The following is a 71679-nucleotide window of genomic DNA, read 5'->3' on the forward strand; positions in this document are numbered from 1 at the left end:
CTTCTTCCAATTTTTTATAGTCATCCTCAATAGTTTAAAGATCTTTTTCTGCATTGTGTTTCTCGTATAGTCTATTATCTTGATAAACCTTCATTGAGTCAAAGGATCCTTTATCTTTGTTCTTGCCAAAAATAAGAGAAAAAAAGAAGCAAAAGGAGAGAAAAAAAAAAAAGAAGGAAAAATAAAAAGAAAAGGAAAAGAAGGAAAAGGCTAAGCCTCTTTAAAAAAAAATCCATCTGGGGGGGGGAATAGAGAGCAAAGCAGAGCTTCTAGCAGAAAAAAGAGCTACTGCCACTAATCAAGGCTCTTGTGACTGGCTCAAACTTTCCATCTTAATGTTTTCAAAGTCGCTTTCAACTCCACTTTCTTGTTTATAGTTACGGATGGCACCTGTATAAACATGCACATCCCACTATCTTTTTAGAAAGCACAGGGTCTTTGAGCGTGCGTCACAATGAAAAAAAAAGCACTAAGTCGCGCCTCTAAATGGCAGTGCAACTTTCTTTCATTTACTTTCTCTTAACTCCACTTTCCCCATTTCAAAGTCAAAAAGATATAAATTTCTTATAACAATAAAGAAATCTTAGTAAAAGAAAAAAGGCTTAAAATAAAGAGTTATTGAGTATTAAAAAGAGAAAGCCAATCCAGTTAAAAATATATTTTTTTTAAAAGAAAAACATCTTGTCAATTCCACTAAAAAGGGAAAGTTGAAAAGAAAAATTTTCTCCCCCTTCTTTTTTTTAATAGGGTTCAATCTCGCCGCTTAATCCACTTTTCTTCACTTTTAAAAATCTCTTTAAGTTACTTAAGGTGTTCTCTAAGAATAGTTGAATAGTAAAAGTCCATCTCACCCAGTTGACACCCTTCTCTTCCATCTTCCTTTGGAGCTGTCCCGGCTTTCGCAGCCATTTTTGGCTGCCTCTCCTCCGCCGGCTTCAAGAGCTTCTCCCCGGATCGATCTGGGACTTGCGGCGTCCCTGAGATCCGCGGGACGCGCCCTTTGCGTTCGCCATCTCTACGGGACGGCTTAGGTCCATCGGGACCGTCCGGGACAGGAGATATCGGCTGCCATCCTGGGAGCCCAGGATCGCCCGCCGTATCGCCGCGACGCCAGCTCCGCCCTCTCCCCCGCCGTATCGCCGCGACGCCAGCTCAAGCCACTGCTGTATTGTTATTAGTATTATGGGTGCTAAATAACAATAGCAAAATATTGGACACATTTACATGATTGGTATAACAAGTTGGTCTAACAAAGAATAGTTGATTACTAACATATACATTATATTAATAAAAATTAACATATCTACAGTAAAGTATAATATTGTAAATACAGGTAAATAATAATATTGTAAACACATGTAATGGTTTTCTTTTCTTTATTTACCAATAAACTTTATTTTTAATACAGTGTAAAATGTTTCTTTTGTAAGGTGCCAAAAGCTCGCCAGTTTCCATCTACAGTATGGAAAATTATTTCCAGAGCAGGAAAGATAAAATGAAAAAAATTAAAAATAATATTTAAAAGATTAAAGTATCTTTAAAGGACTCTGAATTGAACAACAATATGAAGAGAAAAGAAAATACCATAATTTCATTACTCCTTGCCTCTTATTAATAACTTCCTGTTGCTTAACTCAGGCCTCAGCATGATGATGTAGCATTTGGGGAAAAAAATACAGCACAGTAACCCAGCACCAGAAGACAAGATGGAGAAGACCTCCACAGCCACCATGGCTTTTCCCTTGGTGCTCAGATAGGTTGGAACAAAGGAGATCCACACACTGCAGAAGGCCAACATGCTGAAGGTGATGAACCTGGCTTCATTAAAGCTGTCGGGCAAATTGCGGGCAACGAAGGCCACAATGAAGCTGGCTATGGCCAGGAGGCCCATGTAGCCCAGGACACAATAGAACATGGAGGATGACCCTTCGTTGCATTGGAGGAGGATTTCTTCAGTGATTGAGTGCAAGTCTAACTCAGGGAATGGGGGAGAGGTGGACAACCACACAGTACAAATGCTGGCTTGGAGGAGAGAGCAGGAAAGGACAATGGAAAAGGCCAATCTTTTCCCCACCCATCTCCTCATCCTGGACCCAGGCTTTGTAGCCATGAACGCAAGAGAAACAAGGATAGTTTTGGCTAACACACAAGAAACAGCAAACGAGAAGATGATCCCAAAAGCAGATTGCCTGAGAAAGCAGGTCACTTCTCCAGGTTGCACCAGGAAGAGTGAAGAGGTGAGGAAGCAGAGCAGGATGGAGAAAAGAAGGATGTAGGTGAGATCCCGGTTGTTGGCTTTGACGATGGGACTGTCCTTGTGTTTAATGAAGGACCAAAACACAAAGGCCGTGATCAAAGAGAAGGAAAGGGAAATGGAAGCTAAAGCAATGCCCAGAGGTTCAGCATACGATAGGAAAGTTATCTTCTTAGGGATACATCCATCTTGGTCCCTGTTTGCATACTGATCTTCAGGGCAACGAAAACAATCATCCACATCTGAAAAATAGAAACAACATTTTCATTTCTTTCCTGATTTTTCACATTCCCCTTGCAATGAAGATGCAAAGAGATAAGAGTTCAAAAGGTGGTCAGGGCTTAATGCACTTAAGTTGATGAAAGATGGATGCAGGAAAGCATATCAGCATCTCAATGTGATCTGGGCTATTGCAAAAGAAAAATAATAGAAGTCTTTCTGAAAGTAATCTGAGATTCTCCTGAATATTTCAGTGATACATATCTTTGGGTAATGCTTGATCCAGGTTCAGGCCACCCATGCTAAATGGCTCCTAAGGAAAGTATAATCAAACAAATTCTACTTTTTAATTACAGAACCCATTCATTCCTTCTGCATTTTCAGAACAATGGTCCAATAAGAAAAACATAATCAGATGAAATGCGTACATTTCATAATTGTTCAGTAACAAATAGGTAGAGTCTTTTGCTTCATATAATTTAATTTATTTTAATTCAACTTCTGAATGGACATATTTCCATAAGTGACTGGCTAAATTATTACAGGGGATTTATTGCTTTGTATTTCTTCTTAACTATAATCTTGGGGAAAATATTATATATGGTTTAAATACTTGAATATATCATAACCTACCCAGGGTGTTAGCAATTTCCCCCTCTGGGCATGGAACACAATCATAGCAGCAGAATGGTTCTCCTTCCTTTGTTTTTTTCTGTTTTCCAGGATGACAGTGTTCATTACAAAGAGAAACAGGAAGGACCTAGTCATAAAGATGAAAGGAATGAAAACAAGATTTTGAAAAGAAGGAAGGAAGGAAGGAAGGAAGGAAGGAAGGAAGGAAGGAAGGAAGGAAGGAAGGAAGGAAGGAGGGAGGGAGGGAGGGAGGGAGGGAGGGAGGGAGGGAGAAAGACTCACCCTCAAAATAAAGAGTTTGATTCCTTGACCCAGAAAAAAGGGAATAGAATCATGTTGCTTAGCAAATAAAATTTATTTAGGCTCTAATAGAATAGAGACATTATTTAAAGAAGAAGAAGAAGTAGGAAAAGAGTTGTGGAAGCTGTTAATTTGGAGCGTACCATAGCCCATATTCGATTTTCCCTTTGAGTTTGAAAGAAATATCTACCACCAGAGTAGGAAAACTGAGATTGTATCTCCTGCTTATCTTCCTAGTGGGCTCATTCTGAATCATGATAGGTAATACCTGGGAATCATAATATTCTCTGCTGGCCCTTTCTAGGAATCAAAGCCTTGCTAGCCCAGTCCCACATTTCCAAATTGCAGGCACAGGTCAAAATAATTTCCCTCCCATTATGCACTGCTCCTTTTGATTTATTTCTGATGGTCTGTTGCCAGAACAGCTTTTGGAGATGGAAATGTGTTTGAAACAGTATGTTTGCCTGTTAGACCATGCCAGAATTTTCCATATCATTTCAAGCTTTCAGGTAAAACAAAAAGTATGGACAATGGAGCATCCAAGAAGAAAAGCCCAAACTGTTACCTGATTAAAATCCCTATGCCAAATAATCTCATCTTCATTCAGGATTATAATTCTTCCCTCTGGAGCATTTGGATCCACCATTCCCACCTTCACTCTCTGGAAGGAGCTATTGGGAAAAGTGACTATGTTCATGATGTCAAATCCACCTTTCACCTCTCCTTTATCATTAAAGGACACAAATTCTCCAGCTGAGTTGTTAAATGAAATGCCTTGAAGAAATGGATGGAGCTGATTAAAAGACAATACAAAAGTAGGCAATTGAAAAAAAGTTTGAAAGATTGGAAAATAACTTATATTAGAAGTATTTGTTCCTGCTGGAGCAAAGAGCTTCTTGGACATAGAAATAAGAGTGGTTATAATGAGATATAGAAGGTGTTCAAATTTAGATAGGTGTTATGCTGTGAGCTCCCCAAATCTCACTACAAAATAAACTGAAATTCTATACAAGATCACACAAGAGAAGAGTAAAAGTATTTCCGGTTGTGTACTCATCAGTTTGTTGTGAATAAATTACCTGCCAGGGTTGGAGGTCTGGAAGTTCAGACATATGATCATCCACCCTAGCTCTGTGCCTGGATCTGAATAAGGAGAGGTCATGCAAAGAATGAGCCACAGCATAAAGCCCATTGTAGATACTGTAGCTGTGGCCTGTCATGCTAATTTCAAACTGAGATCCAGGAAGACTCTCCAGATTCTCCTCTCCGGTACATACATCACCATCTCCCATCACTTTCTTTGGATCTGGCAGAAAACAGTCAAAGGCTTGCTCCCAGAAATTCTCAAAAAAACCATTTCCTTTGTTACTATTAGGTTTCATGGTGTGAAGAAAATCTTTAAAGCCCAGGATGCTTTTGGAGTGAGTAGTAAAGGAAAGAGATCCATAAAATAATTCAAGATCCCAGCTCTTTTGAAAACCTGTTAATATGAAATCAATCTCAGATGTCATGATCCATACCTTCCGAAATGTTACATTCTCATTGTTTTCAGGGTCTCTTACAAATAAAATACTTCTGACCCATGCAATTGTCAAAGATGATCCATAGATGAGAAACACAGTTATTTTCTCATTGATGAAATGCATATAAATATCTTCAGCAAGGCTAGAAAATTCATGCATTTTATCCAAACGAGCTAGTTGCGGGATTCGTTGGATAAATGCCGAACACATTTTTTTCTCAGAAATTAAAGGCTCAATAGTTTGCAAGAAATGTTCTCCACTGTTACTATCAACAGCAAAAATCCCAATCCATGACCATTTAAAATACTGAAGAAGTTCGATAATCCCCACATATTGATTGTCTTCATTGGGGACCATGGAATAAAAGGAAAATGGCTGAGTGTTATGGTTCTTCTCTGAGACAAATGAGCCATAGGTCAACTAAAAGTAATGTACAGATGCAAGAGAAGTCTGGTAAAGGTGAATATCAAAGGAAGGAATATTTCAATGTAACATTTAAGACTTATGTAAATATGATATACTGTAAATTCATGCATATTGATTTTGATCAATCACATCAGAAGGTTCTTCACCTCTTTGACTGCAACTTTGAAGTTTCTTACCTGTGGAATCTTAAAGACACCTATAATGTCTGCAATAGAAGAGGATGTCTCAGAGTCAAGTCCTCCAATGATAGCTATGAGAGACTGTTTAGGGTCACATTTGTAGTTGAGCACAAATCTCTGTGATTTGAAGAGCAGGTCCAAAGATGTGCGATAGGTCATCCTTGCATCATAGTAGCTGTCATAGATGTGGAAGCCAAGGGTTATATTGGACAAGAGCTGGGCATCCTGGTTGATCTCCTTTATAGCGAATGCCAAAACAAGAAGGTGCTGGTAGAACTTTGTCATCACACTAGAAATAGAAAGAGTTGGCTCTTTCAGAAGTTAGTTCCAAACTGTATAACAGCTTTGTTTCAAAATTCTGTTCTAACTGAAATTCGATGAGGGTGTCTCTGAGAAGACACTTTCCAGAATAAATAAAACTTAGGATAGAGGTGAATGGCACCATCTGGGATCTACAGTTATTTGGATAACCATACAGCTTTCTCTTGGGAAGAGGAAGGAAAGCTATAAGGACATTGTGCCTCTATTAGAAAAGAATAGTTATTCTGTTCCTCCACCCCATTTTCATATTGCCTTAGAATCCATTAATATTTGGGGTGACTGTTGTCAGATTTTGAACAAAAGGATAAGAATCAATGGACATTCTTCCCTTTGTTCTATTTGATGTGACATATAATGGCAAATTATTCTTAAATTATCTGAACTCCTCCCCCTCCCCCACGCTGTCAATCCATCTAGAGCAGATATGTGGCACATATACATTGTTCATCTTTTCTTTAAATAGAATTTGTGCATTTTTCTTATCTTTTTATGAGAACAAACTACATAGCTACTGCAGAGGCAAACACTAGTCAATATTCTGACGTTCTTAATTTAACATGCATCATTCATAGTTGCTATCTTTCAAAGATGAGAGACGGTATAGAGCGAATAGAAATAATGTCTTACAGTGGAAGGTCAAAGCGATTCTGGGAAGGGTCCTCCTCGAATGAAAGTTCATAGAAAATGTATAAGATATGCGAAACCATCTCACCAATGATGAGATCACCAGGCTGAAACCAGTCCTGTGGAACAGGGAAGGCATCACCCGCTTGGCACTGCAGATTAGCTCCTTTGCCCACAATAGGAAGCAACAGGTGCAATGAAATCAGAAGAAATAACATTTGAGGGAAACAAGTAACACGTTTTTTTTTCTTCTTCTATGTGTAGATTAAAAGTTGTCTGACTCACAGAGCATCCATTGGCTTAGTCCAATCTTTGTCAAGAGAATGGGAAAGAGGAATGCTTGTATCATCAGGATTATAAATCTAGGAGTTGACATCTGGCAGAGATTGCCAGCGGCCTGTTTTGAAATCTGTGTTATGCGACTGAAAGAAGAGAGATATAGCCTTCTCTCTTTCTTTCCCCAATATCCATTGTGCAGATGCTATGTATTAAGGCTTCCAGACTGGTGCCTTGAATGCTTAGCACTTTCCTCTGTCTTTTGTAAATCCATTGGGATTTTGGTTGCTTGAAGAAATGATAGGGATTCAACCAGTTCCAGGGGGAGTTGGTTGATTATTAAGGGATAATATTCTTTGAACAGACACTAAAAGTTTTATTTCAAATAAATTAGAGAGAGCGAAAGAGGTAGGGGAGAGGAAAGAGATGGGATTAGGTCTACTAAGCTTGAACCAGGCTAGTTCTATACAAAAAAAAAAAAAAAAAATGCTTTGAGCCGTGGCTTGAACCAAAACTGGCTTTAAATAAAAATGGAACTCTTGCTTTGAGTAGCCATGGCAAAAAGCCTCTCTCTCAGTTTGAGGAAAAAGTGAAGAGATGGGAGAATATCTGGTAGGCTTAAAATACTCACTTCCTCCCCCATCCTCCTGTTGGAACAGTCAATCTTTGTGACAAAGTATTAGCATAATAAAGGCCATGATTTCTATGAAAAGCCTGAGAAATTGTTTGAGTATCATCTTTGGACATATATATATAACTAAGTGGTGTCCTTTAGTGAGGGATGATTTTTGACCTGTGATCACAAGTCTCTGCTCCCTGTAAGTAAGTAACACAAAGATTCCATCTTCGTGCCATCTTGGTGCTGAGGTAAACATCATTCCATAAAAAGGTTTTTATTCATAATGAATTCTTCAGATAGGAATCAATCATTGAGATCTGCAGTGCTACTGACCCTGAAGTGAACATGTCATGAACACCTCATGAGAAATACTGAGAGGGAAAGTGAACTAAGTAAATGAGAGGTGGACTGAAGGTAGTACCAGCAAAAAAAAAGAAAAGAAAAAAGAAAAGAAACTTAATTAAATCTAATGTATTGTCAATTTAAGGAGATATGTTGGTCTCAGAACTGCCTTGCCTTCTGATCCTTTCCATGCTTTGATTCTCTGTGTACCAAAGATTAAAAGTGTTTAGGACAACCTCTAGAAACTTCTGACTGCAGAATCTGTGACAGATTCATGAACTTCATATTGTCAGGGCCAGAATCTACATCCATGAAACTTCTGCTTACTTTCAGGCCTTTGTGAGGTAAAAGGCTCAGAACATTTGAAAAAAAAAAAAGGGGGGGGGGAGAATTCAGAAGTAACCTCAGCTCAAAAGTTTTTCCTTGTTTAATTTCCTTTACAATTTCCCATTTTTTAACTTCTTTAACTTTTTATGTAACCTTTTCCTTATTGTAAGTCAGTTAAAAAACTTAAAGCAACCCTTGAGTTGATCTCATCTACTGGAGTTCCAGGCATATGCATTTTCTTGACAGGAAAAAACGTGATTTCTCCTTTGCTTTTCTAGCACTGGGTACTATGATCTTCCAAAATCAAGGGCAGATGGCAGTTGTGGCCAGGAGGGCCTTTGCTCAACTATGTGTTCTGCACCAGTTACACCCATCCCTAGATCGAGAGGCCCTCCAGTCAGTCACTCGTCCCCCAGTCATCTCCCGCATAGACTATTGCAATGCGCTCTACATGGGGCTACCCTTGAAAAGTATCCAGAAGCTTCAGCTAGTTCAAAATGCAGCCACGTGGGCAATTTTAGGTGCCCCAAAGATGGCACATATTACACCTTTGCTGTGTGAGCTGCATTGGGTCCTTTTTACTGTATTTTACCTGTTTATTGCATTAACCTTTTTTGTTGTTGTTTAGTCGTTAAGTCGTGTCCGACTCTTCGTGACCCCATGAACCATATTGCGCCAGGCCTTCCTGTCCTTCACTGCCTCCCTGAGTTTGCTCAGTTTCATGCTCATTGCTTCAGTGATGCTATCTAACCATCTCATCCTCTGCCGTCCTCTTCTCCTTTTGCCTTCAATCTTTCCCAGCATCAGGGTCTTCTCCAAAGAGATCTCTCTTCGCATTAGGTGGCCAAAATATCTGAGCTTGAGCTTCATTATCAATCCTTCCAATGAGCAATCAGGGTTGATTTCCTTTAAGATTGACTGGTTTGACCTCCTAGCAGTCCAGGGAACTCTTAAGAGTCTTCTCCAGCACCACAGTTCAAAGGCATCAATTCTTCGGCGCTCGGCCTTTTTTATGGTCCAGCTCTCACAGCCATACATTACTACTGGAAAAACCATAGCTTTGACTATGCGGATCTTTGTCGGCAAGGTGACGTCTCTGCTTTTTAATATGCTATCTAGGCTTGCCATAGCTTTCCTCCCAAGGAGCAAGCGTCTTTTAATTTCATGGCTGCAGTCTCCGTCTGTGGTGATCTTGGAGCCCAAATAAATGAAGTCTGTTACTGCTTCCATTTCTACCCCTTCTATTTGCCAGGAATTGATGGGTCCAGATGCCATGATCTTAGTTTTTTTAATGTTGAGTTTCAAGCCAGCTTTTGCACTCTCCTCTTTCACCCTCATCAAGAGGCTCTTTAGTTCTTCTTCACTTTCTGCTATTAGGGTGGTATTGTCCGCATATCTGAGGTTGTTGATGATTCTCCCTGCAATCTTAATTCCGGCTTGTGATTCTTCCAGCCTGGCATTTCTCATGATGTACTCTGCATATAGGTTAAATAAGCAGGGTGACAGTATACAGCCTTGTCGTACACCTTTCCCTATTTTGAACCAATCGGTTGTTCCGTGACCGGTTCTAACTGTTGCTTCTTGGCCCGCATACAGATTTCTCAGGAGACAGGGAAGGTGGTCTGGTATTCCCATCTCTTTAAGAATTTGCCACAGTTTGTTGTGATCCACACAATCAAAGGCTTTTGCATAGTCAATGAAGCAGAAGTAGATATTTTTCTGGAACTCTCGTGCTTTCTCCATGATCCAGCGAATGTTGGCGATTTGATCTCTAGTTCCTCTGCCTCTTCGAAACCCAGCTTGTACATCCGGTAGTTCTCGGTTCATATATTGCTGAAGCCTAGCTTGTAGGATTTTGAGCATAACCTTGCTAGCATGTGAAATGAGTGCAATTGTGCGATAGTTTGAGCATTCTTTGGCGTTGCCCTTCTTTGGAATTGGAACGTAAACTGACCTTTTCCAATCCCGTGGCCACTGTTGCGTTTTCCAAACTTGCTGGCATATTGAGTGCAGCACTTTAACACCATCATCTTTTAGTATTTTAAATAACTCAGCTGGAATCCTGTCATCTCCACTAGCTTTGTTGTTAGCAATGCTTCCTAAGGCCCACTTGACTTCACTCTCTAGGATGTCTGGCTCAAGGTCAGTGATCACACCAGCGTGGACATCAGGGACATTAAGATCTTTCTTGTATAGTTCTTCTGTGTATTCTTGCCACCTCTTCTTAATCTCTTCTGCTTCTGTTAGGTCCCTGCCTTTTTTGTCCTTTATCATGCCCATCTTTGCACTAAACGTTCCTTTCATATCTCCAATTTTCTTGAAGAGATCTCTAGTCTTCCCCATTCTATTGTTTTCCTCAATTTCTTTGCATTGTTCATTTAAGAAGGCCTTCTTATCTCTCCTGGCTATTCTTTGGAAATCTGCATTCAGCTGCTTATATCTTTCCCTTTCACCCTTGCTTTTCGCATTCCTTCTTTCCACAGCTATTTGTAAAGCCTCATCAGACAGCCATTTTGCTTTCTTGCATTTCTTTTTCTTTGGGATGGTTTTAGTTGCTGCCTCCTGTACAATGTTACGGACCTCCGTCCATAGTTCTTCAGGCACTCTGTCTACCAAATCTAATCCTCTAAATCTATTCATCACCTTCACTGTGTACTCACAAGGAATATGATCTAAGTCATACCTGAGTGGTCTAGTGGTTTTCCCTACATTCTTCAATTTAAGCCTAAATTTTGCAGTAAGAAGCTCATGATCTGAGCCACAGTCAGCTCCTGGTCTTGTTTTTGCTGTCTGTATAGAGCTTCTCCATCTTTGGCTGCAAAGTATATAATCAATCTGGTTTCGGTATTGACCATCTGGTGATGTCCATGTGTAGAGTCGTCTCTTGTGTTGTTGGAAAAGAGTGTTTGCTATGACTAGCTTGTTCTCTTGACAGAACTCTATTAGCCTTTGCCCTGCTTCATTTTGTACTCCAAGGCCAAATTTGCCTGTTATTCCGATTACTCCTTGACTTCCTACTTTAGCATTCCAATCCCCTATGATGAAAAGGACATCTTTTTTTGGTGCTAGTTCTAGAAGGTGTTGTAGGTCTTCATAGAAGCGGTCAACTTCAGCTTCTTCAGCATCAGTGGTTGGGGCATAGACTTGGATGACTGTGATATTGAATGGTTTGCCTTGGATACGCACTGAGATCATTCTGTCGTTTTTGAGGTTGTACCCCATTACTGCCTTTCCCACTCTCTTATTCACTATGAGTGCAACTCCATTTCTTCTAAGGGTTTCTTGCCCACAGTAGTAGATATAATGGTCACCCGAATTAAATTCACCCATTCCCGTCCATTTCAGTTCGCTGATTCCCAAGATGTCGACGTTCAATCTTGTCATCTCATGTTTGACCACATCCAGCTTGCCTTGGTTCATAGATCTTACATTCCAGGTACCTATACAATATTGTTCTTTACAGCACCGGACCTTCTTTTCGCTTCCAGATACATCCACAGCTGAACGTCCTTTCGGCTTTGGCCCAGCCGCTTCACTCTTTCTGGAGCTACTTGGAAATGCCCTCCGCTCTTCCCCAGTAGCATATTGGACACCTTCCGACCTGAGGGGCTCATCTTCCGGCATCATATCTTTTAGCCTTTTAACATTGTCCATGGGGTTTTCTTGGCAAGGATACTGGAGTGGGTTGCCATTTCCTTCTCCAGTGGACCACATTTTGTCAGAACTCTCTGTCATGACCTGTCCGTCTTGGGTGGCCCTGCACGGTATAGCTCATGGCTTCACTGAGTTACGCAAGCCCCTTCGCCACGACAAGGCAGTGATCCATGAAGGGGTTAACCTTTTTATTGTATTTTAATTAATATTTATTTGTTGTTTTATTGTGAACTGCCCAGAGTCACTTCTTCGTGAGATGGATGGTATCTAAATTCAAAATATAATTAAATAAACAAACAAACAAACAAAATCTTGGAAGATCATTTAATGCGGTGTGATTTGTGAGATACTTAGAGAGATGGAAACGGACAGAGTGAGAGAGAGAGAGAGATTGACAGAGACAAGACAGAGGTAGACACACAGCGACAGAGATAGATGGATGCACAAGAAGATAGATAGATGATAGATCATACTAGTGGGAGTTCAAAGCTGGATGAACACTGCCCTTTAAACCACAGTTTTGAAATCATAGGAACTGAGTATAAAACTCAATCTTTAAAAACTTATAAGCCCGGTATTAGATGCAAATGAATCCAAGCTATTATATTTCCTTAAAGCCTATAATATTAAAAGGAAGTGGTGAATTTTATAACCCACCAGTTTAATTTGAAAACTCTCCTTCTGGGCATGAAACAAACACAGCAGTAGAATTTTTTCTCTTCAGTGCCTCTTTTCCAGTATTGAGGAGAAAAGTGATCATTACACCAAGAAACAAGACGAGCCTTATCATCCATATACATGAAGGACATTTTGAGAACACTTTGTAATCTTCTTTTTTCTGAAAAAATATGAAAATAAATGAAATTTCCCCTCCATAGGAAATTACATGGCCAAACAGCCAATAAATCTAATCTGGATTGGATATATTGAGTATGGGAAGAAGTTGAAAGAGTATCACAGATAATACTTTTCCTGTACATGGATAGGCCACGCCTACCAAAAAATGGAAAGAAAGTTTGGAAATACCTTTCCAAAAATACTAATTAGAAGTGAATATATTTATTAATGTATACACTTCCACGAGAACACAGTCCTTGAAAGTTATCTCTGAATCCAACCCTGATTAAAACCTGGGTGCCAGAGAATGAATCATGTCTCCATCAATGACGAATTCTTTTCTTTTCGGAGCATTGGGATGTAAATCTTCATCATCATCATCATCATCATCATCATCATCATCATCATCATCATCATCTTTAAGTCTCTTTTTTATATGTAATAGATTACAAATTTGAAATAGATTATAATAATTTCATAAAAATTTACTCATGAAAGCATATATCATAATAACTTCTTAGTTATCAAGACAGGACTGTGGTCTGAATTGATGGAATCCTCTGTATCTCTAGGAGAACCTGAAAACCTCTCACTTAATCCCCACTTTAAAGTTCCAAGAAATTTGTACATTTGAAGCACAAGTAAAAATCTGGCACAAAATTTTCTCTAGGACCATCTTTCCTGAATATTATTCCTCACATTTTTCAGTTTTGAACCTTTCCAGTTCTGAATTAAAACCGCAGATATATTCATTATTCTAAAAATCATCCTTAAGATCTATTTCCAAAATTTATAAAACAATTATGCTAAAACACATAGAAACTGTAAGATATTTCCTGCTGTATGCATTGATATTTCTCCATAGATATCCCCACACACATACATACACACACATAGCTGATAAAGGTTAAATGTCTATCTCACTTTCTGGATGTTCCATGAAGACTGAGAGTAAAGAGTTTTATTCTGTTTTTTCCAGATTCTTTTTGAGTGGTATAAGTTTAGAAGACACACATAAAGATTTTTTTTTTTTTTTTAAGTGCTTACACTGGAAGTTGAAACAGGTTTTGAGAAGGATGTTCCATGAAGGAAGTATCATGAAAAAGATAAATCATATGAGAAGCCATCCCAATGGTGATGATGTCTCCTGGATGACACCATTTCTGTGGAACAGGGAAGGGATCACTTGCAGGACGCTTCAGAGTAACTGCTTTGGGCATCAGGAACTTCAGAGAAATCACTGGAAGGAACAGCATCTTAACTGTTTTCTCTGTGTCTATCCATAGGAGATATACAATTTATCTTGGCCTACATGGGATAAAGCCAATTTCTATCTCTCATAATCTATCCCCCTGTACTTTAAGATCAACACAGATCAAAACCCATGGCTTTAATATTTCCAACATTCTAGTGTAAATTCTGGCTGATAAGAGAAAGAGGTGATCGTAATGAAAATGAAATAGTCCATATTGAGTCTCCCCTATATATATAATAATAATTCAGTTTCAGATGGTCAGATGGTTCCATGAGTGAGCAAACACCAAGAATAACAGGATTGGAGAAGAAGAATAAATAATAAATACCAATAATAATAGGAAAGGGAAGGGCAGAATACAAAATAACCCTAAAGACTAAAACCAGGATGAAGTTGAGTGTTTCAAAGAGGAGTGCAATATCCTCTCCCTACTTGTCCTCTGTTGCTCCACCAGGCCTCTATGGGAATGCTGGTCTGGGAAGACATTCAGGAGCACAAAGAAGCATACGTAATGCCCCGGCCTCCCAGTTTACCTCAAAATAGCACTGTGAGAGGCGATCGATTTTTGCCCTTGAGGGTCAGCTATCAACAGTGAAGGAACCACTGCTCAAGAAATATCATGCAGGCTATCATTTGGTTGGGTGGCAATGAACGTTTCAGATAAGATGTTCAAAGGCCATCATATGACAATACCTACAAAGATTAGCAGTGTGTTTGATCCAACAGTAACATGTTCAATCAATGAACTATCATCAGTCCAAGGAACTCCTACTCCGTAACTTCCAATGTGAGAATGTGCCCATTATCTATAATGCTGTCTATACATTAAATTATTCTTTGTATGCCATGAACTCCCATAGATTGAACGATAACGGGGGAAAAAAATGAAGCTGAAATATATTGAACACCAATAATTCCATCCTTGGCAGATAATCTGTCCTCAACAAGATGGAAAATATTTTGTCGAACAGATTTACTATAAATAGATTTCTCATCCAGTCTTTTTGTTTATTTCACATGGACAACATATTTTATTTATTTATTTATTAAATGTATATGCCACCTCTCTCCCCCAGAGGCTGACTCTGGGTTGCTCACAATTAAAATCAAACATTAAAAACAGTAAATAATTACAAATATTCACAGTAAATTAGCTAAAATAAAATCATACTATATAAAAAGACTCTATACATAAAATTACTATAAATTTCAAGATGACGGGGGCAGAATCAATTACCCCAGAAACCAATTCCAAGGATGCAAGCCCCCATCAGGCCCCCAGGTCTTATGGTATAGCCAAGGTTTCACATTCTTCCTGAACACCATCAGAGTGTGGACACAGCCCACTTCAGGTGGTAAGTTGTTCCACAGAGCAGGGGCCACATCAGAAAAGGCCCTCTTCCTACACCCCGCCAGTCAAAATTCCTTGACTGGTGGGGTCCGCAACATGCCCCTTATGCCAGACTTAGTGGGGTGGGCTCATATAATGGGGACGAGATAGCTCCTCAGATAATTTAGTCCTTAGCCATGAAGGGCTTTAAAGGCAATAACCAACACCTTGAATTAGACCCAGAAGCAAACAAGCAACCAATGTGACAGAGGCGTTATATATGCCACCCTAGGGGCATTCAAAACTCTCTGCTTTGCTGCATTTTGTGCCAGCTGTAGCTTCCAGATATTCTTCAAGGGTAGCCCCATGTAGAGCACATTGCAGTAATCTAACCAGGAGGTGACCACAGCATGAGTGACTGTGTGGAGAGCCTCCCAATCCAGGAAGGGGTACAACTGACGCACAACATGAAGTTGCGCAAAGGCCCTCCTAGCCACGAATTCCACCTGCTCTTCGAACAGGAGTCCTGAGTCTTGGAGGACCCCCAGATTACACACTGGTGTGTCTGAGTTAGTGCAACCCTGTCAAGAACCAAAGATGAGAAACTCCTAGATCTTGAGGCTCCCCGTACCAACAGCCACTCCATCTTATCAGGGTTCATATTAGATGGAATTCTACCTTCTGTTGATCAAAAAGTGCTTGGGTGTTCACATTGATGCCTGGATCTCAGATGGTAAGAATTGATGCATTTCCAGATTGTTTTTGGATACCCCTCACCCCACCTCATCCCTATATATGACTAAGGGGGGGGGAGAGAAGCTCCCAATCCCTAATATCAATAAATATTTTTTAAAGTATTTAAGACTTTTTATTGGGTAACATATAGATCAATTTTCAGCAAAACATTAATTGAATTTACTAGGGTGTAAAGAACTATTGTCCTTGGAAAATAATGTTCTGGCAGAATTCTAGAATGTTGCTTTACTCCTCTGGACAAAACCATATCAAATGTTTCATGGATGATGGGTTTTTGAATGTTGATCCTCCAAACTGGAGGGTGATTATGGACATGGTCTGACCCCACAGCAGGCTTTTTTAGTTCAGAACACTAATTCCAAATAATCATAACATGGTTGGCTCAACATGATCTAGAGGAGAAAGGGAAAAATACATATGACACATTGCTAGAAATTGGCTAGGAAAATCAAGTGTTGAAAGAATCAAACAAAATTTCTAATATTAATGGTTAATTTTTTCCAAACCCCCCCCCCCAAAACAGTCCTTACAGATATCTTCCTAATATCAAACATTATTTTCTAAATTAATAAAAATATATTACATATGAAAGTTTTCATTATTTAGGTATGCATATTGTAAAGAATATTAATACACTTTGTGAAACTAATGATCATTCATTTGGAAAAAAATGATAGAGAATATGTCTATTTGATCAAGCCAGTGTATCGATTTGGGATAAAAATGTATATCTTTTACCAAAGCTGTTGTTTATTTGAAATTGTTTGCCTTATAAACAATTACAGGTTTGGCAAGATAAAGTTGAGCTTCACAGATTGGGTTCAAAACTGCTTTGATTTTTTTTTTTTTCAAAAAAGCTATATTTACATCTAAATGAAGGAGGACAGGGTATTCCAAATTTGAAATAATATTTTCAGACATTTCAGCTTAAACATACCTTGTCTTTAATAATGGAGGAACCAAAATAGACACTGGCTAAAACGAGAAAATATTGCTATAGATTGCATTCCGGTAACTAAACTAGTATTTTTAAAGAAAAGCTTTAAAATCTTTAAAGCTTATTCCTTTATTAACTGTTCCTATATTTTCTTTCACACACCCACACAAATTATATTCCAAGCTATAAAGCTGAGCTTGAGCTGAAATTAGGAAAGGAATTAAATTCATAGTCAAGACGGGAGATCACTTACACAATTCAAGCAAATTTTGATAAATATGCACATGCACGAACACAGAGATAAAAAGAATGTTTTGTAAAATGCTATTAATTATAAATGCAATCAAAATTGAGAGATTTTTTAAAGTAACTATGGGAATTAGTTTTTCAGAGAGCAATTGATATGAGAGTGAAAAAAATGCTTTCCTATGGTTCCCTCACAAAAATATTGAAGGAAATGCCACAATTATATATAGTTGCAACTCATCCCAGTTAAAATGTCATATCTGATGAAAAAAACTACAAAGAAATATTGGAGGGGTTTTCAGAACAAAGCATTTTTTTAAACATATAATGAAATAAAGTAAATTCAATTAAAATGAACCAATTTTGGGGAAATGGCATTTCAGACAATTGGATTAGCAACTATTCAAAGAATAGTAAGTTTCCCATTATTTTCTAACATAAAATTAAAGCATGAAAATTAAGCCACTACTATATTGTTATTATTATTGTGGATACTAATTAGCAATAGCAAAATATTGGAAATATTTAGATGATTGATATAACAAGTTGGTATAACAAAGAATAGTTGATTACTAACAAATATTTTATATTAATAAAAATTAATATAATTTACAGTAAACTATAATATTGTAAAAATAGTTAAATAGTTTTCTTTATTTACCAATAAACTAGATTATTAATACAGTGTAAAATGTTTCTTTTGTAAGGTGCCAAAAACTCACCAGTTTCCATCTAAGGAAAATCATTTGCACAGCAGGAAAGATAAAATGAATAAACATACAAATAAACTTAAAAACATTCTAAAGTATCTTTAAAGGACTCTGAACTGAACAACAATATGAAGAGAAAAGAAAATACCATAATTTCATTACTCCTTGCCTCTTATTAATAACTTCCTGTTGCTTAACTCAGGCCTCAGCAAGATGATGTAGCATTTGGGGAAAAAAATACAGCACAGTAAGCCAGCACCAGAAGACAAGATGGAGAAGACCTCCACAGCCACCATGGCTTTTCCCTTGGTGCTCAGGTATGTTGGAACAAAGGAAATCCACACACTGCAGAAGGCCAACATGCTGAAGGTGATGAACTTGGCTTCATTAAAGCTGTTGGGCAAATTGCGGGCAAGGAAAGCCACAATGAAGCTGGCTATGGCCAGGAGGCCCATGTAGCCCAGGACACAATAGAACATGGAGGATGACCCTTCGTTGCATTGGAGGAGGATTTCTTCAGTGATTGAGTGCAAGTCTAACTCAGGGAATGGGGGAGAGGTTGACAACCACACAGTACAAATGCTGGTTTGGAGGAGACAGCAGGAAAGGACAATGGAAAAGGCCAATCTTTTCCCCACCCATCTCTGCATCCTGGACCCAGGCTTTGTACCCATGAATGCAAGAGAAACAAGGATGGTTTTGGCTAACACACAAGAAACAGCAAACGAGAAGATGATCCCAAAAGCAGATTGTCTGAGAAAGCAGGTCACTTTTCTAGGTTGCACCAGGAACAATAAAGAGGTGAGAAAGCAGAGCAGGATGGAGAGAAGAAGGATATAGGTGAGATCCCGGTTGTTGGCTTTGACGATGGGACTGTCCTTGTGTTTAATGAAGGACCAAAACACAAAGGCCGTGATCAAAGAGCAGGAAAGGGAAATGGAAGCTAAGGCAATGCCCAGAGGTTCAGCATACGATAGGAAAGTTATCTTCTTAGGGATACATCCATCTTGGTGCCTGTTTGCATATTGATCTTCAGGGCATTGGAAACAGTCATCCGCATCTGAAAAATAGAAACAACATTTTCATTTCTTTCCTGATTTTTCACATTCCCCTTCAATGAAGATGCAAACAGATAAGAGTTCAAAAGGTGGTCAGGGCTTATTGCACTTAAATGGATGAAAGATGTATGCAGGAAAGCATATTAGCATCTCAATGTGATCTGGGCTATTGCAAAAGAAAAATAATAGAAGTCTTTCTGAAAGTAATCTGAGATTCTCCTGAATATTTCAGTGATACATATCTTTGGGTAATGCTTGATCCAGGTTCAGGCCACCCATGCTGAATGGCTCCTAAGGAAAGTATAATGAAACAAATTCTCCTTTTTAATTACAGAACCCATTCATTCCTTCTGCATTTCCAGAAAAATGGTCCAATAAGAAAAGTATAATCAGATGAGATGCATAAATTCCTTGATTGACAAAAGTACTTTATATTGCTCAGAAACAAATAGGTAGTGTCTTTTGCTTAATTTAATTTAATTTAATTTAATTTAATTTAATTTAATTTAATTTAACTACTGAATGGACGTGTTTTCATAGTAAGTGACTGGCTTAATTATTTCAGGGGATTTATTGCTTTTTATTTCTTCTTAATTATAATATGGGGGAAAATAGTATATATGGTGTAAGTATTTGAATATATCATAACTCACCCATGGTGTTAGAAATCTTCCCTTCTGGGCATGAAACACAATCATAGCAGCAGAATTGTTCTCCTTCCTTCCTTTTTTTCTGGCTTCCAGGATGACAGTGTTCATTACAAAGAGAAACAGGAAGAACCTAGTCATAAAGATGAAAGGAATGACAATAACATTTTGAAAAGGAAGGAAGGAAGGAAGGAAGGAAGGAAGGAAGGAAGGAAGGAAGGAAGGAAGGAAGGAAGGAAGGAAGGAAGACTAACCCCCAAAATAAAGAGTTTGATTCCTTGATCCAGAAAAAAGAGAATAAATTCCTGTTGGTTAGCAATTAAAATTTAATTAGCCTCCTAGAGAATACAGACATTATGTAAAGAAGAATAAGAAGTTGGAAAAGAGTTGTGGAGTACATTAATTTGGAGTGTACCATAGTCCATATTGGATTTTCCCTCTGAATTTCAAAGAAACATCAGACACTAGAGTAGGAAAGCTGATATCATATCTCCTGCTTCTCTTCCTAGTGGGCTCATTCTGAATCATGATAGAGAATATCTGGGAATCATAATCTCCTCTCCTGGCTCTTTCTAGGAATCAAAGACTTGCTAGCCCAATCTCATATTTCCAAACTTCAGGCACAGGTCAAAATAATTTCCCTCCCATTGTGCACTGCTCCTTTTGATTTGTTTCTGATGGTCTGTTGCCAGAACAACTTTTGGAGATGGAAATATGTTTGAAAGAGTATGTTTGCCTGTTAGACCATGCCAGAACTTTGCTCATCATTTCAGACTTCCAGGTAAACAAAAAGCATGGACAATGGAGCATCCAAAAAGGTAACCCCAAACTGTTACCTGATTAAAATCCTTTTGCCAGATAATCTCTTCTTCATTAAGTATTATTCTTCTTCCCTCTGGAGCATTTGGATCCACCATTCCCACCTTCACTCTCTGGAGGGACCTATTGGGAAAAGTGACTATGTTCATGATGTCAAATCCACCTTTCACCTCTCTTTTGTCATTAAAGGACACAAGTTCTCCAGCTGAGTTGTTGAAAGAAATGCCTTGAAGAATTGGATGGAGCTGATTGAAAGACAATACAAAAGTAGGTAATTGAAAAAAAGGGCTGAAGGTTTGGAAAATAACTTATGTTAGAAGTATTTGTTCCTGCTGGAGTAAAGAGCTTCTTGGACATAGAAATAAGAGTGGTCATAATGACATATAGAAGGTGTTCATTTTTTGATAGGTGTTGTGCTGTGAGCTCCCCAAATCTAACTACAAAATAAATTGAAATTCTATACATGATCATGAAGACAGAACTGAAGGTATTTCTGGTTGTTTACTTATCAGTTTTTTGTGAATAAATTACCTGCCAGGGTTGGAGATCTAGAAGTTCAGACATCTGATTGCCCACCCTAGTTCTGTGCCTGGATCTGAATAAGGAGAGGTCATGCAAAGAATGAGCCATGGCATAAACCCCATTATAGATACTGTAGCTGTGGCCTGTCATGCTCATTTCAAACTGAGATCCAGGAAGACTCTCCAGGTTCTCCTCTCCAGTACACACATCACCATCCCCCATGAACGTCTCTGGATCTGGCAGAAAACAGTCAAAGGCTTGCTCCCAGAAATCCTTAAAAAAGCCATCTCCTTTGTTACTATTAGGTTTTATGGTGTGAAGAAAATCTTTAAAGCCCAGAATCTTTTTGGAGTGAGTAGTAAAGGAAAGAGATCCATAAAATAATTCAAGATCCCAGCTCTTTTGAAAACCTGTTAATATGAAATCAATCTCAGATGTCATGATCCATACCTTCCGAAATGTTACATTCTCATTGTTTTCAGGGTCTCTTACAAATAAAATACTTCTGACCCATGCAATTGTCAACGATGATCCATAGATGAGAAACACAGTTATTTTCTCATTGATGAAATGCATATAAATATCTGCAGCAAAGCTAACAAATTCATGTATTTTATCCAAACGAGCTAGTTGCGGGATTCGTTGTATAAATGCTGGACACATTCTTCTGTCAGAAAGTAAAGGTTGAATAGTTTGCAAGAAATGTTCTCCATTGTTACTATCAACAGCAAAAATCCCAATCCACAACCATTTAAAATACTGAAGCAATTGGATAATCCCCACATATTGATTGTCTTCATTGGGGACCATGGAATAAACGGAAAATGGCTGAGTGTTATGGTTCTTCTCCGGGACAAATGAGCCATAGCTGAGCTAAAAGTCATGTAGAGATAGTGGAAATGCAAGATAAGCAAGTATTTGGAAGCTTCAGCTGGTACAGAATGCAGTTGTCTGGGTTGTACATGGTGTCGGGTGCTAGGCACATGTTAACACCACTGCTTCGGGAGCTGCATTGGTTGCTGGTGTGTTCCTAGGTACAATTGAATGTGCTGGTTGTCATCTTTAAAGCCATCCATGGCTTAGGACTGGGTTACCTTGGCGACTGTTTTTTCCTAGCTGCTTCTACCTGTCCCATCCAGGTTGGCAGGATGGGCATACTCTGGTTCCCGTTAGCCATGGAATGTTGGCTGGCAGGGACCAGGAGACCTGCCTTTTCTGCTGTGCTGCCTTCCCTCTGGAACCTCCTCCTTCCTAAGATTAGGATGAGATTAGGTTTTGGAAGGGATTGAAGACCTGGCTTTATGCCTGGGCCTGGGGCCCCGAGTGTGTGAGGGGCCCTGTTTCATGGTTATGCTGACATCACTGTTTTTTTTAAAAAAAGATGTTTTGGCTGTATTTTTATTTTTATGTATTGTTTTACTTGTTTGATTGTTTTTAGTATTGTTAGAATGAATGAATGAATGAATGAATGAATGAATGAATGAATGAATGTTGGATAATGGTAAATAGCAACTCAAATGAAGGAATATGTCAATGTAACTTTTAAGATATCTATGAGTCTGATATTATTACATGGATATTTATTTTGGTCACTCACATCAGAAGGTTCTCCACCTCTTTGACTGCAAAATTATCCTGAGAGTGAGAAGAATGTAGCCACGCTCAACCCTCTGAAGTTTCTTACCTGTGGAATCTTAAAGACACCTATAATGTCTGCAATAGAAGAGGATGTCTCAGAGTCAAGTCCTCCAATGATAGCTATGAGAGACTGTTTAGGGTCACATTTATAGTTGGGCACAAATCTCTGTGATTTGAAGAGCAGGTCCAAAGATGTGCGATAGGTCATCCTTGCATCATAGTAGCTGTCACAGATGTGGAAGCCAAGAGTTATATTGGACAAGAGCTGGGCATCCTGGTTGATCTCCTTTATAGCAAATGCCAAAACAAGGAGGTGCTGGTAGAACTTTGTCATCACACTAGAAATAGAAGGAGTTGGCTCTTTCAGAAGTTCGTTGCAAACTGCACAATAGCTTTGTTTCAAAATTCTGTTCTAACTGAAATTTGATGAAGGTCTCTCTGAGAAAACACTTTCCATTCCAGAATATATAAAACTTAGGATAGAGGTGAATGACACCATCTGGGCCCCAGAATTATTTAAATAAACATAGCTTTATTTTGGGAAGAGGAAGGAAAGCGTCTCCTATAAGGACATTGCTCCTCTGGAATTCTTTGGAAAAGAATAGTTTTTCTGTTTCTCCACTCCATTTTCATATTGCCTTAGAATCCATTAATATTTGGGGTGACTGGAAAAAGGGATTTGTCAGATTCTGAACAAAGGGATAAGAATCAATGGACGTTCTTCCCTTTATTCTATTTTATCTGAGATATTATTACAAATTCTTCTTAAATTATCTGAACATCTCCCCTTACTCCACCTTGTCAATCCATTTACAGCAGTTATGCTAGGACATACACATTGTTCATCTTTTGTTTAAACAGAGTTTGCCCATTCCCCTTATCTTTTTATGAGAACAAACTACATAACTACCATAGAGCCAAACATTAGTTAATATTTTGACTTTCTTAATTTAACATGCATCACTCATGCTTGCTATCTTTCAAAGATGAGAGACTGTTTGGAGGGAGTAGAAATAATGTCTTACAGTGGAATCTCAAAGAGATCCTGGGAAGGTTCCTCCTCCAATGAACGTTCATAGAAAATGTATAAGATATGCGAAACCATGCCACCAATGATGAGATCACCAGGCTGAAACCAGTCATGTGGAACAGGGAAGGCATCACCCGCTTGGCATAGCAAATTAGCTCCTTTGCCCACAATAGGAAGCAACAGATGCAATGAAATCAGAAGAAATAACATTTGATGTAAACAAAGAACAGGGTTTTTTCCCCCCCTTCTACCTGTAGATTAAAAGTTTTCTGACTCATAGAGCATCCATTGGCTTAGTCCAATCTTTGTCAAGAGAATGGGAAAGAGGAATGCTTTTATCATTGGGGTTATTAATCTAGAGCCTGTTTTTAAATCTGTGTTATGACATTGAAAGAAGAGAGACATAGAGTTCTCTCTTTCTTTGCCCAATCTCCACTGTGCAGATGCTATGTATAAAGGCTTTCAGACTGGTGCCTTGAATGCTTACCACTTTCCTCTGTCTTGTGTAAATCCATTGGGATTTTGGCTGCTTGAAGAAATCATAGGGATTCGACCAATTCCACAGGGAGGTGGTTAATTATTAAGGGTTGACATTCTTTGCTGGCAAATTCTCTGAGGTTTGGTAAAAAAGATCCCCTCTGCTTCTTGTGTTTGAGCAACTAGAGAATTCTGGTTAGTCTAGTCACTTTTTTATGCTCAGGGTGCAAGTAATATGGGACACGAATAGGGCCAACTGAGTTCTGGGTCAACAGATCCTTCACCGTTCTCACAGGTTCAAATTCTTTGAACAGATATTAAAAGTCTTACTTGAAGTGAATTAGAGAGAAAGAAAGAGGTGGGAGAGGGGGAAGAGATGGGATGAGGTCTACTGAAAGCTTGAATCAGGCTCATTCTATCAGATCTAGATCTAGATCTAGATCTAGATCTAGATCTAGAGTTAGATATACAGATATATAGATATATAGATAAAAATGCTTTGAGCCATGCCTTGAACCAAAACTGGCTTTAAATAAAAATGGAAGTCTTGCTTTGAGTAGCCATGGCAAAAAGCCTCTCTCTCAATCTGAGGAAAAAGTGCAGAGATAGGAGAATAACTGGTCTCACTTAAAATACTCCTTTCCTCCTCCATCCTGCTGTTGGAATAGTCAGTCTTTGTGGCAAAGTATTAGCATAATAAAAGCCATGAGCTTCACAAAAAGATTGGGAAATTTTTTGAGTATCATCTTTAGACATATATCAGATTATGTTCCACTGATTATTAGAGAATAATTAGAGGAGATTTTCCAGTTTTTATAATTGGCATTTTAATCCTATATTACCATACAATGTAGAAGAAAAGCAATGACTAACCCAAAGTTTGAGAAATTTTTTAAAGAAAATAATACAAATAAAAGAACAAGATGAGATGCTATGAAGGCAGCATTAAGAGGAGAGTGTATAAATACTACCCCGACAGACCCCCAGAACTAAAAGAAAAAGACAAAAACTAAAATTGTGAGAATAGGTAGAAAGGTGAAACGGAAAATGACTTCCAACGATCTCCAATACAGATATACTGTAAGTACAAATTTGAAAAAAGTTAATCTCTTACCACTAATTAGTCCAAATTCATGTTACTTTTATCAACACAAACCATCCAATCATTAAATCCCACAATCAATGCTTCATTTTTTCCCAACCCAAGCACGTAATTTAGGAAGGGTTGCCATGAGGAGACAAACTTAGAAACGGTATTATCTCTTATTAAAGCTATTAAATTTGCCATTTGAGCCAAGTCCATTAATTTAATAATCCATTATTCCACTGTAGGTATTTGTGAGTCTTTTCATCTTTGCGCGTATAACAGTCATGCAGCTGTGATCATATATAGAAGCAAAGTTCCATGTTGTTTTTCCAATCTTTTCTCCATCAAACCCAGTAGAAACAATTTTTTTGTTTTTGAACGTTCACTTTAAGAATCTTTTGAATAGCAATACATATCTGGTCCCAAAATTTTTTGGCCTTTTCACAAGTCAACCAAAGATGATAAAAGGTTCCTTCACTATGTGAACATTTCCAACAAACATTGCTATAGATTGCATTCCTGTAACTAAATTAGTATTTGTAAAGAAAAGCTTTAAAATTTTTAAAGCAGATAATTAATAGACATTTTTAACAGTACAGAATAGATCTCCTTTCATTCCTTTAATGGCTCTTCCTAATTTTTTTTTTTTTTTTTTTTGTCACACATGCACACATTGTATTCCAACCTATAAATCTGAGCTTGGACTGAAATTAGGAAAGTAATTAAATTAATAGTCAAAACGGGAGATCGCTTAAAGGATTCAAGCACATTTTAAAAAACGCACATGCCCAAATACAAAACACAGAGACAAAAATGTTTTGTAAAACACTATTAATTATGAATGCAATCAAAATTGAGAGATGTTTTAAAGAATCTATGGGAATTAGTTTTTCAGAGAGAAATAACAGAAGGGAAGTCGAGGTGAGTGTGAAAAAAATGCTTTCCTATGGTTCCCTCCCAAAAAATGTTGAAGGAAATGCCACAAGTTTATATAGTTGCAACTCATCCCAGTTAAAATGTTGTATCTGATAAAAAAAACTACAAAGAAATGTTGGGGAGGGGGGTCAGAACAAAGCAATTTTTTAAACATATACTGAAATAAAGTAAATGAAATCAAAATGAACCAATTTTGGGGAAATGGCATTTCAGGAAATTGGATTAGCAACTATTCAAAGAATAGTAAATTTCCCATTATTTTCTAACATAAAATTAAAGCATGAACATTAAGCCACTGCTATATTGTTATTATTATTGTGAGTGCTAATTAGCAATAGCAAAATATTGGAAATATTTAGATGATTGGTATAACAAGTTGGTATAACAAAGAATAGTTGATTACTAACAAATACTTTATATTAATAAAAATTAATATAATCTACAGTAAACTATAATATTGTAAAAATAGTTAAATAGTTTTCTTTATTTACCAATAAACTAGATTATTAATACAGTGTAAAATGTTTCTTTTGTAAGGTGCCAAAAACTCACCAGTTTCCATCTAAGGAAAATCATTTGCACAGCAGGAAAGATAAAATGAATAAACGTAAAAATAAACTTAAAAACATTCTAAAGTATCTTTAAAGGACTCTGAACTGAACAACAATATGAAGAGAAAAGAAAATACCATAATTTCATTACTCCTTGCCTCTTATTAATAACTTCCTGTTGCTTAACTCAGGCCTCAGCAAGACGATGTAGCATTTGGGGAAAAAAATACAGCACAGTAAGCCAGCACCAGAAGACAAGATGGAGAAGACCTCCACAGCCACCATGGCTTTTCCCTTGGTGCTCAGGTATGTTGGAACAAAGGAAATCCACACACTGCAGAAGGCCAACATGCTGAAGGTGATGAACTTGGCTTCATTAAAGCTGTTGGGCAAATTGCGGGCAAGGAAAGCCACAATGAAGCTGGCTATGGCCAGGAGGCCCATGTAGCCCAGGACACAATAGAACATGGAGGATGACCCTTTGTTGCATTGGAGGAGGATTTCTTCAGTGATTGAGTGCAAGTCTAACTCAGGGAATGGGGGAGAGGTGGACAACCACACAGTACAAATGCTGGCTTGGAGGAGAGAGCAGGAAAGGACAATGGAAAAGGCCAATCTTTTCCCCACCCATCTCCTCATCCTGGACCCAGGCTTTGTACCCATGAACGCAAGAGAAACAAGGATGGTTTTGGCTAACACACAAGAAACAGCAAACGAGAAGATGATCCCAAAAGCAGATTGTCTGAGAAAGCAGGTCACTTCTCCAGGTTGCACCAGGAACAATAAAGAGATGAGGAAGCACAGCAGGATGGAGAGAAGAAGGATGTAGGTGAGATCCCGGTTGTTGGCTTTGACGATGGGACTGTCCTTGTGTTTAATGAAGGACCAAAACACAAAGGCTGTGATCAAAGAGCAGGAAAGGGAAATGGAAGCTAAGGTGATGCCCAGAGGTTCAGCATATGATAGGAAAGTTATCTTCTTAGGGATACATCCATCTTGGTGCCTGTTTGCATATTGATCTTCAGGGCATTGGAAACAGTCATCCGCATCTGAAAAATAGAAACAACATTTTCATTTCTTCCCTCAATTATCAAGTTCCCCTTGCAATGCAGATGCACAAAGATAAGAGTTCAAAAGGTGGTCAGGGCTTAGTGCACTTAAATGAATGAAAGATGTATGCAGGAAAGCATATTAGCATCTCAATGTGATCTGGGCTATTGCAAAAGAAAAATAATAGAAGTCTTTCTGAAAGTAATCTGAGATTCTCCTTAATATTTCAGTGATACATATCTTTGGGTAATGCTTGATCCAGGTTCAGGCCACCCATGCTGAATGGCTCCTAAGGAAAGTATAATGAAACAAATTCTCCTTTTTAATTACAGAACCCATTCATTCCTTCTGCATTTCCAGAAAAATGGTCCAATAAGAAAAGTATAATCAGATGAAATGCATAAATTCCTTGATTGACAAAAGTACTTTATATTGCTCAGAAACAAATAGGTAGTGTCTTTTGCTTAATTTAATTTAATTTAATTTAATTTAATTTAATTTAATTTAATTTAATTTAATTTAATTTAATTTAATTTAATTTAATTTAACTACTGAATGGACGTGTTTTCATAGTAAGTGACTGGCTTAATTATTTCAGGGGATTTATTGCTTTTTATTTCTTCTTAATTATAATATGGGGGAAAATAGTATGTGTATGTATGTACGTATGTATGTATGTGTGTGTGTGTATATATATATATATATATATATATATATTTATATATATATATACACATATACACATACATACATACATACATACATACATACATACATACATACATAAATAAAGAAGGCTGAGCGCCGAAGAATTGATGCTTTTGAACTGTGGTGCTGGAGAAGACTCTTGAGAGTCCCCTGGACTGCTAGGAGGTCAAACCAGTCAATCTTAAAGGAAATGAACCCTGACTGCTCATTGGAAGGATTGATAATGAAGCTCAAGCTCAGATACTTTGGTCACCTAATGTGAAGAGAGATCTCTTTGGAGAATACCCTGATGCTGGGAAAGATTGAAGGCAAAAGGAGAAGAGGACGGCAGAGGATGAGATGGTTAGAAAGCATCACTGAAGCAATGAGCATGAAACTGAGCAAACTCAGGGAGGCAGTGAAGGACAGGAAGGCCTGGCGCAATATGGTTCATGGTGTCACGAAGAGTCGGACACGACTTAACGACGGAACAACAACAACATTTGAATATATCATAACTCACCCATGGTGTTAGAAATCTTCCCTTCTGGGCATGAAACACAATCATAGCAGCAGAATTCTTCTCCTTCCTTCCTTTTTTTCTGGCTTCCAGGATGACAGTGTTCATTACAAAGAGAAACAGGAAGGACCTAATCATAAAGATGAAAGGAATGAAAATAAAATTTTGAGAAGGAAGGAAGGAAGGAAGGAAGGAAGGAAGGAAGGAAGGAAGGAAGGAAGGAAGTCTCAACCTCAAAATACAGAGTTTGATTCCTTGACCCAGAAAAAAAGGAATGGAATTTTGTTGTTTAGCAAAGAAAATTTATTTAGTCTCCTTTCTAATATTTAAAGGATATATAGTATAACAAATATTGACTATGCTTCAGAATATAGACATTATTTAAAGAAGAAAAAGAAGTCGGAAAAGAGTTGTAGAGGCCATTAATTTGGAGTGTACCATAGTCCATATTGGATTTTCCCTTTGAGTTTGAAAGAAACATCTGGCACGAGAGTAGGAAATCTGAGATCGTATCTCCTGCTTATCTTCCTAGTGGGCTCATTCTGAATTATGATAGGGAATACCTGGGAATCATGGTATTCTCTGCTGGCCCTTTCTAGGAATCAAAGCCTTGCTAGCCCAGTCCCACATTTCCAAATTCCAGGCAGGGGTCAAAATCATTTCCCTCTGATTATACATTGCTCCTTTTACTTTGTTTCTGATGGGCTGCTGCCAGAACAACCTTTGGAGATGGAAATATGTTTGAAACAGTATGTTTGCCTGTTAGACCATGTCAGAACTTTGCTCATCATTTCAAGCTTCCAGGTAAAACAAAAAGCATGGACAATGGAGCATCTAAGAAGTTAAGCCCAAACTGTTACCTGATTAAAATCCCTATGCCAGATAATCTCATCTTCATTAAGGTTTAAAATTATTCCCTCTGGAGTATTTGGATCCACCATTCCCACCTTCAATCTCTGGAAGGAGCTATTGGGGAAAGTGACTATATTCATGATGTCAAATCCACCTTTCACCTCTCCTTTATCATTAAAGGACACAAGTTCTCCAACTGAGTTGTTAAATGAAATGCCTTGAAGAAACAGGTGGAGCTGATTAAAAGACAATACAAAAGTAGGTAATTGAAAAGAAGGTTTGGAAAATAACTTATATTAGAAGTATTTGTTCCTGCTGGAGCAAAGAGCTTCTTGGACATAGAAATAAGAGTGGTCATGACAACATATAAAAAGGTGTTGTGTTATGAGCTTCCCAAAGCTCCGTACAAAAATAAATTGAAATTCTATTCATGATCATGAAGAGGGTACTGAAGGTATTTCTGGTTGTTTACTCATCAGTTTTTTGTGAATAAATTACCTGCCAGGGTTGGAGAACTGGAGGTTCAGACATATGATTGCCCACCCTAGTTCTGTGCCTGGATCTGAATAAGGAGAGGTCATGCAAAGAATGAGCCACAGCATAAACCCCATTGTAGATACTGTAGCTGTGGCCTGTCATGCTCATTTCAAACTGAGATCCAGGAAGACTCTCCAGGTTCTCCTCTCCAGTACACACATCACCATCCCCCATGAACGTCTCTGGTTCTGGCAGAAAACAGTCAAAGGCTTGCTCCCAGAAATTCTCAAAAAAACCATCTCCTTTGTTACTATTAGGTTTTATGGTGTGAAGAAAATCTTTAAAGCCCAGAATCTTTTTGGAGTGAGTAGTAAAGGAAAGAGATCCATAAAATAATTCAAGATCCCAGCTCTTTTGCAAACCTGTTAATATGAAATCAATCTCAGATGTCATGATCCATACCTTCCGAAATGTTACCTTCTCATTGTTTTCAGGGTCTCTTACAAATAAAACACTTCTGACCCATGCAATTGTCAAAGATGATCCATAGATGAGAAACACAGTTACATTTTCATTGATGAAATGCATGTAAATATTTTTAGCAAGGCTAGCAAATTCATGCGTTTTATCCAAACGAACGAGCTGTGGGATCCGTTGTATAAATGCTGGACACATTCTTTTCTCAGAAAGTGAAGCCTTGATAGTTTCCAAGAAATATTCTCCACTGTTACTGTCAGCAGCAAAAATCCCAATCCATGACCATTTAAAATACTGTAGCAGTTTGATAATCCCCACATATTGATTGTTTTCATTGGGGACCATGGAATAAAAGGAAAATGGCTGAGTGTTATGGTTCTTCTCTGAGACAAATGAGCCATAGGTCAGCTAAAAGTAATGTACAGATGCAAGAGAAGTCTGGTAAAGGTGAATATCAAAGGAAAGAATATCTCAATGAAACTTTTAAGACATATGTAAATATGATATAATGTCATGCATATTTATTTTGATCAATCAAATCAGAAGGTTCCTCACCTTCCTGACTGCAAAATTATCCTGAGAGTGAGAAGAATGTAGTAGGAGCCACGCTCAACCCTCTGAAGTTTCTTACCTGTGGAATCTTAAAGACACCTATAATGTCTGCAATAGAAGAGGATGTCTCAGAGTCAAGTCCTCCAATAATAGCTATGAGAGACTGTTTAGGGTCACATTTGTAGTTGGGCACAAATCTTTGTGAGTTGAAGAGCAGGTCCAAAGATGTGCGATAGGTCATCCTTGCATCATAGTAGCTGTCACAGATGTGGAAGCCAAGAGTTACATTGGACAAGAGCTGGGCATCCTGGTTGATCTCCTTTATAGCAAATGCCAAAACAAGGAGGTGCTGGTAGAACTTTGTCATCACACTAGAAATAGAAGGAGTTGGCTCTTTCAGAAGTTCGTTGCAAACTGCACAACAGCTTTGTTTCAAAATTCTGTTCTAACTGAAATTTGATGAGGATGTCTCTGAGAAAACACTTTCCTTTCCAGAATAAATAAAATTTAGGATAGAGGTGAATGGCACCATCTGGGCTCTACAATTATTTGGATAACCATACAGCTTTCCCTTGGGAAGAGGAAGGAAAGTGTCTCCTATAAGGACATTGTGCCTCTATTGGAAAAGAATAGTTATTCTGTTCCTCCACCCCATTTTAATATTGCCTTAGAATCCATTAATATTTGGGGCAACTGGAAAAAGGGATTTGTCGGATTTCAAACAAAGGGATAAGAATCAATGGACGTTCTTCCCTTTGTTCTATTTTATCTGAGATATTATTGCAAATTCTTCTTAAATTATCTGAACATCTCCCCCTACCCCACCCTGTCAATCCACTTATAGCAGTTATGTGGCACATACACATTGTTCATCTTTTGTTTAAATAGAGTTTACCCATTCCCCTTATCTTCATATGAGAACAAACTACATACCTACCATAGAGGCAAATACTAGTTAATATTTTGATTTTTTAATTTAACATGAATCATTCATCGTTGCTATCTTTCAAAGATGAGAGAATGTATGGAGTGAGTAGAAATAATGTCTTACAGTGGAAGCATTAAGAGATTCTGGGAAGGATCCTCCTTGAATGAAAGTTCATCAAAAATGAATAAGATATGCGAAACCATCTCACCAACGATGAGATCACCAGGCTGAAACCAGTCCTGTGGAACAGGGAAGGCATCACCCGCTTGGCACTGCAGATTAGCTCCTTTGCCCACAATAGGAAGCAACAGGTGCAATGAAATCAGAAGAAATAACATTTGAGGGAAACAAGTTACACGTTTTTTTTCCTTCTTCTATGTGTAGATTAAAAGTTATCTCACTCACAGAGCATCCATTGGCTTAGTCCAATCTTTGTCAAGAGAATGGGAAAGAGAAATGCTTGTATGATCAAGGTTCTTAATCTAGGACTTGACATATTGCAGAGATTGACAGCAGCCTATTTTTAAATCTGCATTATACAACTGAAAGAAGAGAGATATAGCTTTCTCTCTTTCTCTCCCCAATCTCCAGTGGGGAGATGCTATTGATAAAGGCTTTCAGACTGGTGGCTTGAATGCTTACCACTTTCCTCTGTCTTGTGTAAATCCATTGGGACTTTGGCTGCTTGCAGAAATCATAGCGATTTGACCAATTCCACGGGGAGGTGGTTAATTATTAAGGGTTAACATTGCTGGCAAATACTCTGAGGTTTGGTAACAAAGATCCCCTCTGCTTCTTGTGTCTGAGCAACTAGAGAACTCTGGTTAGTCTAGTCACTCTTTTATGCTCAGGGTGCAAGTAATATGGGAGACCAATAGGGCGAACTGAGTTCTGGATCAACAGATCCTTCACCATTCTTTTTATCTCACTGGAGGGATGGCTTCACAGAACCTCTATGCCTTCAGTGAACATTTATTTCAACAACATCCATTTCAGGAGCTATATGGATTTTCAAAGTAAGCAAGTCCCACACCTTTCTTCATCTAATTGTGGAATCAAAATGCAGGACTCAAATGCAAAATAGTCAAGGGTTCACTGCAGTGTTTATTAGTCAGTGCACACTGGAGGCGACCTGCCAAGGGTTAGTGGGAGACACTCCCCTCCAGGCAAAATGGATACCGAGATATTTATACATTTCTACAAGAAGGGGAGGGGGAAAAGAATTCATACACATACATATTCATGTGATGATGCAGAGACATACATCAGTAAGCAATAGATCTCAAGTGACTTTCTGCCCCCCTTCTTATCTCATCCTCCTTCGAGGCAGACGCTGGTTGTGTATTTGCCCCTCTTCTTGTCAGCTGTCTTCAAGGAAACAATAGCCTTACTAAGAGGAAGAAACAAGTTAGTTCAAGGTGCCAAATGCCAGGAAGAGCTGTGAGATAGAGGCCTTGTGCAATGGGATGTTTGTGATAAGCCTTTGAGATGAGTCTTTTTACAATCAGCCCAGATCAGAAGCCTGCACATTCTTTTATATTTCAATTTTAGTAAGGCAATCTCATTCATCTGAGGCCTGTAACAACTTCCTTCCTTCACCAAAAGTTGCATTTTCCTCACATAATGATCCCTTGTTTCTTCTTAACTTTTCTAGATGACCACACCTGTTCCTATGAATAACAAGGTTCTCACAGAAGGCAACTGAAGCCATAAGACAACCCAAATATTTCCTGAATTTTTCTGAGGTTTCAGACTCTATCTCTCTGTACTAATGAGTCTTTTTTTTTTTTATAGTAATTTTTTTATTTTTTACAACAAACACAAACAATAGCATAAAAAGCATAAAAAACCATCTTCCATTTTAAACCGTGTGTCAGCCAGTTACCAATCATTTGTGCCATCCTTTCATAATCTTCACTCATCATTTATATAAAGTCTCGTGTCATCTATCCAACACATATTTATATATTTATCAGTTATCAATTATTATTCATTTGTTACTAGTCTATGACACCAGCTTTCATAATAAGAATTATATCATTTATATCAATTGATTATATATATATATATATATATATATATATATATATATATATATATTAATTTATATCAGTTTGTCAAGTTTCTATTATATAATTTGCTGATCTATTACATTACTATATCTTTTCATCCAACCATTGATAAAACAAATCCCATATCATATAGAATTGTTTGTCTTCTTGCTCTCTAATTTCAAATGTTAATTTACTCATCTCTGCACATTCCATAATTTTCTTAATGACTTCCTCCTGCATAGGTACTTTTTCATTTTTCCAATTTTTAGCAAATACAATTCTAGCTGCTGTCAAAACATTTACAATCAAATATTTCAGTTCTTTACTATATGTTTCAGGTATAATTCCTAATAGGAATGTCTCTGGTTTAAAGTCTATATGTTGTTTTGTCATTTTTTCCAACCATGTGTGGATTTTAATCCAATATCTTTTAGCTTCTGGGCATGTCCACCACATATGGTAGTATGTGCCGGGCTTCTGATGACACTTCCAGCATTTATCAGTCTTGTTCTTGTACATTCTCGCAATCCTTGCTGGAGGTAAATGCCACCTGTAAAACATCTTATACAAGTTTTCTTTATATGCAGTTGACATTGTCATTTTATAGTTCTGAGACCATAGTTTTTGCCACTTCTCTAAATCAATTCCATATCCAAAATTTTTCCCCCATGCAATCATTGTATCTTTAACCTGTTCTTCCTCCATCTTAAATTCTAGTAAATGTCCATAAAGTTTTTTAATCACCCTTTCATCAGTACCCATCAAAATTTTATCTAAAACAGTCAGCTCATCATAGATACCTTCTGCTTTAAAATCTTTATCGAATCTAGATTGTATTTGCAAATATGAGAACCAGTTCATTTTTATACCTTGTTCTTCCAACTCTTGCATAGTTTTAAGTTCACCCTTTTCATTCAATATCTCAGTATATCTAACTGTTTGTTCCTTTTTATATGTTATTGGATAAGAAAAGGCTTCAATAGTGGATATCCATCGTGGAACTTTTAAATAATATTGTCTTCTTGTCTTCTCCCAGTTTAAAAACAATGCCTCTCGAATATAGTGCCTTCTAAAATAGCCCTGTGTTTTCGTTCCCTTATACCATAAGAAAGCATGCCAGCCCAACAACAGGTCATGTCCCTCTAAGGTCAATAGTCTATTATTTCTTAAAGTTATCCAGTCCTTTACCCACATCAGATTTGTCGCCTGGTAGTATAATTCCCAGTTAGGCAAGGCAAACCCACCTCTTACTCTTGCATCTTGTAGTAATTTAAGCTTTATTCTTGCTTTTTTACCCTGCCAGATGTATTTCAATACAATTTTATTTAGATCATCAAAAAACTCTTTCCCTAAATGAATTGGAATTGTCTGGAATAGATATAACATCCTAGGCAATATATTCATCTTAATAGTGGATATTCTCCCAATCAATGATAATTGTAAATTCTCCCATTTTGTCAGATCTATTGCAATCTGTCGTTTAAGTTTAACATAATTATCCTCCTTCAATGTACTACATCTTGGTGTAATGTATATCCCTAGGTATTTAACCATGTTTGTGACCTGTATTTCCAAGACTACTTCCAATTCTTTCTTTTGCCTTGCTAGCATATTCTTTGTTAATATCTTTGTTTTATCTTTGTTTATTTTTAATCCTGCTACTTTTCCATATTCTTCTATCTTTTCAATTAATTTAGGTGCTGTTTCCAATGGGTCCTCTAGTATAAATACTAGGTCATCTGCGAAGGCTTGCAATTTGTACTCTTCCTTTTTGATCTTCATTCCTTTTATTTCTTTCTCTTCTCTTATATTCCTATTCAAGACTTCTAATGAGTCTTTTTTTTTTTTTTAAAGAAGTCATACAAATGTGAATTTGAATGGCTAAAGAATTCCTAGACTGTAAATAAATACATGAGGGGTGGGAATTCATGAAATAATGATAATAAGTTCAGAAATGTGGGCTTCCTACTACGTAAAATTAGCATAAATTGAGAAAAATGAAATTAAACCAATCACAAGCTTTCAGAAAGACAGATCTATCAGGAACAAGGAGGACAAAAACCCAATTTCAAGCAAACTTTGTTTGAAAGACAGAATTACAAACATGTTGAAGTGTTTCTTTGTAACTGAGAAGATCATCACTGAAGAATTGTGGAGAGGATTGATTAAGTTGTGTTAATTTCTAGTGATGACATAGATATTTTCTGTGATGATTCACCTTGTGGCTGATTGGCCTCTGTTTCTTTTTCCTTCTACCTTTCCCACATAGGATCCTTCTCAGAGAGTTAGGTCCACACAGTAGGATAATTTGAGATTGGTTATTTCTGCCTTGAGTGAAAATTCTGGCTTCATTTCTTCAATGATCCATCAGTTTGTTTTCTTGGCTGTCCATGGTATTCTCAGGAATCTTCTCCAACACCAAAATTCAAAAGAATCAATACTCTTCTTATACGGCTTCCTCAAAATCAAAATTAAAAAGTATTGTTGGTGGTGGTGGTGGCTAGAGAGAAACAGGGATAAACATGTTCACATGTTCCATTGACTTCTTTTCAAAATAATCAGCCAGTCTTCTGCTTTAGGCTATGGAGAGCTAATAACCTCTTAGGTTATAGAAATCTCACTTGGATTCAAGCATGCAATTGCATTTCTGTTAAAGTGGAAGATTAGCCTGGTGCATGTCTCTCAAGAGAAGTCCATCTGTTAAGTCAAACAGTCTAGGTTAATGTAGGTTGCAATCTTTAGAAGAATGTTTGCTTCTGTTGTGTGACTCCTTCCAAGATTCTAGTGCTCAAAGGGAATGGCCTGAAATAACTGGCTGATAGTCCTTTTCCTATTCTATATGCTTGATGTCACCCATTATCTGCTGGTTGGTGGATGTTTTCAGTGAACAGTTACTTGATGAATACGTACCTGTAATAACTGAGAACATTTTATGTGTGTGTGTGTGTGTGTATATGTATATCTATCTATCTATCTGATGTCATGCTGAATTATAGTGAGGGTTTATATAATTAAAGAGAAAACTTTCACAATTATGTCCCTGATATATGCAAAATAAGAATAAAATACTGAAAACCTAATTAAGCGATCTGTGTGTGTGTGTGTATGTGTGTAAAAGAGAGAGTAAATGTATTAGAAATAGCACAAACATCTACTTTCAATCAAAATTCATTTGAAGTAAAGGATTCATTCAGAACTGAAGGAAATTCAGGGGAAAATATCTAAGAAATTTGAGTGTTCCAGAAAACCTTGTCTTAAATGTGAAATGTTCTTCCCAACTAACAAATTTTCTAAGGAGGAGGAGGAGATGGAGGAACAAAAATGGTTAAAAGGAGAGTAAAAGAAGGAAGTGGAATCAATTGAGTTTCCTCTGCATGAAACAGGGCACAACCTTTCCCAGTGACCATTAATATGAAACCTAAAAATATAGATTAGTGTTTATTTTTTAATGAATAACTTCCATGATACAGTGAAATGCACAACAAAATCCTATATCATCATACATTGGAGCGGTATAAAAAGAATTTCATCTCCCAACTCTAATTATGGGCACAGATGGCTATTCTTGATGTTCAACGAATTCATTCACTGCAGAATTCTTTTGTGAAAGCCTTTCTTTATTTGCAGTGTGGTCACAAAATTCTACCAGCATATCCTTTCCTTGGCCTTTGCTGTGGACGAAATCAATGAGGATCCACAAATCTTGCCCAATATTACTCTCGGGTTCCATATCTACGACAGCTACTATGATGCAAGGATGACTTATCGGACCACCCTGGACCTGCTCTTCAAATCACAGAGATTCCTCCCCAACTATAAATGTGGAACCCGGAAAAATCTCATGGCCATTATTGGAGGACTTGGATCTGATACTTCATCCCATATGGCAGAAACTGTAGATTTATACAAAATTCCTCAGGTTGGTCCAGGGGTAGGGGGATTTCTCCTATTCTCCTTAAATAATTAAACCCCAAGAGCATCCTTAAGTATTGATTCTCATGCCTTTATCCCCACAATAACATGGTTGTAAGGAAATCTCACGCAAGATTTAAGAAGTGACTGAACATTAAAATTAGCTTACACTGGTGAAGATGGTTTTCAACCTGCTGGCATCAATCATGTTTCCAATTAGAAAAATAATAAAAGTCACTGAAATTTAACTACATTCTCATAATTTGAGCAACTTTGTATAGGAGTCCTTTTATAAACATTCATATTTCATGAAGACAAGCAAAACAAACTACGCTACCCAACTCCTCTGTACAATGTTTTTCTGTTTTCTTTTAGCTCCCATATGGATCATTTCCCCCCAAAGAATTTCGTATCAGTAGGTTTTCTTCATTTTATTTCATGGCCCCAAATGATACACCTCAATACATTGGGATTATCCGATTGCTTCAACATTTTGGATGGAAGTGGGTTGGGCTCTTTGCTGTTGATAACGAGAATGGAGAACACTTTTTGCAGAAACAGTAGCAAAAACATTTCAGAAAGAAGTGATAAATAGAATCTAAATGGGTTTCCTTTGATCTTTTTATCCAGACACAGAAGATTGTTTCAAATGTCCTGAAGATCAGTATCCAAGCAAGGAGCAAGATCGATGCCTTAATAAAACAATGAGTTTCCTCTCCTTTGAAGAACCTTTAGGGATCAGTCTGGCCTCAGCTGCTATTGCCTTTTCCCTCACAACAACCAGTGTTCTTGGCATTTTCCTTAAGTGTAGAGATACCCCCATCATCAAGGCCAACAACCAGGACCTCACTTACACTCTCCTCATCACCCTTCTGCTCTGCTTTCTCTCTTCCTTGTTATTCCTTGGTCAACCAGGGAAAGTAACCTGGCTTCTGCGGCAACCAGCATTTGGCATCGTCTTCTCAGCTGCTGTTTCTTATGTGTTAGCTAAAAGTATTACTGTGGTTGTCGCTTTTATGGATATGAAGCCAGGTTCTACAATGAGAAAATGGGTGGGGAAAAGATTGACACTCAATATTGTCCTCTCCTGTTCTTTTCTTCAAGTAGATCTTTGCACCCTGTGGCTGGCAATGTCCCCTCCATTCCCTGAGTTAGACATGCATTCCCTAATGGAAACCATGATTTTGCAATGCAATGAAGGCTCCATCTTCATGTTCTATTGTGTCCTGGGCTACATGAGCTTCTTGGCTATTGCCAGCTTCCTTGTGGCATCCCTTGCTCGAAATTTACCTGACAGTTTTAATGAAGCCAAGTTTATTACTTTCAGCATGTTGGCCTTCTGCAGTGTGTGGGTCTCCTTTCTGCAAACCTATCTGAGCATCAGAGGAAAAGCCATGGTGGCTGTGGAGGTCTTCTCCATCTTGTCCTCCAGCGCTGCCTTACTGGGATGCATCTTTTTCCCAAAATGCTTCATCATTGTGCAGAAGCCAGAATTAAACAGTAGGCACCAACTAATCAAACGAAAGAATTAAATCATGTACCCCCCCCACACACACACATACTTCAAATACATATTCCATATTTTATGCTGACAAGCTTAAATGGGAAGGATATTAACACTCAAGAGGTAATGGTAGGATTAATTCTTGTTACTTTAATTTGAAATATACAAAGGTAGCAAGGGTTCTAAAGGTGAGTTACAAGAAATAAATATCTTATTATTCAACTCTTTCTGTAACAGGAACTCCAAATTTGCTGAAATTTAAATAAAGACAATTTATATTGGGGTGGAAGTTACATGGATTGGATATCAGAGCAGTCTGGAGAAGAAGCACCTGAGAACTGTCTAAGTCACGGTATTCCAGTTGTATTGAATCCTGCAAATAAAACAAAGTTAATGTGTTGTGTGGAATTCATCTCCCAATCTTTTGTTTGAATCCCTTTCTTGTAAGAAGGGATCCAGACAACAATAGAAAATCTATATCATTGTTGTCTTCCAATAAATGAGGAAAACCCTTCAAGATTAATACCAGTATCTTAATTTTTACTTAGAAACAGATGTTCAGTGCAATGTTCATGCATTCTGGGTCTCAGTTCAGCTTTTATACATCACATCAGATTCTACCCATGAAAACCTCCTGACCTACTAGTCTTTTTTATTAAACTGTAAAAAATCATGAGTGATTCTCCTGCCTCATTCTTAGATTGTGGTTTCAAAACTCTTCCCAGTTGTGTTCCCACCTTATCATTTCTGCTTTTAGAAATGCCCTCAAGATGCATTGTGTTTAACTCTTCATTAATTTTCACATAAGTTTTATCTAATCTAAAAAATAATATATTAGGATCTGGCAAGCTGAAAACTAAAACATTGGCCTTTATTTTCACAGATTTTTCCTGAAAAAGTATATGAACATGGCCCAATGCATTTTTAGAAATATAACATCTAGTCTTATAAACCAAAAGGAAAAGTCCTTAAAGATATTAACTACCTTGGTCTCTATGGTGATTGATGGGGAGAAGATTATCAACATTTTGCATTTATTTAAACGGATGCTTTTCAACCAGATATGACCATCAGAAGAAACTATCTCCAAATGTGAAAGTCCCTTCATAGTAGCTAATTTGTGAGAGCATTAAAAAAATAGGACCTCAGCCTTATAAATATGTCCAGCACTGAGAGCTTGGTTGCAAGCTGTCTCTTCTCATGTTCATTTTAGTTCTTGAAATATTGAATTGAGATATAAGACAAGATGAGAGAATTGTGGACATAAGGAATAAAAACGAGCCATATAAGTTAAGAGCTTTTGCAGATGACCTGGTTTTAGTTTTGCCAGACCTCTTAAAGGGGATGGAATTTCCACTGAGTAAATTAAAAGAATTTGGGGCCTTAGCAGGTTTCAAGATTAATAAACAGATGTTAACAATAAACATGAAGATACAAGACCAAACAGAATTGATGAATCAAATGGGTTTTGAGATTGAGAAGAAGGTGAAATACTGGGGTATAACTATGACAAATATGAATTTTATTTTATTTCCAAATAACTATGTTAAGACATGGAATGAAGTTTAAAAAGATATATTAAGATGGGACATGTTGCAACTGTCACTATCGGGTAGAATTTCTGTATTATTAAGATGAATTTTTACTTAGAATGTTATTCTTGTTTCAGATGATACCTGTTTTGATAATTGATGTACCATTTAAACAATGGCAGAAGGATATATCTAAATTTGTTTGGCAAGGGAAAAAAAACACGAGTTAAATGTAAGGTACTATAAGATACAAAGGAAAGAGGAGGATTGGGCATACCAGATTTGAAACTACATTTTTCTGCTTGCTGCTTAATTTGGATGAAAGAATTGGTGTTGTTAAGAAATGGAAGGTTATTGGATATAGAAGGTCATGATTTGCGATTTGAATGAAATGGATGTTTGTGGTATGATAAAGCTAAGGTGAATGTAGATTTTAAAAATTGTTATATCACACGGGCTATTCATAGATTATGGAATAAATATAAATTTAGATTTTGCCCCCAAACCCCTTTGTGGCTTTCAGTACAAGAAGCATTCTATAGAGGAGAAATGATAAATAAACAGAAATATTTAATTTTCTCAAAAAGATTGCAAAATAACATCAAGTGAAGATTGGACAACAGAAGTATATTCTTGTTAATGGTTTTCTTATGTACAATTATCAAAAAGGTTTAAAGTGGATAAAAGATTTTATTGTTTTGAACAAATAAGTCTGAGTTTGAAACAGAATTGTGTACCATGTGTACAATTGTGTAACATATGACCATGTTATTGCTAAAATGTATAAACTTCTGCTGAAATATGAGACAGAAGAACAAGTGAAAGAAGGCATGATAAAATGGGCTATAAATGTTGCCTATAATATACAAATGGATCAATGGGAAAATATGTGGTTTGAAGGACTGAAATTTACATTATGTTCTAGCCTTAAAGAGAATTTTTATAAAATGATGAATCATTGGTATTTGTCACCAGATAAATTGTCTAGAATGTATAAAGGTACTTCGAATCTTTGGTGGAAATGGGAACAACATAAAGGGACATTTTACCATGTTGGAGATGTAAACAAGCCAAAAAATTTTGGATATCGATATATACCCTAATTCAGAAGATTTTAAAGGTTAAAGTACAACTGAAACCAGATACTTTTCTTTTGGGCCAAATGGACAGGCAGTTAGAAAAAAGTCATGAAACTGTGTTTTTGTATATGGCAACTTCAGCGAGACTATTATATGCCCAAAAGTGGAAAGGTTCAACATTACCCACAATGGAGGAATGATGGAACTTGCAGAGATGGCTCAATTAACTTCCTTGATTAGAGAAAAAGGCAATATTTACATTTAGGGCTAACTGGAAATCCCTTATAGACTTTTTGAATGAAATGGAAAAAATGCACTTATGATTTGTATTTTGGATGATGAGAAAAAAAATTGGATAATAGAAAAAAGTCAGCCTTTTTTGTAATCATAGAGTAAGAGTTAATTTTGTACTTGTAACTGCTGCAAACAAAATTGGAAGCTTCTTCTTTTTGTTCTTTCTTCTTACGCTTTTCCTTACTTATTTTCTTTGTTTGCTCTTTTTACTCTTAATTAGTCTGTGTTAGTTTTTCTGCTCTCTTTACTAAAATTGATTGATTGATTGATTGATTGATTGAGTCAAGACCTAGAATATCTCAACAGCTAGAATTCAGACTAGCCAGTGATAGATCCATTGCTGGAAATCTCAGGGTAGGATTCCTGCAATGCTCTTTCTCTGGAACTGTCTTTCTGAGTGCAGTCCTCAAACTGGATGCTAGATGATGATCAACATATGCCCAGAAGCAGCACTTTGGGAATCCACACCTTTTTAGGATTTTGGATTTTAATTCAATGAACCCAATTCTATCTATCGTAAAGGAAGGCAGAACTATCGTTAGCAAAGGAATGCAAGAGCCGTTAATAGATAAGAGACAAGCAAGAAAAGCTCATCCTGAAATAGAAGGAGATGTAAGAAAGGCTCCTAACAACTATACTTGATACTCTATGGCAGCAGTTGCCAGAGTGTGATCTGGGGACCCCTGAGTGTCCCTGAGACCCTTTCAGGGGGGCCCTGAAATCAAATAAATAAATATTTACAATTTCTCTGTTTTAATTTCTACTACAAGAAATATTAATAGATACAACCCACATAAACCAAAGCTCTTTGGGGTCCTCAATATTTTTTAAGAATGTCAAGGGAACAAAATGTTTGAGAACCACTGCTCTATGCTATAAGAGAGGACAAAGGAAATTCTGGCAGGATTTCAAGAGTCTATCCTTAAACCCTACAACAATAACGTTCTAATAGCCCTTGTAGTGTTTCTTTCCTGACTTAGCCTACCCTGAAGGGCTGACATCAATCTGTCTCTCTATTTGAATGACTGCTTTCTCTCATCTATCTATCTATCTATCTATCTATCTATCTATCTATCTATCTATCTATCTTCTATCCATTGACATATTTAGAGACTCTTTTAACGACTTGATACCTATTATTCCCATGAAGCATGGAAACTAATAGTTAAGTGAACCAACTTTCACTCTGGATAAAAAAACTAGAATGATCTTTAATCTTCTGGGAATTGGGCAAATCACTATAATCTGTAGACCTACTCAGACCTCTGAAGGCTTTACAGAAAGATGTGAAAAATACAAAGCAAGCCTGAAATAAGTTAAAATCTAAACCCAGTTCTGTGCAGAGCTGGGATAGTAAGAAGAGATAAACAATGCTATCCAGCTTCATTTCTTCTGTTCTCTTTTCCTGTTGTTGTTAATCAGAAAAAAAATCAGATTCCAGTTTCTTAGCCAGTATTGAAACAGGCATTTGTTTCCCAGTTGAAGTTCAGGTTTAGATAGATGCTTTTCTCTCAAGAGGTGCATTTGAAATAGTCCATGCTTGAAATCCAGTGGACCATCTGAACTATCACACTTTGTGCTGCAGATATGTTCTTCCTTCTGATGTTTCCGGTGATCAAAGGGAATCCACTGAATTGCTTGGAGGCGAATCCTTTTCCTGTTGAGCATGAATGGTACCAGCCAGGTGATCTCTCAATTGGAGGCATGGTTTCTCAGATTGTATATGTTTTCAATGAACATTGGTTTGATGAATATCCATCACATAGGGTATTTGAGATGATCAAGTAAGCATATCTCCATCCTCATCTAATGGGACTTTGCCCCTTCTTGGTTTTTGCAGATCACATCTCTTCTTTGTGTGAGTAACAAAATGTTCAAAGAAGAGGAGGACCTTATCCACCCTATTTCCTCAGTTTCTGCATTTGTCCTAATGCTATCCCAAGTGAAAATGCTGTTCTCCCCATATAAATAATCATTCTACTTTTAAAAGGTCTCATGAAACTCTGAGGAACAATTTTTTAAAAAAACTGTTTTAGCATTGCTAATAAACAGCTAGATTATGAAGACATTGTTGAAGATTTCATTTCAGATGCACAGATCACAAAGGCAGTAGGCTATAGAAAGTACATTTAGAATTCCTGTGTGTTCTGTATTGATCTTTTGTATCCTCTGATTTTTTATTCATTTACATGAAATCTTAGGTTCTTCCTTTCTGTCTATGTTCAAAAAGTCTCTTCTTGGTGTACCTCCTAGTAGGATGCAAGTTTCTAGATGCTAGGTTTTTCATCCTATCTTATAGATTTATGTAAATAATACTTCTTTTCTGCTAAAGTTACAATCCTGCATTCATTGTCTTTGCAGAATTTGGGCCCCACTCCCAATGAAAACAAGAAATAACTGGTGGGGGGGGGACCAAGAATTATATATCTGTCTCTGCTACATAAAATAAAATATGAAACTGCTTTAGAATTCCTAAAGACTAGCTGGATCATGAAGAAACCACAGATAGGGATCTATCTATCTATCTATCTATCTATCTATCTATCTATCTATCTGAAATGAGAATGTTCAACCATGATGTTCTTCTAGTTCATACGTTAAGAATAATACTATGAAAATCCATTTAACCAATCCAAATGTTATGGAAGATTGAGAAATATCTATAGAAAACAGTACAAAACTGCAATTGTAAATCAACTTCCACTGAGAGACTAAAAAACAAGGATATCTAATCTGTTCATTCAGAACTGAATAGGTCAGCACTGAACAAAGATGAAATAAAAATTAAATTCAAGGAAAAATTTAGGTTCCGGTCAATAGAAACTGGGCAATATATTTTCCATTCATCTTTGCCTTAAAACCTAACAATCTCTAAAACTGTATGATTTTATGAGTAAATTGTCAGATATAATGGAAGAAATAATAGAATGGCTACTTCCAAAGACATACTTGCAATTTAGTGTTATGTTATGCTATGTAATTCTGAAATATCAGCATGACAAAAGAATTTAACCTTCTAGTTCAAGTTCCAATCACAGGCAAAAGGTATCATTTTTTATATGACACCAATTTATTCACTGTAGACTTGCTTTCTCAAAGGCTTTCTTTCTTTGCAGTATGATCACAAAATTCTACCAACATGTCCTTTCCTTAGAATTTGCTCTAAAGGAGATCAATGGGAATCCACAACTCTTGTCCAATGTCACACTTGGTCTCCATGTATCAGACAGCTACCATGATCCAAGAATGACCTATCGAACCACCCTGGACCTGCTTTTCGAATCAAATAGATTTCTCCCCAACTACGAATGTGGTACCCCTAAAAACCTCATAGCTATCCTTGGAGGACTTGGTTCTGATACATCTTCCCATATTGCAGGCATTATAGATTTCTACAAGATTCCTCAGGTTGGTCTGTGGATGGGGAAAATTAACCAAGACTTCTTTTTACCCTTAAAGCCCAAAGAATATACGGTACATGGGGTTCTGTATTTTATCCCCCATACTATTGCCAAAAAAAGACCCAGTTTGCTGTTGTAGTTAAGACATCAGGTTGGAAACTGTGGGACTGTGAGTTCTAGTCCTACTTTAGGCATGAAGCTAGCTGGGTGACTTTGGGCCAGTGACTCTCTCCCAACCGTAGGAAGAAGAAGGCAATGGCAAACAGCTTCTGAAATCTTGCCAAGAAAAATTTAGGGACTTGTTCTGGAAGTCTCTGGGAGTCAACACTGACTCGAAGGTGCACTCACAAAAATACATTATCTCCAAAACAAGAAGCTAAGAAAATTATAGCTAAGACTTAGGGAGTACCTGACAATCACTCAGCCAGCATAAGTGTTGATGGATTTGAATCTTGCTTTCCCTGTTTCTTCTCAAACATCTTCCTAATAGATTCTCTGTATGAATGAGTACTCCAGGAAATGCATTAACTTCTGATAAACAGAGGACCTGGTAGTACTGGAGCAATTTTCTTTATTTCAACTGTACCCTAAAGAGCTACAGAGAAAAGGACACTTAGCGTAACTTATCATTTTAACAAATTTTCACTTTCTTTCAGCTTACATATGGTTCATATCCGCCAAATGAGTTTTATACCAGTCAGTTATCATCCCTTTACTTTATGGCCCCAAGAGAGGCTCCTCTATACATTGGGATTATCCGATTGCTGCAACAGTTTGGATGGAAGTGGGTTGGGCTTCTTGCTTCTGAGAGTGAGAGCGGAGAACAATTTTTGCAGAAACTGCAGCTTTTGCTTTCACAGAATGGAATCTGTTCAGCTTTCCTACAACAAGTCCCTGGAATACCTTCTTTTGATGACTTTGAAAAATTTAGTGGCATATTGTTTACTCTTTATAGATGTTACACAGACAGCAAGACAAACACATTTATCATCTATGGAGAATCTCTGTTGCTTGTGTGGCTCACAGCTGTCATATTTATGCTGGGTCCTACATTGAAGGAAAATGCATCATTTAGAAAGGTTTGGATCATGACTAGCCAATTTGATTTTATTCTAACAGGATTTCAAAAGTCTTGGAATCTCCAGTTGTTCAATGGTGCCATTTCCTTTCAAAGTCAATCAAATGAGGTTCTGGGATTCAAGGAGTTTCTTCAGTCCATAAAACCTTATTTGAGGCACAGAGATGGATTCATAAAGGAGTTTTGGGAGCAAGCATTTGACTGTTTCTTTCCTCATTCAGGATTGCCAACAATGGACATTGGAAAATGCACTGGGGAGGAGAACCTGGACAGTCTTCCTAGTCCTCTCTTTGAAATAGAAATGACTGGTCATAGTTATAGTATCTATAATGGTGTCTACGCTGTGGCTCATTCTTTGCAAGCCTTACTATCAAAGGGACCAAATCAGGACAGAAGGATCGTGGGGAAAATGTTCCAACGCATAAATCTCCAGCCTTGGCAGGTACATCTCTACACTTTCCTTTTCCATAAAGAATTTAGTACAACTTGATTCGAATGGCAAAATAGGCTAAGATTTAAGCACTACATATATATGTTTCAAGCAGCTAGGGTGGAAACAAATTCTTATCCAATTTGCATATCCAGCCAGATGAATTCAGAGCAACCTCTATTCACTGGTTATCTCCTAGTATTAACATTTCAGCTTCTTCTCTGTCTCCCCCCTCCTTCCCCCCCACAACAGCTCCACCCATTTCTTCAAGGCATTTCTTTTAATAACTCAGCTGGAGAGAAAGTCTTCTTTAATGACAAAAGGGAAGTTACAGGAGGATTTGATGTTATCAACCTGATCACTTTTCCTAACAGCTCCTTTCAGACAGTTAAAGTTGGGAGGTTAGATCCTAATGTTGCAAAAGGCGAAGAATTGGTCATTGATGAAAATAGTGTTGTCTGGCACCCAGGTTTCAACCAGGTATGGTCAACAAAATATCATGCATTTTGGGATAGATCATCTCAGTGGTGACTTTTCAGTGGGCATTCTATAACACTGTATTACTGTTTTGAAAAGAATATGATATATAACTGTACTTGAATATATGTCTTACTTATATTTCCTTTAAAAACAGTTATTCATTCAATTTCCCCCCAAACATTTCTACTTGCCATGTCACTTTTTATGGCATAAATAGTTAAAGATCTTTTAATGGTTAACCTTGTCCTCATGTCCATAAAGACAACAAACTTAGGATCTCCTTCTGAGTTCTCTTTCATGTTGTCGGCAGGTTCTTCCCATTTCTCTGTGTAATGAGCCCTGTTACCCTGGATCTTGGAAGAGAAGGATGGAAGGGAAACAATTCTGCTGCTATGACTGTGTGCCTTGTCCAGAAGAAAAGATTTCAGATAAGATGGGTCAGTTCTGAAGTCCTCCATTTGATCATGATTTGGAAAAGAAATGTTTCCCTCAGAACTAAGGAACTGCTATGATGGGAATTAACTTGAGTATTGGTAAAGGCATGTTTCCTCAGATGAAGTTGAGGGAACCATGTGAATCCTACTGACAAATGATCTAAAAGATAGATAGATAGATAGATAGATAGATAGATAGATAGATAGATAGATAGATAGATAGATAGATATCATGTCAACTTGCAAAATTCTGGCATTCTCACAGGGAATTCTTTATGAAGTTGACATTTGTGCCCAACATTTCCAAAGAACCCTTCTGGAAGCCTTGTTTATAATTCAGAGATGGACATACTCAGTGGGCTTGCTAAAAATGATAAATTTTGGTCTGAGATGAGGAAAAGACTAGAAAATGAACAAGAGGAGGACATCTTTTTTGAATAGTTATATCTGAGAGGAGTTCTCCTATGTTCAATGCTTTATGCTTACTCCTCCAGAAGTAGAAAATTCAAAGTGTTTTGATGAAAGGCACCGGTTTGTCCCCTTATAGTCAATACTATCATCTTCTGCTGCTGCCACTAAATCTGATGTATCCATCTGCCAATTCCTATTTTTTTTTTCACTTCTGTGCTTTCAGAGTCTTGACAAATTTTGCAATCTCAAAAGTCTGCATTTCAAAGACCCACTGTCCTCAAAATCTCAAATCCCTTTGCCCCTTTTGTCCCATATGATTATATTGAGTAAATATTATATTTCAGTATGATATTGCAATATGGGGATAGATTTAAGTCAGAATCAGCATCGTGTCTTTCTTGGACAATGACTGAGCTTTCTTTTGAGTTTTAATCTAGAGATGGAAGATTGTTTTGAATGTCCTGAAGATCAGTATCCAAGCAAGGAGCAAGATCATTGCATCACTAAAAGAGCAAGTTTCCTGTCTTATGCGGAACCTTTAGGGATCTCTTTAGCATCAGCTGCTGTTGCTTTTTGCTTGATAACAGCCTGGATACTTGGAACTTTTATTAAGGCCAAGGATACTCCCATAGTTAAAGCCAACAACCGGGACCTCACTTATACTCTCCTTGGGTCTCTTTTGCTCTGCTTCCTCTCTTCCTTTTTATTCCTCAGCCAACCTGGGAAAGTCACCTGCCTTCTACGGCAACCAACTTTTGGCATCATCTTCTCAGTGGCTGTTTCTTGTGTCTTGGCCAAAACCACCGCTGTGGTTGTGGCTTTCATGGCCATCAGGCCCGGATCTAAGATGAGGAAATGGGTAGGAAAAAGATTGGCCCTTTTTATTGTTCTTTCCTGCTCTCTTTTCCAAGCCAACATCTGTACTGTGTGGTTGGCAACTTTTCCTCCCTTCCCTGACTTAGACATGCACTCCCTTATGGAAAACATGATTTTGCAATGCAATGAAGGCTCTGTCCTCATGTTCTATTGTGTCCTGGGCTACCTGGGCTTCTTGGCTATTGCCAGCTTCCTCGTGGCATACCTTGCCCGTAATTTACCTGACAGTTTTAATGAAGCCAAGTTTATTACTTTCAGTATGTTGGCTTTCTGCAGTGTGTGGCTGTCCTTTGTGCCAACCTACCTGAGCACTGTAGGGAAAACCATGGTGGCTGTGGAGATCTTCTCCATCTTGTCCTCCAGTGCTGCCTTACTGGGATGTATCTTCTTCCCCAAATGCTTCATCATTGTGCTGAGGCCAGAACTGAACAACAGGGAGCAATTAATCAAAAGAATTTAAATCATGTCAATATCTTTTTCTGTTCCAATGATATTGTCAAGTTCAAATGAAGAATACATGTATCCAAGTAATACATGTAGGATTATTTCAGTTTAATCAAACTTTAAGTATATGCAGTTAAATATAATTCCTAATGTACAGGATTGTCCATTCTTTGGTTTCCAAGAAGCAGAAGTGATTCTAATGAAATTTATTTACATACCTGGTCTGAAGAGAAACCACTTTATAAATTTAATTGAAATCAATCCACATTTAGTTTCTGTCTTAGCTCCACCCATTATTTGGAATCCAACCTCCAGCATTACACTAAGTGGCTACTGTTATAAGACACAGCACAAAATTAATTGAATCATTTCAATATTCTCCTTCTCCTTCTCCTTTTCCTTCTTCCAATGTTACCATCATGTGTTTATAAGGAAGGTATTAACAGAAAAGAGCTAATTATATGATCAGTGCAGCCTGCAGAACTTGAAGAATAGAAAATTAAAAGGGAGTATGCCAAATAGTCACCTTTGGTCACCTAATGTGAAGAGAGGACTCTTTGGAAAAGACCCTGATGCTAGGAAAGATTGAAGGCAAAAGGAGAAGAGGACGTCAGAGGATGAGATGGTTAGATAGCATCACTGAAGCAATGAGCATGAAACTGAGCAAACTCAGGGAGGCAGTGAAGGACAGGAAGGCCTGGCGCGATGTGGTTCATGAGGTCATGAAGAGTCGGACACGACTTAACGACTGAACAACAACAATGTCTCACCACTGCTACATGAGCTGCATTGGTGGCCAGTAGGCTTCTGGGTGCAATTCAAGGGGCTGGTCATCATCTAGAAAGCTCTTCATGGCCTAGCGCCTGGTTATCTGGGGGACTGCCTGTCTGCAATTGGTTCTGCCTGCCTGATACATTCAGACAGACTGGGTGCACTCCAGGTCCCTTCCATCCAATGTTTCCATCTTGTGGGACCAAGGAAGATGCCTTCCCTGTTGTTGCCCCTGCCTCTGAAACAGCATCACCCCAGAGATAATTTAATTTAATTTAATTTAATTTAATTTAATTTAATTTAATTTAATTAATTTAATTTAATTTAATTTAATTTAATTTAATTTAATTTAATTTAATTTAATTTAATTTAATTTAATTTAATTTAATTTAATTTAAATAGGGGTAGTTAAAGGGGCATTATATATTTTTCTATTGCTGAGGAAGGATGAGAGGTTTAAACCCTTTACCTCTGCCTCAATATGAACCCTACAGTTCAAGAAGTATTCTTGTCACCTTGCCAACAAAGATCCGCATTGTCAAAGCTATGGTTTTTCCAGTAGTAATGTATGGCTGTGAGAGCTGGACCATAAGGAAGGCTGAGCACCAAAGAATTGATGCCTTTGAACGGTGGTGCTGGAGAAGACTCTTAAGAGTCCCCTGGACTGCTAGGAGGTCAAACCAGTCAATCTTAAAGGAAATCAACCCTGACTGCTCATTGGAAGGATTGATAATGAAGCTCAAGCTCAGATACTTTGGTCCCCTAATGTGAAGAGAGGACTCCTTGGAAAAGACCCTGATGCTGGGAAAGATTGAAGGCAAAAGGAGAAGAGGACGGCAGAGAATGAGATGGTTCGATAGCATCACTGAAGCAATGAGCATGAAACTGAGCAAACTCAGGGAGGCAGTGAAGGATAGGAAGGCCTGGCGCGATATGGTTCATGGGGTCACAAAGAGTCAGACACAACTTAATGACTGAACAACAACAACAACAATGCCAAATAGGTGTCTGTACAATGGATTTATTTTGTAGGTGGTGGGTTACAGTCAATGATTTATTTATTTATTTATTTACTTATTTCTCAAATTTATTCATCAAATTTTTATGGCCACCCATCTCATGAAAGAGTGACTCTGTGTGGCAGACAATAAAACTATAAGACAGTAATGTATATTAAAAAAATATTATCCAGAAAAAAAAAATCATGATTAAAAGTTCTGCCAGGCCTGATGTCTTAACCTGTTTTTGAGGGACTTCCAGAAAATCAACAGGAATAGAGCCAGCCTCACTTTGGGGGGCAGGATTTTCAATAAGTCAGGTAGCATGCCAGAAAAGGCCCATTTCCAGGGTCCCACTAAGTGTAGCTCCCAGCAGACAGGACCCATAGCATATCTCTTCTTCCAGATCTGATGGGATAGGCAGATATAATTGGATAGAGGTGATCCCTCAGTTAACCTGGCCCTATGCCATGAAGTGCTTTAAAGATCAAAAACAGTACCTTGAATTGGACCGAGAAGCAAACTAGCAACCAATGCAACTCACAGAACAGAGCTGTAATTTGTGCCATCCTAGAGGCACACATAACTGCCCACACCACTGCATTTTACACCAGCTGAGGTTTTGGATACTGTTCATGGACAGCCCCATGTAGAACACTTTAGTGTCTCCTTGAATTTATAATTAACACTGAAATAGCTCCAACTTCTACATTATTGCAAAAATCTCACCCCTCTTCATACTGCACAATTTCCAAAAATTCTGTATTCTATTCTATTCTGTTCTAACACTAACCAAAGACAAGATATGATGGCAATTGAGGGAACCAGCAACCAGTCCCCATGGACAGTATAGAAATATAGAACTACAGAATTCCATCAAGCCCACTGAATCAAATCATTGAGCTAAAATTATAGAATGAATTGCTTTTTAGATTTCTGAGAGACTTGCCTTGCTACGAATTATTCTCTTCCATAGTTCCTTTCTTCCCAATATCAGTTTGATACTACCTTTGATCTTCTATTCATTCATTCATTCATTCATTCATTCATTCATTCATTCATTCATTCATTCATTCATTGTCATGCTCAGTTACATTGAACCTATGTGCTATAATAGAGACCTCTGTTATCTGTTAAGCTCCTTTCTCTTTTCTTAATTATACAAGACTAATAAATGGGAAGCAGGCCTTCTGCAAAAGAAAAGGAAAATGTTTAGCATCCACTTTATTCCCAGGAATAACATAGTCCTCATAGGCATAGAAAATAAAAATGGTGGGTGACAGCAACCAAATGCTGTGCCTGAAAATGTGCCTTCCTGCCCAGAAAAGAGAGAGAGAGAGAGAAACAGACAGACAGACAGACAGACAGACTGTGAATTTAAATTAACGCTAAATATAATTTTAAAAGAAAAACATAGAGAAAGAGCTGCTTCTTGGGCTTGCGCTCAGAAGGATGCATAGAAACCAAGCACAATTTCACAGGGCATATTTCTTAGGGTGGGAAGAAGGCAGAAGATGGCTCTCTCCTGAGTGTAGGATAAACAGAATAACTTAATCTACAAATCTACATATTCACAGTATTTAGGTAAGCAGTCCCTGAGGCATTTGAAAAGAGTGGGTTATACATTATTTTATTATTTTCTTTTAAACACATAATAAAACAGTGATTGTACTGTTGGTTAGAATATCTGACAACACAGTCGGTTCACATGGCACATGTAACACATTAACTGCAATCATTGCTTGTGGATGTACAAGCCCTAATTTAAAGTAGAAGTTCGAAGGTTTTGGCTTTGAATGTCCCTTTATCTACCCAGTTAGATCATTAGCTGAAGTCCTACCTCACTGTCTGAGATCTAAAGAAATATATTGAGAGATGCTCCACCAAATCAGCTGAACAATTTCTTTGCTTCTCTTAATCTCCACTACTCTGTCCTGGGTCAGTCTCTTCCTCAGGACTCCAGTGAGGAGTCTCAGGAGGCTGAGGAAGAAGTGGCAACCGAAGCACTTCAGCCTCACAGCTCATCCCCAGCTCTCAGACAGCATCCAGCTGAATCCACTCAAGCCTCCAGAATTACCTATGGGAAGATGCAGGCATCAGCTGAGGGCTGAGTTAAAGGAAAGGTGACGTAGTGCTAGGCTTATGGCATGCAGACACCTGACACAGGACTTTGAGTCTTCCCAGGATGCATCTGACAGTCTGCCAGCTGAAGATAAACATGAGGAAGACAGAGAGCCAGTTGTGGATGCAAACTTGTACATTCCTGAGCTGAACTGCTGACACTCTGAATCTGACTCCTTGGCTTCTTGACCCTTAGACTGGACTCTGACTTTCTGACCTCTGCATTCCTGACCCACGGCTTGTGTTTGGACTATGCTCTTTGGACACTGAATCTCAGCAGCTTCTAGCCTTGCAGCTGCTGTAATCTGATCCCTGGCCAAGCTAGCACATACTCTTCCTTTAACTATTACTAGTTTCAAACTCTGAGCTGAAGAACCTTCTTACTTTACCCAATCATGTACCACATTCACACATTCACCTCTTTCTTTTCTAGCCTGCCAAAGTTTCAGGTACTTGTAATTTTTTTCCCACAACAATAATTTTGTGAGTGATCTTAGACCATGGGAGACTGACCAGCCCAAAGTCAACAAGTCAACTTCTGGGTCAAAAGGCAGACTTAAACTGGGTCTCCATGGCCCTTTAAAATATTACATGTATGCCTTATTCAAGGAAAAAAAAAAATCTCTTCTAGCTAAGATTCATAGTTACGTATTCACACAGGTGTTCTGTGACATATCAGAATATATTAAACATTATTTTTAGCTTGGAAAATAATCAGGTGGATAAAGGATATCATTGTAACACTGGACTTAACTCATTCTCAACCATGATATGGCAGGTTCCAACCTGATTACTTGGAGTTTAATTAAATGTTATTGCTGTGTTATTGTTTCATTTATAAACTAGTGAAGAAGGGTTACAAGAGGTGAAAAATAAAGTTGAGTTTTCCCCTAACTCCCAGAAAGATATTTGTGAGGTATTTTGATCTTGGTGTTCGTAACAAAAGTTTGCACACAACAATTTACAAGGTAAGGGCTTCACTTGTCTTTTCAGTAGATATTAGGAAACACTCAGAAAAGTAGATCAGGGAATAATAATAATAATAACAACAAAGGAAAAACAACAACAAAATCACCATCAGTCAATTGCAAAGGGCAACTTTACTTAGAACAGCTTATATTCTGCAACAATACGTTTAATACCATTAAACCATGAAACAACCACATCTGCCTATCCCAGGTCCTTGGGAAGGACTTGATAGGTGGGTAAAAGTGCCAAATCCAGTCTCAACATCTGGATGACTGTGCAACCAACCATCTTCCTCCTCCTTATCATCAATATGTATTTCCTTTTTATTTAATTTTTAATGAAATCTGATTTGATAGAATGGAAACAGAATGGCACAGCAAAATGGACCACGTTTCAGGGAGGGGGACATGTTTCAGAAATGTTATGACATATATACATCCTTCAGTCTATAATGACCTGAACTGAAAGCACAATTACTCTTGGTGGCTAAGATACAGTATGTAGTATATGAACTTGGCAATATGGTAGGAAAATGCATTGTTTAATCATTCCTTTTATTAATTGCTCCCTGTTGTTTAGCTCAGGTCTCACCACAGTGATGAAACATTTAAGGGAAAAAAAGATATATCCAAGTAAAGCAGCACTGAAGGCCAAGATAGAGAAGATCTCCACAGCCACCATGGATTTTCCTTTTATGCTCAGAAATGTTGGCAGAAAGGAGACCCACAAATTGCTAAAGACCAACATGCTGAGGGTGATGAACTTGGCTACGCTGAAGCTGCCAGGTAATTTACAGGCAAAGAAACCACAATGAAGCATGTGAAGGCCATGAGGTCAAGATAGACCAGGACAGAGTAAAACATGAAAACTGACCTTCATTGCATTGTAGAAAGATTTCCGTCATAAAGAGGGCACATTTAATTCAGGAAATGGAGGACAGATAAATGCATTATTTAATTATTATTTTTTCATTAATTGCTCCCTTTTGTTCAGTTCTGGCCTCAGTACAATGATGAGGCACTTTGGGAAAAAGATAAATCCCAGTAACCCAGCACTGGAGGACAAGATGGAGAAGACCTCCACAGCCACCATGGCTTTTCCTCTAGTGCTCAGATAGCTTGGCAGAAAGGAGACTCACCCACTGCAGAAGGCCAGCATGCTGAAAGTCATAAACTTGGCTTCATTAAAGCTGTCAGGTAAATTACGGGCGAGATATGCCACGAGGAAGCTGGCAATAGCCAAGAAGCCCACGTAGCCCAGGACACAATAGAACATGAAGATGGAGCCTTCATTGCATTGCAAAATCATGGTTTCCATTAGGGAATGCATGTCTAATTCAGGGAATGGAGGAGACATTGCCAGCCACAGGGTGCAAAGAGCTACTTGAAGAAAAGAACAGGAGAGGACAATATTGAGTGTCAATCTTTTCCCCACCCATTTTCTCATTGTAGAACCCAGCTTTGTAGCCATGAAAGCTACAACCACAGTAATAGTTTTAGCTAACACACAAGAAACAGCAGCTGAGAAGATGATGCCAAATGCTGGTTGCCGCAGAAGCCAGGTTACTTTCCCTGGTTGACCAAGGAATAACAAGGAAGAGAGAAAGCAGAGCAGAAGGACGATGAGGAGAGTGTAAGTGAGGTCCCGGTTGTTGGCCTTGACGATGGGAGTATCTCTACACTTAAGGAAAATGGCAGACATGCTGGTTTTCACGAGGGAAAAGGCAACAGCAGCTGAGGCCAGACTGATCCCTAAAGGTTCTTCAAAAGAGAGGAAACTCATTGTTTTGTTAAGGCATCGATCTTGCTCCTTGTTTGGATACTGATCTTCAAGACATTTGAAACAATCTTCTGTGTCTGCATGAAAAGATCAATGTGAAATAATTTAGTTCCTGTTTACCAATTTTTAATAAATGTTGTATGCTACTGTTTGAAGACTGATATTCATTCTGTACTCCATTACCTATGTACTTTTTATCCAATGGTTATTCCAAAATATATACCAAGTATACCAAAAATCTGTGATTTGATCAGGTGTGATATGAAGCTGCATGAAGTCTGAAATATTCATTATAATGGATACTTAAAATTTAGATGGTGCAGAATTTGGTTTGTGCTCCCTGCAAGTCATCAATTTGGTTTTAGTGTTGATTTTATAATTTTCATATTTATCAAGCTACCCAGAGCCATTTGGAGTTGGGTAACCTAGAGATTTGCTTATTTAATTAATTAGTTAGTAGAGTGTGATCTATACATAATATTGATCACTGCATTTTTTTTCCATTCCATTTTACAAGGAATATACCAGCAGTTCCAACACTTTCCTAAATGTGCTTCATTGCATTTTCATGTAGTGCTGTGCATGACTATCATATAACATCTCCCCAGTTCCTCTTGGGACTATATGGACATAGTCCACAGATGACAACCCCTGAACCTGGAGCTAATTAAAGCATTTTCTTTTTTCTTTCTTTCTTTCTTTCTTTCTTTCTTTCTTTCTTTCTTTCTTTCTTTCTTTCTTTCTTTCTTTCTTTCTTTCTTTCTTTCTTTCTTTCTTTCTTTCTTTCTTGTCCCAGTTTGTATTTTTCTGAGATTTGGAGCAAACATTCTGAAACATAAGGGATTTCATGTGGTGCTGTCAGCATTTGGAAAGCTGTCATGACATTTTCAGATTTTGAGGAGCATTACTAAATAAGATTAACATGGGTTACAAGTGTTCCCTGCACATAAACTCACCCTTAGCAATATATAAATTGTGATGAAACAAATTTTTTTTCCACCCAATGTCCTAAAAAATTGAAAGAGTTCAAATAATAACAATTGATTGAAAGATGTCTCAACCTAATAGCTATATAATGTTGACTATTGCATTTTTCCATTCAATTTTGCAAGGATTAAGGAGATTTTTTCATTTTCTTCCACAGGTCATACATTATATTGTCATGTAATTCTTTGGATGACCACCATACAAAATGTGGTTGGACCAAGATCTAAAGTGTCTAAAGATGACATCTGCAGGAACCCAAATAAATGAATCACTTCTGTACTCCAGTTTATATTCTTATATCTGGGGCAAAAATGCCATAACATGTATGAATGCTAGGATTCTGCAAGGTATTATATTTTCAACTTTGGGAGACTATTAATAAAATGGAGTTATAGGGTTTACTCTTGTTCTCTGCTGGATAACCTCAACTTTAGTAAGAAATACATACATGCACCAGAACAAATTGTAACTTTTGATGCAACAATTTCTTTGCAGTCAAAGTCAAAGTAAAAAAAAAAAAAAATTGAAGAATTTCATAACTGACCTATCTTGCTTGAAATCTTCCCCTGTGGACATGGAACACAATTGTAGCAGCAGAAAGCTTTCCCTTCAGACTTTCTCTTCCAATACCCAGGGTGACAGTATTCATTGCACAGAGAAACTGGAAGAATCTGCTCATAACATGAAAAAGATTGCATAGGTAGTTGCCAAGTTGTTATGCTTTTTCATCAGCTGAAAATATTGTCAACTAATCATCTTATAAGGAGAATCATTATAAGGATCAGTTGGAGACATTTTAACTGAAATCTTTTCTATTATTTAAGGAAGCTGTAAAAATTTAAACCTTCTACATGTATGTAGGCCCATACCTGATTAAAACCTTTGTGCCACCCAATTGTGGCACTCAGTTGTGCCATTAATGATCAGTTCATTTCCATAAGAAGCTTTGATATCTAGCCTTGCAACTTTCACCCTCTGGATGGACTTGTTTGGAAAAGCAATCAAGTTGATGACATCAAATCCTCCTGCAACTTCCCTCTTCTCATTAAAAGACACCCTCTCTCCTGCTGAGTTGTTGAAAGAAATGACTTGAAGATATAGATGGAGCTAGTTGAACAAGAAGAAAAGAGGAAGTTGAAAAAAAAATAAGGAAAGAAATCAACATAGGAGACATTCCATGTGTGATTTCTAAAATTCTTTAGGCAGTTTCATTGGACAAAATGTCAATACAAAATAAAGAGTATATATTGTAAATAATGTTTCCAGTTTTCTCTGATAGAACAAGAGGTCAACCCAAAAAGTATTGATGGTGAATAACTTCTACAGAATTGCCTGAGGCAATTTTCCTTGAGGAAAAATTTAAATGTAACCTAACTAAGGTGTTGAAGATCGTTGTTTTAATCATAGCTATTTGAACAATAGATTATACCTGGAATTTAGGTTTAGCTCATTTTGTGACCTAAATTATTTTGTACTAAATTCTTCATTGAGAAGAAAACATAGCTGCTGGAGAAATGTTACCTTAAAAGGCTGTAGTTCTGGAGATTCAGCCATTTTACCTGCCAATATTTTTCTCTGATTGGATCCCTTTGATCGCATGTTATGCAAAGAATGAGCCACAGCATAAATTCCATTATAGATACTGTAGCTGTGACCTGTCATCTGTAATTTTAACACAGGTTCAGGAAGGCTTTCCAGTTCTTCTTCCCCAGTGCATTTTTGCCTGCCCATTGGTGACCATTCTGAATTAGGAAAGAAACAGTCAAATGCTTGCTCCCAAAAATGGTTTCGAAACCCATCTCTGTGCCTTGAATATGGTTTTATGGACTGAAGAAATTCCTTGAATTCCAGATTTTCACTAAAAGAGAGCATCGAGACATGGTACAGGGGAGGAGTTAAGGAGAGATCTTGATTTTGCTTAGGCATTTTTATGGATCACTTCAAAAATTGATTAGATAGATTAGAATTTACTCCTGAGCCATAATTTCTCAAATTTTGAGAATAGAGTTAAATTTCTGAGCACTCATTATTTTATTCAACCTAACGGGAAACTTGTTAAAATGCCAGCATCATTCACTATGGAATCTAACTTTGATTTTGAGTCATTTGTTAAGAATTAGGTGAGATTGATGAGAATGAGCATTTAAGCATGCCCTTGGGTTTTAATTAATTAAAAAGAACAGGATGAATCCCTTCACCCCTGGACCAACCTGGGGAATTTTGTATAACTCTACAATTTCTTCCATATGGGATGAAGTATCTGATCCAAGTCCCCCAATGATGGCCATGAGATTTTTCTGGACTCCACATTTGTAGTTGGGGAGAAATCTGTCTGATTTGAAGAGCAGGTCCAGGGTAGTCCGATAAGTCATCTTTGGAGTGTTGTAGCTGTCATAGATGTGGAATCCAAGGGTAGCATTGGGCAAGATTTGTGGGTTCTCATTGACCTCCTTCACAGCAAAGACCAAGGAAAAGACATGCTGGTAGAATTTTATGATCAGACTGCAATGAAGAAAGTCTATCAGAAAACAATTCTATAATTCATAGAATGGTATTGAGAAGAACAGTGATTTCAGCCTGGGATTGGAATTGGATTTTTTTTTTTTAATAGTGCTGATGTTTCTAATCTATTGAACACTTTTGGTTACCGTCCATATAGTATTTATGAAGGAGTTTTTTTATTGTACATTTCATTCACAGAAAGTTACTCAGAATAACATATACTTATAATACATTTTTTTAGTTTTCTAAGGCAATGTTCAATGGCAAGATACTGAGCTGTTTCTTTGTACATAAATTCTAAACTTATTCCAATTCTTTCTTTACCTTTCCCTTCAAAAAAATTCAGACTGAAATTAGATGCTTGTCCAATTCTCATTCATTTTCACGCTTTCACAAAAAAAAACAGAGAGAGAGAGAGATTGAGATTGTCTATTTAGATATTTTTTTTTCTTTTTAATTGTATGAATCCCCATCCATCAGTTCTTTATGGTCAAGCTTTTCTGTAGCAATCCATAATCTCAGTCCTTTCCTCCCCAAATATTATGATTTTTTTTGGGGGGGGGGAATGGGAGAAGAACTTTCTCACTTAATGTGGAATAAGAAACTTTCAGAAAATTCAAGAAACAAATGGTATAAGGCATTTATAGGTCTACTTTGAGACTTTGATTACTTATGGCAATGACTTGTGATCTGGGAACATGAGAAGAAGTAAAGTAGAATCTCAAACAGTTCCTGAGATGGATATTCATTAAAGAACTGCTCACTGAAATTAGTCATGATCTGGAAAGCCATCTCTGCTGTGTTGAGATGACCCAGTTGGTGTCATTAATATGGAACAATGAAAGGACCATTTTGGAATACTGGGAAGACTGGAAAGAACAATACATCAGAAGCAAGATGATGATGATGATGATGATGATGATGATGATGATGATGATGATGATGATGATGAAATGATCCTTTTAAACTTATCTTCTACATATTCACTTTGACCCATTACTTGACTCATCATGTTGATTTTTTCCACCATACCTCTTAAAATAATCACCCTAATCTTTTACTTCAAGAAAGATACTACTATATGCCTGATTATTAATTAAGAAAGTAAAGTCTGCGTGAATCAATAGAAAAGTAGGTAGGAGAATAAATGAATATGATTAGCTCTATTTATCCCCCCTCCCCTCCCCCAACTTCCACAAATTTCCCTGGAACTCATGTTAGCTTATAACCAATTTCAAGTTTGCTTTCTAATTTTCACAGCACTCTGGATTATTTCCCCTGGATCACTCTGCAAATGGACAGAGAGCAGATATGCATTTTCTGCTTGACCCATCACTTTCTAAGTGCAGGAAAGATGATATCCTGCTTCTCCCACTCCCAGCTCATGCAAATGCTCCCTAAATCATCTTTTCCAGCTTTCATTCAAAACTTTTGTTATCTGCCCCAAGCTGTCTCAAACTATTCAAAGTAGATGATCTCTAGCCTTGGTTCCATTGCAGTAGCAGACCTACCTCTGATTGGCTGCAGAGCCCAGCATGCCCCCTTCCTATCCAGGGTCTACCCATACTCTAACACACACACACACACACACACACACACACACTTGGATGATCAAGCAATGGCCTGTTAAATCAATGAAATATCCACAACCCTAAAAACTCATGCTTGATTCAACCCTTAGATTTCCCAGGGGCAACTTTCAATTCCTCCCCAAGTTGGCTGAAACATGTTTTCCATTTGTTTGTTTGTTTGTTTGTTTGTTTATTTATATCTTGATATTGCAAACAGGACCATTGCTACTTTGTTTCTGTGAAGCTTTCCATGTTTCAAATAAACTTTGAAGTTGGATGTTAATACTCCTTTTTATGGATATATCTCTCTTTCTGGAAAAAAAAATCAGTTAATTCTCATTTTATTTAAGGGAGGGATTATATCTATTGTATTAATTCCCCATATCTTATGGCTTTGTGATCTAGCTAGTCTTTAGTGATTCATGTTCACTCTCATATGACACCTTCTTAAAAATACAATAAAGTATCCTGATGGGAGAACAAAAGTCTTATTTAGCCTACATCCAGAAACTCTCAGAAATTGAAGGAATTACTTGAGCCAATGAAGTTTTCATCTCCTTTCTTTGAGCAACCTTTTACTCATAGAAAGAGGTGTGGTTATCTAAAAAATGCTGTGAAGAAACAAGGGATCATAAGGTGAAGAAAAGTGTAGGATTGGCTTACTTTGAAAGTCCATAGAGCTCCTGAGATGGATGTTCATGAAATGAATGTTCACTGAAGGCATAGAGGTTCTGCGAAGCCATCCCTCCAATGAGGAGATCACTTGGTTGGTACCATTCATGAGGAATAGGAAAAGTATCAACCACTGGGCACTCAAGAGTATTTCCTTTGATCACTGGGACCATCAGAATGAATAACACATCAGCAGCCAGAAATCTTCTAAAAGAGTCTCCAACATATCAATCTAAACCAATGTACCTGACTTAGCATCCTGGATTTTCTCCATACATCTCCTCAGAGAAAAGCATCAATCTAACCTTGAATTTCAGTGGAGATACAGACAACTGCTGGAATACTGACTGAGATTTCTACAACTCAAATCTGAAGTCAGTCTGATCAAAGAAGAAACAGATGCTGGAAGAAATGAACCCAATAGCCCTGTTCGACTCTTCCCATCTCCCCAAGTTCTCCATGGAACTGGGGTTAGTTTATAACCTCTTTCAGCCATGCTTTCTTGTTTTCACTTCTTTCTAGAAAATCTCTGGAGCTTTGAGGAAATAAACACATAACAGTAATTTGGATAATTCCAGGTAGAGTTAATTATCTATTAAACATTTCCTCCATAATTGGAGAGAGACAGAGAGACAGAGAGATTATCCATCGGAGAAAGTGCTACCTTCTGTTTCTGAAATAAAAGTATTTTTAAAAATCAGATGATACTCTTTTTATGATACATACACATGGAGAAAGAAAGAAAGAAAGAAAGAAAGAAAGAAAGAAAGAAAGAAAGAAAGAAAGAAAGAAAGAAAGAAAGAAAGAAAGAAAGATGGAATATTAGACTTATCTCTCTTGATTCAGAATACAAAGTAGAGGGACAGGTGCTTGCAGAGAAAAGTATAAGTGTACGTATATTGTAGATGTCACACCATCTGCCCCATTCTGTCTTGTAATGCATTTATTTATTTATTTATTTATTTATTTATTTATTTATTATATTTCATTCAATTTGGATGCCACTCAACTCTAACTGAATCTGAGTGGCTTGCAACAATAAAATAACTTTAAAAAAGAGCAGCAAAATAGAGAAAATTAACCATAAAGGATGTCAGGTTCAGCCTGCACCGCACGCCTAGGAACTTGCCTTAGTCAATTTCACCACTCGAGCGCTAGCGCAGAAAGAGGAAATGCGAAACCGCAAGCTAATGAATGGGCCAGCTGGCGCCACTTCACTAATCTGGAGCGGATGCGTTGTGTTAACGCCAAAGGCCCTAACCCTAACCCTAACCCTAACCGCTATAGACAAAGGAGAGATCAGCGAATTGAGGAAGAGATCAGCGCGCGAGGGGATGCTCCCGGCTGTGCGCGCGACAGAAGCCCCAACGAAGGCAACGACCACGCCACAGGCAACAACAATCAAAGAAACAGGAGAACTGGGCTGAACCTGCCATTCCAGTAGAAGGGGGGGATTACAGGGGCAATCTGCAATCTAATTTGTAATATGTAACCTAGCAACGGGGCCCGCGGGGGATTGAGACAACTATAAAGGAGTAAAGTAAATGTACCAAGCCAGTCCTGGCTTTGCTTGTGACTGCTACGTTACGCATGAGTAAACCTCTTTTGTGAACCACATGTGTCACGGGAGTTTCTCTGTCGAACGGGGCAAACCTTACAAAGGAAACATAAAACATCAGGGGAGTCCCTTTCAAGCAATACTAGTTTTGAAGAATGATATACCTTTTAAACAATGGCAAAAAGATTTATCTAGATTTGTATGGCAGTGCAGGAAACCAAGGGTTAAATATAAAATTCTGCAAAAGACAGTGGAGGACTAGGTTTACCTGTCTTTAAATTGCACTTGGCAGCCAACTGTTTAGTTGGGATGAAAGAATGGGTCTTGCTGAGAAATAAAAGAATATTAGAATTGGAAGTTCATAACCTGAGGTTTGGTTAGCATGTTTTTTTATGGTATGGTAAAGTTAGTGTACATTTTAAAAATCACTATGTAAGAAGTGTCATGTTGAGAGTAAGGAACAAATGTAAACCCAGGTTGTCCCTGAAGATATCTTTTTTACCCTCAGCACAAGAAGCATTCTATAGAAGAGAAACAGCAGAGAGAGAGAAATGTTTCACATATCAAGACTTATTAAGAGAGGAAGATGGAGAAATTAAGATGAAGTCAAGAGAATAACTGACTGCAGAAGGACATAGTTTTCAATCGTTCTCATTTGCACAGTTAAAAGAAAGGTTTAATATGGATAAAAAGACCATTAGAATTGAAAAACACAACATGGAATTTGAAATTGAATGGTGCATAAATGATGGATATGTAATCGCAAAAATTTATAAACTTGTGTTAAGATTTGAAGTAGAAGAACAGTGGAGTCCTTGGGGCTCTCTGAGCTTGGTTGTTTTATTTATTTATTTATATGTCAAATTTATTTATATGTCAAATTTATATCACTGCCCAAGTCCCCCACAAGGAGGGACTCTGGGCGGTTCACAACAAAACAATTTAAAATCAATAAAAACATAAATAATACAAATATAAAATATAATTATTAAATACAATAAAACCCAAGAGATGGTGATATTATTTCAGCCTGTGACCAGATAATATAGGTCAAAGGTAAGACTAGGGAACCAGCCAACCCCAAAACTGACTATTCCCATCCCCACTTGCAAACATTAGGTAACATCTTCAGTGCTAGAATGGAGTGGGGTTTGCTCTCTGTTTATATATTGTGGCATGCCCTGCCAGTGTTTGGGGGGCGGTTGTTTCTGGTTGTTGCTTCATTAGGGTATTATTTACTGCCTCATTGTATGTCTGGTGATAATCTTGGTGTTAATCTCTGTTTATCTGGGTGATGATTGCTGGTGAGGAGATATTCTGGTCTTTTGTTTCTTTTTTATTGCCTCTTTTGAACAGTGTGCAGATGTTGTTGATCTCTATGTGTCTGTTGAGGGCACTTGGAAGAGAATGTGGGTAACTGGTATTAAATTTACCATTGTGTCATAATTTAAGAGAAGAATTTTATAAAGTGATATATCTGGTATATGACACCAGAGAAATTATCAAAATGATTTATAGATATAAATATAAAAGTAAACAAACCAAGGAGTCCCATCCACCCTACCCCCAAGGCCTGGGTAAATAGCCAGGTTTTCAAGGCCTTTTGAAATGCCATCAGGGTGGCAGCTGGGTGGATTTGAGGTGGGGGGGGACTTCATTCCAGGGGCAGGTGCTGCAACAGAGAAGGCATACATCCTGGGTCTTGAAAAGTGACATTGCTTGATCGATAGGACATAAAGTGTGCTGACTCTGCCTTCTCTTATCAGATATACAGAAACCATGAAAGATAGGCAGTCCCTCAATAACCAGGCCCTATTCTATGTTGGACTTTAATAATCAGCACCTTGAATAGCACACTGGCAACCAGCTGTAGAAGTCAGGAAGATGACTTCGATGGACATATGTAAGATCTGTTGCCAGAGTGATGGGGTTGGGGTGGGGTGTGTATGTGAAACTATAGGATGTCACAATCAATGGTTGTTAGCACAACCAGGAGATGGGACCCTTCACACCATCAGAGCCCCAGGCCGAGTCACATAACTGGGTGTTTAGGGCCTTACAAAAGGCCAGCAGAATCAGGGCCATCCTAGTCTCTGGAGGGAGAATGTTCCACAGGGCAGGTGCTATGGCAGAAAAGGCACGCCAATGAGACCTGGAACATGTCCATATGCCAGACTGGATTGGATAGGTAGAAACAACTAGGAAAAGACCTTGTCCCTCAAGTAACCTGGTCCCAAGCCATGAAGGGCTTTAAGGGTGACACCAGCCCCTTGAATTGTACCCAGAAGCATACTGGCAACCAATGCAGCTCATGGAGTAGTGGTGTTATATGTGCCGAGTAACCAACATAATTTACTACCCATGCAGCTGCATTCTGTACCAGTTGAAGCTTCCAGATGCTCTTCAAGGGCAGCCCCATGTACAGCACATTGCAGTAGTCCAGATGGGCGGTCACAAGGGCATGAGTTGGAATGGGCACAACTGGCACACAACCTGAAGGTGTGCAAAGGCCCTCCTAGCCACAGTTGCCACCTGCTCTTCCTACAGGAGCCATGAGTCCAAGAGGACCCCCAAATTGTGCCACATGTTTTATGATGTTGTTTATTGATTATTATTGATTATGCTGTTGATAGGAGAAGGGTATTAGCTATCTGGGTATTTAAAGAATTTCAAGATTAAGATCCAAACTAATAAAAACTTCCTTAGATAACTCAAATGCTGAACAACATATATAAGTCTTTGGCAAGTGGTTTGAATAATCCAAATGTTTGCTAACCTTTGTTAATAACTAGAGAACCTGTGACCCATTGGGTCATCCTTTGAGAAAGGTAGTGCAGTCTTATGTGACCAGAATGAACATTAAATTTTCCTGAATGGTATTGCTATCTCTTTGCTTTGAAAATGACCAAGGTGGGTAAAAAAGCAGCGGAAGCAGAAGTGACTTCTGACTTCCTGCCAGCTTCCCCATTGATTTTGCATGTGGGAAGCCGGCAGGGAGCATCGGGAATCAGAATCACAATCACGTGACTGTGGGGACCATGAAACGGCCACAACTTTGCAAATAAAAGCAGTCTGAATATCCTGGAAATTTCAATTCCACAAGAATAATTGTGGAATTTTTTACGCATTCCTTAAGTTATTGGGTTTTAGATCCCTTGAAACCTCAATTTGTTTGGGCTAACGTGAGGGCACAAGGAGATAAACACAAGAATTTTAGTAGTATATAGATGTTTTATTAAATTCATAACTATTTGTTGGAGAAATCTAAAAATCATCCTAATGAAATAAAATTTCATCACCATGTAGCAACAGTTTGTGTTCAACTGCAGTCATCTTATTACTGAAAACTCCTTTGATTGTCAGATGAAACCAATAAAAAGATCCAAATACATTAAAGAGAAGTAGAATTAATAAATATTTATTTTAATAATGCTAGTTGAGGTATTAGAATACCATTATATCCCTTCTCTCTCTCTCTCTCTCTCTCTCTCTCTCTCTCTCTGTGTGTGTGTGTGTGTGTGTGTGTGTGTGTGTCGCTCTCTGTTTTTGTTCTGGTTATTGCTGTTGATATCCCCACTTCTGACTTATGAAGAGGATTTGTTTGTTTATATATTATTTTTATTCAACAACAAAGAATTCAACAAACAACTCCTTTCTTTAGAGGAGGAAGATCCTTGTCCACAGAGCTACATCCTGTTATTCATGTGAGAAACCCTACAGTCCCACCTAAAACATTCAGCTGTCTACAGGAAATATTGGGAAATAACCCCACTGAAGCATGAATTTTACTACATCTGGAAATAAGTTTGTATGCTTCTAGGTTTATTAGTTTAAACACTGAATTTATCGAGGCAATCTGTTTGAAAATTAGACAATGGCTGAACTTTGAACAAGTGAAGAGGGATTCTGGGAGAAACTACAGTGCCCGAACAATTATGAAAACACATCTAATCTTTACTACTTCTCTACTTATTACATCATTTTTTTTAATGATAGACAACATTCAGAGCAAATTAATTATGTCTCCACTAGAACTATTCCAGTGACTGCAATTTACTCACTTGGTCAAAGATGTAAACATACAAAGAAGCCAACAGAGACATACAATCTATCAGTGAGAATGAAAAAGCATATAAAGACTTTGTCCCGTGGAGAGTTGGTAGTAAGAGTAAGAACTGGAAAGGGTAGATGGGAGTCTTCATTTTCTTTTGCTTCAAAACATGGTTTGCCACAGTACCAGGGTGCAATCCTTTGAGCACAATGTTAGCTTGATTTCGGCAATTTGAATAAAGGACATCTATCTATCTATCTATCTATCTATCTATCTATCTATCTATCTATCTATCTATCTATCTATCTATCTATCTATCTATCTATCTATCTATCTACTTCTTATATGTAAGGAGTAGCCAAGCTCTTAAGAGGTGTATTTAGTCTGACCGTTCTTTGCTAATGCAGGATTCTGATTGCAATGAAATCAGAGCCACCCAAAGTTCAGAAGACTTTTTGCTGCCCAGATGTTTCTTCTTCTTCTTCTTCTTCTTCTTCTTCTTCTTCTTCTTCTTCTTCTTCTTCTTCTTCTTCTTCTTCTTCTTCTTCTTCTTCTTCTTCTTCTTCTTCTTCTTCTTCTTCTTCTTCTTCTTCTCATGATCCCACTAGTCAGAGTGAACTGTCTGGCATGTCATGCAGGTGATCCCATCCCTGCTCGGTATGAGTGGTACCAGGAAGGGGACTTCCTTCTCGGCGGGATGGTTTCTCTGATACATTACCATTTTAATGAAGTTTCATTTCAGGAGCATCCTTCTCAAGAGTTTTTTGGATTTCCAGAGTATGGATTTTCTATCTCTCCCCTCTGTGGCAGTTAGGAAAGTTTCAAGAAGTGGAGAGAAATAGGGAAAAGTGGATTGTTTTCTTGAATAACGAGAACTCTTTTTCTCTGAGGGTATTACTTAGTGTCCAGAATTCCATATCATTTTTAATGAATGAAAATTCTGTATGTCAAGTGTGCAAAATTAGACCAGGTAGCCCAGTTGATAGCAGTGGCAGGGTGCTAGAAAGGAATATCATGGGCTTTTATATAACATTAATGTCAGGGTATACCCTGGAGTAGGAATTTTTGTTTTTGGTTTGTGTGTGTGTTTGTGTGAATGGGAATGACAGAACACAGCTGAGCTGCCTATATCATCAGCTCTGCTAGCTCAGGATACCAAGTGCTCACACCTGTAGGGTGTGGCAGGTACATGACACAGCACAAGCCAAGGCATATAGCCCAATGCATCATGGGTGTTTGTTGTAGAGTGTTGGAGTGCTGGGCATTGGAGTACTGGTTGGTGAACAGTTGTAAGTTCTGTAGACTGTTTGTAAATATTGTACAGTAAAGGTCTGTGTATAGTTTTGCTACAATAGACTGTGGGCTGTTTAGGTTTGTTGCATCGCACACAGAACGCCACAACGTGGTGTATGCGCTACCCCGACAATTAAGCCCACAAGAAAAGTGCAGGTTATTATCTCCTTATAAGATCTTACTATAAATTGGTAGGAAAGAATGAAGAATGAAGAATGAACACACACACACACACACACACACACACACACATATTTGAAATAGGAGGATATTTTTGTTAGTGGGAACTGGCTATAGATTGACTCATTCTGCAACCATGCCAATCACAGAAAACATTTCAGTGTGGCAGAAGAGTTCTCAACTGAGATGGAATACCCCTGCCTGAAATGGGGGGGGGGGATTTTGATATATTTAAATCGGTCATTGCAATGACTATTGCTCAGATCACAAAATCTTCTCTAAAGTTAACTTCTGAAAAAGTGAAATCATTGTATTCACAGAGTGCTAACAAAATTCTACCAGCATGTCCTTTCCTTGGTCTTTGCTGTGAAGGAGATCAATGAGAATCTACAAATCTTGCCCAATTTCACGCTTGGGTTCCATATCCATGACAGCTACTATCGTGCAATGATGACCTATCGGACCACTCTGGACCTGCTCTTCAAATCACAGCAATTTCTCCCCAACTACAAATGTGACACCAGGAAAAGCCTCATAGCCATTATTGGGGGGCTCAGCTCTGAAATTTCATCCTATATGGCAGACATTGTAGGTTTATACAAGATTCCACAGGTAGGCATTTGGAGAATGGAGATAAGTCAGTTATCCTTTTCCTCCCTTTTGGAAAATAGTGATTGATGTTAATCACAGAAATGACCACTTAGCTGAATGACCTTACAAAATATTGCTTTCATGAATAGGAAAAAGAAGGGAACTATACTACTGGTAATAGGTTTATACAAAATGTGTTATTTCTTTTAGCTGACTTATGGTTCATTTGCCCCTCGGGATAGTTATAATGCTGAGATGTTCTCCTATTATTCCATTGTCCCAAATGAATCCTCTCAGTACATTGGGATTATCCAACTTCTTCAACATTTTGGGTGGATGTGGGTTGGGATCTTTACTACTGATAACAGGAATGGAGAACGTTTCCTGCAGACCGTGGAACTGCTTTTTTCCCAGCACCAGATCTGCTCAGCTGTGACAGAAAGAATTCCAAATTTCACCCATTGGGATAAGATGCATCAAATGTGGGAGAAAGCAATAAATGTTTATGGCATCTTGACTGACACAAAAATCAATGCATACATCATTTATGGAGAATCGTTGACCATTTCATGGGTGACAGCTATTATATTTCTGCATGATTATGGATATAAGAAAAATACTTCATTGGGAAAAGTGTGGATTATGACTGCCCAGATTGATTATTTATTAACTTCAGTACAAAGAACATGGGAACGTCAGGTGTACAATGGTGCCATTTCCTTTACCATTCATTCAAAAGCAGTTTTAGGGTTTCAGGAATATCTTCAGAGTGTACAGCCTCCTGGTATTCAAGAAGATGGATTTTTTAAGGATTTCTGGGCACAAGCATTTGATTGTATCTTTCTAGTTCATCCAGAGTCAGTACTGGACAATGGCACATGTACCCTAGAAGAAAGGCTGGAGAACCTACCTGGGCCTCTTTTTGAGATGCAGATGACTAGGCATAGCTACGCCATCTATAAAGCTGTCTATGTCATGGCTCAAACTTTGCATGCTCTCTCCTTACTCATATCCAACCACAGAAGTTCAGTGAGACACAAAAAATCAAAATATGAAGATGTACAACCTTGGCAGGTGATATGTCCACTACACATACTTATAATTTCGGGTAATAGCTTCATTCAAAATGAGAAAATGTTGTTCAGACTGTCAAGCGATTACTGTTTAATTGATACCTTTGATCATACATCAATATCTTTATGGATACCTTTATTTCAATCACCCTTATAGGTTGTGCATAATATTAAAGTTTTGGTTTAGAAACCCTTGTGGTTTTAAAGCTGTAATGGTTGTTTCTTTTTCATTAGGAAAAATCCAAATTTGCCCTGTTAGCTACCTTTCAGCTCTTGCCCAGAACAACACAAAATGAAAATATTTTTCTTAAAGTAGAGAATGAGGGGAAGACCACAAGAAAGAGGTTAGCTCCATATCTGAGGTTTAGTGATAAATCTAGGAGCAGATGAGAGATGGTCTAGCATTCCCAGCTGGCTTCCTGCTTCATTGGGCAATGTGAAGGAAATGGGAGTTATCTGGTATTTTGACAATGCCAATAGAAGAGAATATATATAGCTCAGGGTTGAACTGTGGAGTCCTTGGTATTCTTTGAGCTTGGTTATTTGCTTGTAGATGTT

The 71679-nt window shown here is 37.8% G+C and overlaps 6 protein-coding genes across 6 annotated transcripts; 2 read left to right on the plus strand and 4 right to left on the minus strand.

Annotated features, from left to right (window-relative positions):
• Nucleotides 1–1594: 1594 nt before the first annotated feature.
• On the minus strand, nucleotides 1595–5819 carry LOC148215402 (vomeronasal type-2 receptor 26-like). The gene is made up of 5 exons (XM_088143674.1): nucleotides 5532–5819; nucleotides 4486–5349; nucleotides 3972–4199; nucleotides 3550–3571; nucleotides 1595–2496 (listed from the first exon to the last, which is right to left on the minus strand). Exons 1-5 carry the CDS (start codon nucleotides 5817–5819, stop codon nucleotides 1595–1597), a joined length of 2304 nt encoding a protein of 767 aa, XP_087999800.1.
• A 12107-nt stretch (nucleotides 5820–17926) lies between these two features.
• Nucleotides 17927–19483, minus strand: LOC148215403 (vomeronasal type-2 receptor 26-like). Its single transcript, XM_088143675.1, has 2 exons — nucleotides 19480–19483; nucleotides 17927–18828 (listed from the first exon to the last, which is right to left on the minus strand). Exons 1-2 carry the CDS (start codon nucleotides 19481–19483, stop codon nucleotides 17927–17929), a joined length of 906 nt encoding a protein of 301 aa, XP_087999801.1.
• Nucleotides 19484–19799: 316 nt separating this feature from the next.
• Nucleotides 19800–22786, minus strand: LOC148215404 (vomeronasal type-2 receptor 26-like). Its single transcript, XM_088143676.1, has 4 exons — nucleotides 22499–22786; nucleotides 20824–21687; nucleotides 20310–20537; nucleotides 19800–19811 (listed from the first exon to the last, which is right to left on the minus strand). Exons 1-4 carry the CDS (start codon nucleotides 22784–22786, stop codon nucleotides 19800–19802), a joined length of 1392 nt encoding a protein of 463 aa, XP_087999802.1.
• A 3894-nt stretch (nucleotides 22787–26680) lies between these two features.
• On the minus strand, nucleotides 26681–31515 carry LOC148215405 (vomeronasal type-2 receptor 26-like). Its single transcript, XM_088143677.1, has 5 exons — nucleotides 31228–31515; nucleotides 30141–31004; nucleotides 29651–29878; nucleotides 28902–28920; nucleotides 26681–27582 (listed from the first exon to the last, which is right to left on the minus strand). Exons 1-5 carry the CDS (start codon nucleotides 31513–31515, stop codon nucleotides 26681–26683), a joined length of 2301 nt encoding a protein of 766 aa, XP_087999803.1.
• Nucleotides 31516–45568: 14053 nt separating this feature from the next.
• Nucleotides 45569–50021, plus strand: LOC103049059 (vomeronasal type-2 receptor 26-like). Its single transcript, XM_088143678.1, has 4 exons — nucleotides 45569–45859; nucleotides 47613–47840; nucleotides 48151–48277; nucleotides 49123–50021. Exons 1-4 carry the CDS (start codon nucleotides 45569–45571, stop codon nucleotides 50019–50021), a joined length of 1545 nt encoding a protein of 514 aa, XP_087999804.1.
• Nucleotides 50022–68552: 18531 nt separating this feature from the next.
• LOC148215406 (vomeronasal type-2 receptor 26-like) lies at nucleotides 68553–71417 on the plus strand (the record flags this gene model as incomplete). Its single annotated transcript, XM_088143679.1, has 4 exons — nucleotides 68553–68761; nucleotides 69778–70069; nucleotides 70259–71156; nucleotides 71356–71417. Coding segments are annotated over 4 exons (1461 nt in total), but the record flags the coding sequence as incomplete, so codon positions are not given.
• Between the last annotated feature and the right edge of the window lie 262 nt (nucleotides 71418–71679).

The sequence above is a fragment of the Python bivittatus genome, unplaced genomic scaffold, assembly GCF_059951505.1.
Source record: "Python bivittatus isolate LINGU-HERP-01145 unplaced genomic scaffold, Pbiv_v1 ctg000360_np1212, whole genome shotgun sequence".
Taxonomy (NCBI): Eukaryota; Metazoa; Chordata; class Lepidosauria; order Squamata; family Pythonidae; genus Python; species Python bivittatus.

Coding starts and splice junctions, on each gene's coding strand:
- LOC103049059 (XM_088143678.1), top strand. CDS start 45,569: ATGATCACAAAATTCTACCAACATGTCCTTTCCTTAGAATTTGCTCTA. Junction 47,841..48,150: donor GGCACCCAGGTTTCAACCAG/GTATGGTCAACA, acceptor TGTTGTCGGCAG/GTTCTTCCCATTTCTCTGTG. Junction 48,278..49,122: donor AAAGATTTCAGATAAGATGG/GTCAGTTCTGAA, acceptor GTTTTAATCTAG/AGATGGAAGATTGTTTTGAA.
- LOC148215404 (XM_088143676.1), bottom strand. CDS start 22,786: ATGACAAAGTTCTACCAGCACCTCCTTGTTTTGGCATTTGCTATAAAG. Junction 21,688..22,498: donor GTGTCTTTAAGATTCCACAG/GTAAGAAACTTC, acceptor CATGACTTTTAG/CTCAGCTATGGCTCATTTGT. Junction 20,538..20,823: donor TAGATCTCCAACCCTGGCAG/GTAATTTATTCA, acceptor TCTTTCAATCAG/CTCCATCCAATTCTTCAAGG.
- LOC148215402 (XM_088143674.1), bottom strand. CDS start 5,819: ATGACAAAGTTCTACCAGCACCTTCTTGTTTTGGCATTCGCTATAAAG. Junction 5,350..5,531: donor GTGTCTTTAAGATTCCACAG/GTAAGAAACTTC, acceptor CATTACTTTTAG/TTGACCTATGGCTCATTTGT. Junction 4,200..4,485: donor CAGACCTCCAACCCTGGCAG/GTAATTTATTCA, acceptor TCTTTTAATCAG/CTCCATCCATTTCTTCAAGG.
- LOC148215405 (XM_088143677.1), bottom strand. CDS start 31,515: ATGACAAAGTTCTACCAGCACCTCCTTGTTTTGGCATTTGCTATAAAG. Junction 31,005..31,227: donor GTGTCTTTAAGATTCCACAG/GTAAGAAACTTC, acceptor CATTACTTTTAG/CTGACCTATGGCTCATTTGT. Junction 29,879..30,140: donor CAGTTCTCCAACCCTGGCAG/GTAATTTATTCA, acceptor TCTTTTAATCAG/CTCCACCTGTTTCTTCAAGG.